Source organism: Mauremys reevesii, linkage group 8 (assembly GCF_016161935.1).
Source record: "Mauremys reevesii isolate NIE-2019 linkage group 8, ASM1616193v1, whole genome shotgun sequence".
In the NCBI taxonomy this organism is placed as follows: domain Eukaryota; kingdom Metazoa; phylum Chordata; order Testudines; family Geoemydidae; genus Mauremys; species Mauremys reevesii.
Genome location: NC_052630.1, coordinates 64112198 through 64183447, shown reverse-complemented (window position 1 = coordinate 64183447; position 71250 = coordinate 64112198). Strand labels below are relative to the sequence as shown.

At 48.2% G+C, this 71250-nt stretch overlaps 1 protein-coding gene and 1 long non-coding RNA gene across 4 annotated transcripts; both read left to right on the top strand.

Moving 5' to 3' along the window:
• The first annotated feature begins 16140 nt into the window (after nt 1–16140).
• On the top strand, nt 16141–51673 carry LOC120369848 (complement factor H-related protein 1-like). Of its 3 annotated transcripts, XM_039483556.1 has the most exons (7): nt 16162–16249; nt 18005–18188; nt 23553–23735; nt 27535–27735; nt 34306–34506; nt 47750–47950; nt 50755–51673. In XM_039483556.1, the coding sequence occupies exons 2-7, from the start codon at nt 18044–18046 to the stop codon at nt 50766–50768; spliced, it is 945 nt and encodes a 314-aa protein (XP_039339490.1). In that variant the 5' UTR covers nt 16162–16249; nt 18005–18043; the 3' UTR covers nt 50769–51673. The 3 variants fall into 3 exon arrangements, with proteins under 3 accessions (XP_039339492.1, XP_039339490.1, XP_039339493.1); XM_039483558.1 differs by lacking the exon at nt 18005–18188 and having other exon boundaries at nt 16141–16249; XM_039483559.1 differs by lacking the exon at nt 34306–34506.
• Nucleotides 51674–67928: 16255 nt separating this feature from the next.
• LOC120370888 lies at nt 67929–70972 on the top strand. The gene is made up of 2 exons (XR_005584040.1): nt 67929–68144; nt 70699–70972. It is a non-coding gene; the product is annotated as an uncharacterized LOC120370888 (long non-coding RNA).
• Nucleotides 70973–71250: the final 278 nt, after the last annotated feature.

Sequence of the window (71250 nt, the reverse complement as noted above, 5' to 3'; positions counted from 1 at the left end):
CCCTGGGGGCCGGAGGAGGGACACCTGTGGAGCTGGTAGAGGGAACAGCGGGGAGGGATGCCACGGCTGGAAGCTGGGCCATGACAGCGGGGGTAGTCCCTGCCATGGAGGGCTTGGTCTTTTTAGCGGGGCCCTTACCCTTCTTCCCACCCCGACCTTTCCCACCGGCTGGGGGGGCTCCCCCCGAATCGGAAGGGGCAAAGGACGTGGCAGCAGCAGACACCTCCCCGGTACTCGCCGTTGCTGGTGCCCCAGCGGGGGCAGTGGCAGGTAGACCGGCAGCGGCGGTCGAGGTAGAGGCTTGGGGAACGGACATGGGGGTTTCCGGAGGAGGGGTGGTGGGAGCATCTCGAGGGGTCTCCCCCGCCGTGTCCCCCGCCATAATGAGAGCGGGGAGGGGGACAAACAGCGAGGGGAGGGGAGGGAAAGGAGGCGACCACCCCTCCCCGCTAGGCTGCAGGCAGGGGAGGAGGGTGCCAGAAAGGGAAGGCTAAAGGGGTGTGGGGAGCAATCGAGGACCCAGGGGCGGGAGGGTGTCAGGTCACCGACCCAGAGGGGAATTCCGGCTCCTCTAGTTGCACTAGGGGATCAGGGGGGGCTAACAGCATAGAGGGGTGCAGTGAACAAGGGCAAATTCAAATGGGGGAAGGGCACAAGCGCATGGGAGGGGGCATGGGCACACAAGGAGAGGGGCTAATCAGGGCCGGGGAATCCCGGGGGGGGGGGAAGTTGAGCTAGGAATGGGGCAGAGGGACCACGGGGTAGCTGCAGGGCTGGGGCAGGACAATCAGGGCTGCAGAGGGAAATGGGTGGGGCAGACAAATGTGGCAAAGGAGAGGGGGCCAGGCCGTGGGGGTGGGGGGTGCGTCCACGGGCACTTGTGCAAAGAGTCAATGGTGGCTGCTGCAGGCCCAAACGATAGAAATGGGCGTGGCGAGCCAGGTGAACAGCTCAGTCCCAGGGGCAGGAGATTGAGGTAGAGAGAAAACAGCCAGCGGGGGTGGTGGAGGGGGCAACGATGGTGGTGGGGGCAAAGGGGGACACGGATGGACCGGGGGCAGGCTCCATGCCACACCCCCGGTGTCCCAACAGACACAGTCCAAACCCCCACCACAAGAGCACAGTTTGAAAAATACTCAGTCCTGAAGTGCCCCCTCCACGGTGGTCTTCAGAGTCTCTCCGAGGTCCTCCAGCAGCAGGCAGTCCCCTCCTTCTCCTTCTCCTCCTCAGGGCTCCAGCAGCTCCCTAGTAGCAAACACAGCAGCTCCAGCAGCTCCAGGTGGTGGTCTGGTGGCCAGGCAGGAGGGACCCCGCTCAGAAAATGGTGGTGGTGGCGTCCTCAGCAACAAGGGCTGGAGCTGGGGTCCCTCACTCCCCTCCTCTGGGGAGCAGGCCAGCAGCCCCCCCCCCCAAGGGGCTGTGGGTGGAGTAACAGCAGCAACTGGGGGGGGGGGAATCTACTAGCCAGCCAACAAGCAGGTAGCAGAGAAAGGGGGTGGGTGGTGGTGTCTAGCCCAGCCAGGGGAGCAGCCGGAGCAGCAGCAACAGCAGCAGCGAGGGCCCAGCAGGAACAGCAGCAGCAGCAGCCCTCTCCCTCCTACCCTCTACAGCAGAGAAGCCAAAGGGAGGTCTTCTGGCCACTGGAAAAAGAGGTTTCTGTTCCCTGAGCGACCAGAGCAGGGGCTGCACTAGAATAATCAGGAACCTGCTAGAACCAATTAAAGCAGACACGCTGATTAGAACATCTGCAGCCAATCAAGGCAGGCTAATCAGGGCACCTGGGTTTAAAAAGGAGCTCACTTCAGTTTGTCCTATTAGTATCCAGGAAGTGGGCGGGCGAAGCCCGCCCACTACTAAAGGACCTCCCCCCAGCCTAAGGAGAGGATCCACAGGTCCGGGACACTAAGTAAGTACGTGGGACAACTAATGAAAAAAAACAGGAGCGGGAGTGAGGTCACAGGGCTAAACGAAGGGAACCAGATGGGGACACCGAGCAGAGAACCCCGGACAACGCCCACTGCTCCTCGAAGGCGTCAAGGGAGCCAGTGGACGCCGCCCAGAGGAACTCCGCCCGGATGCGTGAACGGACGGAGGAGCGGAAATAGGCCCCACAGTCGCAGGAAATCCCATCGGCCAACCTCCTCTCCCTGGTTTTATAGATGGCCAGTTTGGCCAGGACTAAGAGGAGGTTGACAAGGAGATCCCGGGACTTCGTGGGGCCACGGATAGGGAGTGCATAGACAAACAGGTGAGGGGAAAAGTGCAACCAAAAACGCAATAGGAGATCCAAGAGGAGCCGGAACAGGGGCTGCAACCTGGCGCACTCTAAATAAACATGCGCCAGGGTCTCCTTCACGCCGCAAAAGGGGCAGGTGTTGGGGACAGGGGTAAACCGCGCCAAGTACACGCCCGTGCTCACGGCCCCGTGAAGGAGCCGCCAACTGACATCCCCGGCGGGCCTCGGGACTAGGGCAGAATACAGGCTGGCCCACCGGGCTCCTCACCCTCGAGAGGTGGCAGGAGGTCCCGCCATTTCGTATCGGGGCGGGACGCGAGGGTGAGGTAGTGAAGCGTGTGGAGCACGAGTGTGTACAGATGTTTCCTTGGCGCGGTCTGGAACAAAACCGGCTGCAGATCGGGCAGCCGGCTGGCAGTGAAAGGGCGAGGGGGGTGAGCGGGGCCACGGGGCAGGGGCCCGATAAAAAGATCCACAGGGCCCGGGGTGGAAGGTGGGCGGGGCGTGCCCTCTCGCAGGACCCGGTTGAGGTAAACCCGAGCAGCGGGCAGTAAAGCGGCCTTCACCTCCTGAAGTACGCGCCGGGGTGTACGAAGGCTGGAGAGCCCCATGCGCTGAGCGAGCGTCAGGGGATCCAGCCAGTCTCCCCGGTCGTAGTCCAGGAGGTCTCCGACCCTGGTGACTCCTGCCAAGACCAGCCTCTGGCGCACCGCGGGGGACTCCGCCACCTGCACACGGAGCTGGGGGTTGTGTAGCAGGGGCTCCGCGAGGAGATCGACCCCCACGGTGGCCGCCACGGACCTGGTCGTTGAAAAGAGCTTCCAGGTCCGGAGGAGGTCTTGGTAGAAGACCGGCAGCCCAGAGAGGTCTCGCGGAAGACCTCTCGGATGGAGAGAAAAGAGCTGCCGGTCGTATCGGAGCCCTCGGAAGCGGCGGAGGAAGGTGTGTGCCAATACGCTCCACGCCGGACTACCCACACTGTATAGGAGCCTCTGCAGGGCCTGGAGGCGGAAGACGTGAACCTGAGTGCGCAGGCACTTCAGGCCCTGCCCCCCCTCCTCCAGGGGCAGGTGGAGGACCCCTGCAGAGACCCAGTGCGTTCCTGGCCAGAAGAACTCCAGAACCGCCGTCCGGAGGTTGGCCAGGAAATCCGGGGCCGGGACCAGGGTGTTGAGCCGGTACCAGAGCATGGACAGGACTAATTGATTCAGCACCAGCGCCCTCCCCCGAAGAGAGAGGCACCGGAGTAGTCCTGTCCATTTCCGGAGCCGCGCCCTCACCCCGCCCTCTAAACCATGCCAGTTCTCCGGCGGAGACGGATGCGTGGCAGAAAGGTAAACGCCGAGATAGAGCAGCGGACCCGCGCTCCACCGGATGGCCTGAAGCGCGGGTGGGAGGGAGCTCGCCTGCCACCCGTCCCCTACCACCAGGCCAGAGCTCTTGACCCAGTTGACCCGGGCGGAGGAGGCCGCCGAATAAATGGCCTGGCAAGCCTCCACCCGCGCCAAGTCGCCCGGGTCCTGGACCACGAGGAGCACATCGTCGGCGTACGCCGACAGGACCAGCCGCAGCTCCGGCTCCCGGAGCACCAACCCCGTCAACCTCCGACGGAGGAGACAGAGGAAGGGCTCGATCGCCAGAGCGTACAGCTGACCCGAGAGGGGACACCCCTGCCGTACTCCTCGCCCGAAGCTGACCGGCTCGGTCAGGGTCCAGTTGAGCCTGACCAGACACTCCGCGGAAGCGTACAGCACCTGGAAAACCCACAAACTGGGGTCCGCCTAACGCTTGCAGAGTGCCCAGGAGATACCCGTGATCCACCCTGTCGAACGCCTTCTCCTGATCCAGGGACAGGAGGCGAACGACAGACCATCCTACACCCTAATTCCAGAAGGTCCCGGACCAGATACAGGTTATCAAAGATGCTACGGCCCGGGACGGTGTAGGTCTGGTCTAGTGGATCATGTCCGCCAGCATGGACCCCAGCCGCAGCGAGATGGCCTTTGCTACGATTTTGTAGTCAGTGCTGAGGAGCGAGACGGGATGCCAATTCTGTAAGTCGCGGAGGTCCCCCTTCTTCGGCAATAAGGCGAGCACGGCTCGCCTGCACGAGAGAGGGAGCCAGGGAGGACCCCGCTCTGCAAAGACTCGGCCCAGACGGTGACTAGGTCCGGGCCGAGGACGCCCCAGAACACATGGTAGAACTCCACGATCAGCCCGTCCATGCCCGGATATTTATTGGTGAGCATGCGACAGAGGGCTTCTGAGAACTCGGCCAGAGAGAGAGGCAGCTCTAGCCGGTCCCTGTCGCCCGCGCTGACCGTCAGGAGTCCGTCCCAGAGCACTCTGCAAGCGGTAGGATCGATCGGATCCGGGAGAAAGAGCCGCGTAGAAGGCCTGGCCCTCCCGCAGATCTCCGCCGGATCCGTGAGGGGGTGCCGTCCTCCGCCAGGAGGCAGGTGACGTGCTTTTGGCCCCCTCCTTTTCTCCAGGGCGTAGAAGAAGCGGGAGCCGCGATCCATCTCCCCGGAAGGAGGCGGATGCGGATCGAACAAAGGCACCCGGCTCGATGATCCTCGAGGCACGGAGCTCCTCCCGCTTCTCCCGGCACGCTCCGCAGAGGGATGGATCCTCGGGCTGGCGGCCAGACGCCTCTCCAGCTTCAAAACCTCCGTTCCAACTGCTCTATCGCCGCATCCCTCCGTCGGCTGGCGCCCGGTGTAGTCGCGGCAGAAGAGCCGGCGCGCACCTTCCCAGGTCCCACCATCGCCGCGCCGAGGAAAGGCGCCTCTGCCCTCGCCAGGCCAGCCAGAACTCCCGGAAGGACGCCACGAAGCCCACGTCCTCCAGCAAACTATTATTAAAATGCCAGTAGGCGGCCCGGCCTCTCCGGCGCAGAGAGGCCGTCACGGTGGCAAGGTGGTGATCAGAAAAGGGGGCCGGCCGAACGCTGGAGGAGTGGGCTCGTGAAAGGTGGAAACGTGACAGATAAATGCGGTCCAGCCGGGAGTGGCACGACCGATGGGCCTCCACCCGGACGAAGGTGAATGTCGAGACGTCGTCCGGGTGGTGGTCGCGCCAGACGTCCACCAGGGAGTGGCGTTTGACGATCTCCCGGAGGAGTCCGCGGCGGCCAGGCACTGCTCGGTCCCATTCCTCGAGGGTAGTGTTAAAGTCCCTGCCCAGGACCAGGCACTCACGAGGATCCAGGGAGCCGAGGAAGGCGGACGCCTGCCGATAAAAACGCAACCTCTCCGGGCCCGATGTCGGGGCATAGACGTTGACGAGATTAACCACAAGCCCCTCCATGCGGACCCGGAGGTGCAGCAGGCGGCCCGGCACAGCCTCGGCGACCCCCAGCACCTCGGGCCGTAGGTCGGGGGAGAACAGGGTCGCCACTCCCGCCGAGCGAACCGAGAGGTGGCTAAAGTAGACCCTGTCCCCCCACTCCAGCCGCCAGCTAGCTTCAGCGGCCGGATCCGTATGGGTCTCCTGCAGGAAAACCACAGAGTACCCCCCGACCCGAAGGAAGGAGAGCACCTGGCTCCTGCGGAGACCCATCCTACAGCCCCGGGCGTTCAAAGTGGCAAAGATGATCGTCGCCATGAGGAGTGCTGGGGGGGATCCTCGCTGGCAGACACGCCCACGGCCTCCGTCGGGCCGCGCAGCAATCCGTGACCAAACCCGTGGGTGAGGAGAGAGTCACGGAAGAGGCAGACCCGCCGGTAGGTCGCGGCGGCCTGCTTCCCGGTCCCCTTACCCTCCCCTATGAGGGCCTTTGCGGCCCGGAGGATTAGATGGAAATCCCCCCACCGCTGGAGCGCGAGTTGGACTTTGTTACGGGAGCCACGGACGTCCTCAAGGAACGCCCGCAGCTCCTCCCTCAGCGCATGGGGGGGCGGGGTAACGGACCGATGACCGTCCCCCAGCGGGGCCCCCGTCACAGCCCCGTGGCCCACCAAGGCGGGCAGGCAGGGGGCAGACCCTCGACGTGGCGTCCGATGGGCCGACGCCACGCGGCCCGCCCCGCTCCCCAGTTCAACAGGGGGCGGCGGAAGGAGAGCAGCAGCCCCTGATGGGTCAGAGCAGGGAAAAACAACTAAGGCCGCACCCTGGGGAGTATCCCGAGGGGCGGCAATGGCATCACGGGAGGTGGAGGGGACAAGAGTAGGGCAAGGGGTCGGTTGGCCCACACCCAAGAGGGACACCCCCTGGGAATCGGGTCTGGGCAGCGGGGCATCGGCCGTCGCCTCGATGGGCTCGGTGGCCGTCAGCGGGGTGCCACCCGCAGCCGGGATGATGGAGGATCCCAGGGGACCCTCAGAGGCAGGAGCAGAAGCGGCAGTCAGGGGAGGGGAAACCGGGGACAGGGGGACCGAGGTGAGGTCACTCAGATCGAGGCCCGCTAGTAAAGGGTCATCCTCCCCCTGCGTAACCGGGGTCAGACCCAGGGCCTCGATCTCCTCGTAGATGGAGGGGAGATTGCCGTCCGCCACCCCGGGGCCCTCCCCGCCAACACCCGAAGCGACGCCCACCTCAGTCCTCGCGGAGGCTGCGGATGGCAAGCGAGCAAGGGGGGCTCCCTCGAGGGCTTCCTCAGGAAGGGACCCTGGAGGAGGGGCAGCATCACCGTCCGGTGCTGCCACGTCGCGCCCAGCCGGCACCACAAAACGGGCGTCGTCGGGGGGCAAGGCGGAAGGCTCGTCAGAGACCCCCTTCCTGCTCTTCCGGGGGGCCTCCGAATCTGAAAGATGTAATGGGACCGGAGCCTTCCGCTTGCCCCGCTTCCCCTGCACTAAAGACCAGCCCTCCATGGCATCATCCAGGGGCTGGCTAACAGGGGTCAGGTCTGGGGGCAAGGGCAGCGGCTTAGGGACTCGGGGAGGCAACGGAGGGGCAACAGGAACGAGGGAGGAGTCTCCCTGGGGCGGGCCCTCTCCCACGCTCGGCGTTATCTCCGCCGCACCCTCCTCCACAGCGGTGGACTGAGAAGGAGGAGGGGCAGCTTCAGGCGCTGGGCAGCTAGGGGCACTGGCGGTGACGGGGCCGGCGCCATACCGGGGCTCGGGGGTCCCGGACGCTCCTCCGTGCCGGGCCAAGGGGCAGTCCCTCCGGACGTGCCCCATCGCCCCGCAGAGGTAGCACCGGGCCTCCCCCGTTGAATAATGCACCCGGTAGCGGGCTCCCTGGTAGGGGACCACAAAGGACCCCTCGAGCGCCTCTCCGTCACGTGCCGCCGGCGGCAGTTGAAGCTGCACTTGCCGGCGGAACGAGAGGACGTGACGGAGGGCGGGGTCCTTGCAGCCCAACGGGAGAGGGCTGATGACAGAAATAGGGTGCCCCAGGGCAGAAAGGGCGGGCAGCAGGGCGGCATTGGGCAGGAAGGGAGGGACGGAGGTCAGGACCAAGCGGACCCCCAGGTCTTCCAAGGGCTCCAGGGGCACAAACACGCCCCCCACTGCCAGACCCGTCTCTACCGCTTCCTGGGCGGCGGCCTCCGACGCCAGGAAGAAGACCACCTTCCCGTACATTTTGGAGGCCGCCACAATGGCCGTGGGCCCCACTACCCTCGCCAACGCCCTCACATAGGTATCGCGTGGGGCGAGGCGGGCACCAGGAGGCAACGGACGCCGTGCTTCCGAGTCAAGGTGGGAAAGGGCCCCGGCCGCTAGAGATGGTAGTGGAAGCGGCAGGCGGAGGAGTAGCGGCAGGCGGGGGGGCCGCCGCCACCTGGGCATATGCCCTGGGGGCCGGGGGAGGGACACCTGCGGAGCTGGTAGAGGGAACAGCGGGGAGGGATGCCGCGGCCGGTACCGGGACCACGGCAGCGGGGGTAGTCCCCGCCATGGAGGGCCTGGTCTTTATAGCTGGGCCCTTACCCTTCTTCCCACCCCGACCTTTCCGACCGGCTGGGGGGGCTCCCTCCGAATCGGAAGGGGCGAAGGACGTGGCAGCAGCGGACGTCTCCCCGATACTCGCCGTTGCCGGTGCCCCAGCGGGGGCAGTGGCAGGTAAACCGGCAGCGGCGGTCGAGGTAGAGGCTTGGGGATTGGACACGGGGGTTTCGGGAGGAGGGGCGGTGGGAGCATCGCGAGGGGTCTCCCCCGCCGCGTCCCCCGCCATAACGAGAGCGGGAAGGGGGACAAACAGCGAGGGGAGGGGAGGGAAAGGAGGCGACCACCCCTCCCCGCTAGGCTGCAGGCAGGGGAGGAGGGTGCCAAAAAGGGAAGGCTAAAGGGGCGTGGGGAGCAAGCAAGGACCCAGGGGCGGGAGGGTGGCAGGCCACCGACCCAGAGAGGGGAATTCCGGCTCCCCTAGTTGCACACGGGGACCAGGGGGGCTACCAACATTGGGGGGGTGCAGTGAACAAGGGCAAACTCAAATGGGAGAAGGGCACAAGCGCATGGGAGGGGGCATGGGCGCACGAGGGGAGGGGCCAATCAGGGCTGGGGGATCACAGGGCTGGGGGGGGAAAATCAAACTAGGAACAGGGCAGTGGGACCACGGGGCTAGCTGCAGGGCTGGGGCAGGACAGTCAGGGCCACAGAGGGAAATGGGTGGGGCAGACAAATGTGGCAAAGGAGAGGGGGCCAGGCCAAGGGGGTGGGGGTGGGGGGTGCGCCCACGGGCACTTGTGCAAAAAGTCAATGCAGCTGGCTGCTGCTGCAGGCCCAAATGGTGGAGGTGGGCGTGGCAAGCCAGGTGAGCAGCTCAGTCCCAGAGGCAGGAGAATGAGGCAGATGGAAAAACGCCAGCGGGGGCGGTGGAGGGGGCAACGACAGTGGTGGGGGCGAAGGGGGACACAGATGGACCGGGGGCAGGCTCCACGCCACACCCCCAGTGTCCCAACAGACACAGTCCAAGCCCCCACCGCAAGAGCACAGTCCGAAAAATACTCAGTCCTTAGGTGCCCCCTCCACGGTGGCCTTCAGAGTCTCTGCGAGGTTCTCCAGCAGCAGCAGGCAGCACTCTCCTTCTCCTCAGGGCTCCAGCAGCTCCCCAGCAGCTCCAGCAGCTCCAGGTGGTGGTCTGGTGGCTAGGCAGGAGGGACCCCGCCCAGAAGATGGTGGTGGTGGCTTCCTCAGCAACAAGGCCTGGAGCTGGGGTCCCTCACTCCCCTCCTCTGGGGAGCGGGCCAGCAGCCCCCCCCCCCCCAAAGGGGCTGTGGGTGGAGCAACAGCAGCAACTGGGTGGTGGGGGGGAAATCTACTAGCCAGCCAGCAAGCAAATAGCAGAGAAAGGGGGTGGGTGGTGGTGTCTAGCCCAGCCAGGGGAGCAGCCGGAGCCAGAGCAGTAGCAGCAGGGAGGGCCCAGCAGGAACAGCAACAGCAGTAGCAGCCCTCTCCCTCCTACCCTCTACAGCAGAGGAGCAGAAAGGAGGTCTTCTGGCCACTGGAGAAAGAGTTGTCTGTTCCCTGAGTGACCAGAGCAGGGGCTGCACTAGAATAATCAGGAACCTGCTAGAACCAATTAAAGCAGACACGCTGATTAGAACATCTGCAGCCAATCAAGGCAGGCTAATCAGGGCACCTGGGTTTAAAAAGGAGCTCACTTCAGTTTGTGGTGGGTGTGTTAGGAGCTGGGAGCAAGAGGTGTAAGGAGGCGAGAGGGACAGCTGCTGGAGGACTACGGAGTACAATCCTTATCAGACACCAGGAGGAAGGTCCTGTGATGAGGATAAAGAAGGTGTTGGGAGGAGGCCATGGGGAAGTAGCCTAGGGAGTTGTAGCTGTCATGCAGCTGTTACAGGCGGCACTATAGACAGCTGTGATCCACAGGGCCCTTAGCTGGAGCCTAGAGTAGAGAGTGGGCCCAGGTTCCTCCCAACTCCTGATATGAAGAGGAAGAGTTGACCCGGACTGTGGGTTCCACCAGAGGGGAAGATCTGAGGCGAGCAAATCCACCAATAAGCGCAGGACCCACCAAGGTAGAGGAGGAACTTTGTCACAACATTTATATTAATATGTAGAAAAAGCTTTTATTTTATAGTTGTAGTTAGAAATACATTTAACCTACAGCTTGAGTAAGATATTAAATCTGATTCTCCACTATCTTGTATCTTACATAGCACTTGACACCCTGCAGAGAGAGTACACAGCAGAATGGCCATGTTTTGCAGTCCCTTTTCACAGAGCAGGTAAATAGCTGCACAAGGTGCAGGACAATGAGGAATCAGGCTCTATCATTTTCTTTTTTTCTTGTTTTTCTTTAGCACCACGTAGCCTCACAAAACAGGAACTACAGGCCAAAAATCTGCTTCTGTCCAGTGGCTGAAGACATGCACAGTTGATTCAGAGTGAGCACACACTGGACTTTGTGTAGTGAAGGATATATTGCAACCCCTTCAGTCAGAAAGTGTGTTAATGGGCACATAGATTTGCCTTCATGCATCTCTAGTAAATCTGCACTGTATTTTGATAATTCAGTTTCTCAGTTTTATTTGATCTCTTGTGTACAGTCATTTGTGTGCTAGTATTGCATTGTGTTCTAATCTGGACTATAACACCTGCCCTTTCCATTAGAGATAATCACTCATGAGGCACTGCATCACCCTCTATAGGCATCACTTAGTACACATATCATGCAGGACAAAGCAGTCTCCTGCAGTCTGGAAAACAGTTCCACATGATGGAATTTCTTTATATAAAACTGTGAGGAAATTTCATAATATTTGCTTTAAAAGAAAGTTGCAGGTACAAAGTGAAGCACTCAAAGGACTGGAAATGTCAACACTATATTTACGTGAATATCCTCATGGTGTGTCTGCGTTATACCATCTTTACTTACTTGATCATATACTCTGTTTTCCATAGGGCTCTTGCCTCATTCAGGGTGAATTCAGTGCTGTTCAGAGGGCCAGCATAAGGTAGGGCATAAATGCTGCATAGGCCTCGTGCTGCTCCCCTGTGCAGGGATGAATTTCTCCCTCCATGAGCAGATTAAATGGTGAATAAGAATAGTTTATGTACTGCATGAGTCAGGGTGCTCCAGACCATTGCAACAGTGCTGCAGAATATATAGTGGAAGAAACAGAGCCCACGCATTGAACACTGTGGACAAAAAGAATATTAAAATGTTGCCTCAGTCATTGTTCAGCTTTCAATCTGAGTGATGCTGGGTTGCTCTAGAAACATACAGTGTGATTATGCAGTTAAAGGCCAGTCATAATGTATACACACTTATCTAGTTATTTTTTGAACTCAGTTATAGTTTGGGCCTTCATAACACCCCCTGGCAAAGAGTTCCATGGGTTGACTGTGAAGAAATACTTCCTTGTGTTTGTTTTAAATCTGCAGTTTATTAATTTCATTGTGTGACCCCTTGTTCTTTGTTTTATGTGAAGGAGTAAATAACATTTCCTTATTCAATTTTTCCCCACAGTTCATTATTTTATAGACCTCTGCCATATCCGCCCTTAGTCATTTATTTTCCATGCTGAAAAGTCCCAGTCTTTTTAATTTCTCCTCATATGAAAGCTGTTCCATACCCCTAATAATTTCTGTTGCCCTTATCTGTCCAGTATATCTTTTTTTGAGGTGGGTGATCAGATCTGCACACAGTATTCAAGATGTGGGCGTACCATGGATTTATATAGAGGCAATATGATATTTTCTGTCTTATCATATATCCCTTTCCTAATGATGCCCAACATTCTGTTAGCTTTTTTGACTGTCGCTGCACATTAAGTGGATATTTTCAGAGAACTATCCACAATGACTCCAAGATCCCTTTCATGAGTGGTAACAGCTAATTTAGACCCCATAATTTTGTATATGTAGTTAGGATTATATTTTGCCATGTGCATGACTTCACATTTATCAACATTGAATTTCATTTGCCATTTTGTTGCCCAGTCACATGAGATCCCTTTGTAATCTTTGCAGTCATCTTTGGATTTAACTATTTTGAGTAATTTTATATCATCTGCAGATTTTGAGATCTCACTGTTTACCAGATCATTTATGAATATGTTGAAGAGTACTGGTCCCAGTACAGATCCTTTGGGGACCCCGCTATTTACCTCTTTCCATTCTGATAACTGACAATCTATTTCTACTCTTTGTTTCCTATCTTTTCACTGGAGTGTCTGGCAATGCTTGCAAGATCATCTAACAATCCTTAATTTAATTTAATGGCAAGTCTTTTGTTATCATAATCACCCTTGTCAAGGTTCCTCCCCCACTCTGAACTTTAGGGTACAGATGTGGGGACCTGCATGGACACTTCTAAGCTTAATTACTAGCTAAGATCTGGTAACACTGCCACCATCCAGAAATTTCAGTGTCTGGATCACTTTCTGTTCCCCCCAAAACCTTCCCCTCCCTGGGCAGCCTTGAAAGGCTTTTTCACGAAGTTCCTGGTGAACACCGACCCAACCCCTTGGATCTTAACACAAGGAGAATTTAACCATCCCCCCCTCCTTTCCTCCACCAATTTCTGGTGAGTCCAGATCCAATCCCCTTGGATCTTAACACAAGGAGAATTTAACCATCCCCCCCTCCTTTCCTCCACCAATTTCTGGTGAGTCCAGATCCAATCCCCTTGGATCTTAACACAAGGGAAAAAATCAATCAGGTTCTTAAAAAGAAAACTTTTAATTAAAGAAAGAAAGAAAGGTAAAAATTATCTCTGTAAAATCAGGATGGAAAATACTTTACAGGGTAATCAGATTCATATAGCCCAGAGGAACCGCCTCTAGCCTTAGGCTCAAAGTTACAGCAAACAGAGGTAAAATCCTCTCAGCAAAAAGGAACCTTTAAAAGTTGAGAAAACAAAAATAAGACTAACACACCTTGCCTGGCAATTACTTACAAGTTTGAAACATGAGACTGATTCAGAAAGATTTGGAGAGCCTGGATTGATGTCTGGTCCTTCTTAGTCCCAAGAGCGAACAACCCCAAAACAAAGAGCACAAACAAAAGACTTCCCTCCACCAAGATTTGAAAGTATCTTATCCCCTTATTGGTCCTCTGGTCAGGTGTCAGCCAGGTTTACTGAGCTTCTTAACCCTTTACAGGTAAAAGAGACATTAACCCTTAACTATCTGTTTATGACAACCCTACCTCAGTTTATAAACAAACTCCCTGGCCCAAGGGCGGAAGCTGGGAGCAGCATAGAACAGCTTGTCATATTCCACACGCAAGCTGTGCTGCAGTTAAGAGCTCTGTCTGGGGCTAGGGCATGTTCTGTGATCAGACCTACGGCCCAAAACTTGAAGGGGTTGGGGAGACAGGAGACCCTCACTGCTCCCCCAAATGGTGCCCCTGTTTATAGCAGCTGAATCAAGCCCTTAATATTTTGGTCACTGTGCCTAGCTCAGCCACATGCACACATATATTATAGCACCTGAGGCATCTATAAGTGGTTTCCCTAACATTGGACAAGGATGCATTTTCCATCTGCAATACTAAAGCCCAAAAAATTACATAACTATTTTTGCATAATATTATCATAATTGTCATTTTTTTCCTGCTAGAAAAAGGAAAAAAATGTATCCGTCCGCCTAGTATTAGAATGGAGATATAACTATTGTCTTGGAAAAAGGATACACATCTGGCTCCTTTGTAGAATTCAGATGCCAAAAATAAAAATTTTATGCAACGGAAGGACAGAACAGATCTTTCTGTGACAATGGAAACTGGACAAAAGCACCACTTTGTTTAGGTTAAAAAAAAACACAACGGTTTCTTAGGCTTTGAGCTTTATTTAGAGATTCACTCAACAAAACTAATTGCTTGTGTAAACACATTACTTTAGTGTGCTAACTAGGGGGGCAGGAGGGGGGTGTTACCAGGAAAACTGCTGCTTTTTCTTGTTTTAGAGCCATGTGTTATCTAGATGGAAGAAATGGAAAATCGGCTGGTAGAGTTGAATGGGAGAGCAAATGAGAACATATTGCAATGGGTGTACCTAAAACATGGTGATTTTCTTGAGCTTCGCTGCAAACCAGGATATGCACTAGCAACTGGTTTGTCTCAACCTATTTTATTTTATTGTTATGGTGCAGTGCCATGGAAATCCAATTGTCTATCCAGAATGCAAAGTTAGGTGGAAATGGGCTCTAGTGGGTATCTCAAATATCCTGCTTTCAGTAAAGGGCACTCTGCAATGACAGGAATAAGTGAACATGAAAGAGCTGCTTCTTTGCTCTGATCATTACAATGCAGAGGGTAAATCCTTTCAGACGAGACTTGTGTTAAGCTAATTACATTTCAGGGGCTAATAGACACAGTGAGGCAGATTCTCCTGGCTCCACTCTGACTCCCTGAATTAATTTAATAACTAAGTGGCATTTATTTGTCATACAACAATTTTAAAAATGTAAATGAGTTACTGTCTGTTACTAGGCATATGGAAGGCTATTTCAGATGTTACTGAATCCATTCACAGAATATTTAATGGCAGTACTCTGAGGCCTTCTCAGAAACAGTGTTCAGACCAGCTCAGCCCTCTCTTGACAACACAACTTGGGACTATAATGGGAAAACTGAGCTTGTGCCTGGAAATTATTTTATTGCTATCGGGTATGCCAGTGCTGGGAGCACTAAAGATAGTATAGTCAGCTGCTGGGTGTAACAGTTTGTAACTACAGAATAACACACAGTCCTTTACATTTCTATGGTACCTACCAGAGCAAATCTATTAAAACTGGTTGAAAAATGGAGAAGCAATATTGATATCTGATGCTTTTTTCATTTAGTGGGGTTTGTTATAAAGCATTTTTTTCATTTTTAATTTTTTTCACAAAATATATACACTTTAATTTCAAAATATTGAATGTTATTTTTTGCACTAAAGATAATCCTGTATTTGTAAATGTCCCTGCCTCATGGTTGTTTGGATGTCTCCACAAAAGCAATTATCCACATCTACTATACTCCCCAGAGGGACAAAAGGATGTAGAGGGTGAGCTATAGTCTGATAACATAAAGTAAGTAAATGTGAATACGCTAACAGTCTTTAACCTTTGCTGGGACGTTCCTCCAAAACATGATTTACCAAAATAAGCTCTGCTTCACTCCAAAATTCAAAGTGTCTGTGTGTCCTGATCAATGACTGATAAACAGTCAGGCTTGCACAATACCAGCTTCCACTGGTAAATGCTATCTCTCAGGCCTGGGCTTCACTCAAGTTTTTTGCCACAACCTAATTGGCTGCCAGTTAATATGAGGTAGTTGACACAGATATACAGGTCTGTCTCATCTTACACACATTTAACATGCGTGATTTCATCTTTACATGTTGGCAAAAACAAAAAGAGAGAAAAATAACAATTTTAACACTGTACCTGTAGTGTGGGCGATTCCATCCGCCATTCAACTCAATGTAATTTTGACTATACATGGTTTTCGCTTTACGTGCTAGCCGCGGAACGGAACGCTCGCATAAGATGAGACTCGCCTGTAAAAGGTAATGTAAACACTGCCCAAATGTTTGTTCCAGGCTCCTGGTTTACTGAATCAATTAACCTGGAGTAAACCTCTAGCATAGATATAACCTCAGTGTTCTGTCCACTGAACCTGCCAGCCCAGGTGCCTCCTCCTGGTGCTGCTTTTGGTGAGGGAAGAGGACTGGGGCCATGCACATTCACCCTGAAGATCCTGCCACCTTCAGAAAGCGGGTGACCCAGCAACTAGATAATCAAAAATTGTGGCATGTACAAAAGAATGGGTTGGTCATAGAGTAAAATAGAGGTTTCCCTTCACATCATTTCCTGACTATGTCATGAAAGAGGAGCATTGGGAAATAAACAAACAACTTGTACTGTGTTCCTGGTGGAGTTTACATCTGTTATTTCTGGAATTAGATGTTGCAAGAGAAGAGGTCGAGGGTACAACAGAAAGGGGTTATAAAGGAAGGTCAGTTTTCATTTGCTGAGGACAGGATCCAGAGAAGAGCATAACTCCAGGTCAGCTATTACAAGTGCTGGGTGTACTTTATCAAGCACCAACATGACTTTGCTGAGCGGTATCATCATTCAGATACTGTGGGCTTTCTATGCTAAGGGACAAGGTAAGTTGCAAAATGAATTAAAGGATCCTTAGCCCCATTTTGCAAGGGTAAAACAATGACACATGGAACATGGTAACATAGGGATTTAGTAACAAATGGAGGAGAGTGTGTGAGAACCCTTGCAGATGGAGGGTTAGTTATGGGGCCTCCCTTGTGTTGTTCTAAAGACTATTCCCATGTGTCTACTGCCTAATGAAACAAGGCTGAGTGAATCCCTCAAAATACTTCAAAGGGATTCAGAGCGCAAAAGTATGTGAGCATTCCTAGTAGCTCTGTGTGCATTATTGCTGTAATCCTGACAGCTGGTGAAATTTACTAAGGTACTCACATCTGTTTCCTGTTCATCTCCATAGTTATTTTTGCCACATTAAATGAATTATAAATTCAACAGGATTTATGTATGTTTGGAGATTGTTTTTATTTCATATCACTCCAAGAGTAATATCGTGCTGATTGTAGAAAAGTTTCCGGTATATGGACCTGATATATAGATAATATGGGGATAGATAGTGCATTGAGTGCTCTAGAGAAGGGGTCATTTTAATCTTTGACACTAGACCGTCTGAGTCCTTTCCCATCACATCATTCAGTGAAATAGGACATAGAGGGATGACTTTCCAAGAGACTGGGAGGGTTCGAAGCAGTTAAGAACTTTGGTACACTAAAGAGGTAATTTGAATCATAACTGTTAATGTAGGACAGGCTGTTTTTGCTCAGATAATCCATGGTAACTGAGCTACTCAATGTATTACATTCTGGAAAAATGCACTCCCTTAGGCAGGCATATCCGGATAAGGGAATTTCATGTACACCAAACTCTGCACAGAAAATGACATGAGGTGCCAGTACACTGTGCTATTATCAGTTGTTTCATTGGCTTGGTTAATTGTTTTGTACGTTAGCCAACATTCAGACACCTTTCGCTCCACATTTGGGGCCACAAGTGGATGGTGGGGGAGAAACAGCTCCTGCCATAACTGTAAGCAGCCCAAGGACTGTTCTAAGTTGTGCTGACAAGAGAAGTCCCATAGGGAACCTTCTACCAGCTAACCAGGGTCAAGGATGTGGCCTCTAGAGTTTAATTAATGACAACTTAGAGTGGCAAGAACTTAAGTCAACTCAGGGCAAGCTTCTCAACATGCAATGCCAAAATGCAGGGCACAATGTATAACAAGGACCCCAAATGAGGGACACAAACATTTAATTATGCTGAAATTTCTCCTAGGCTCGTCCAGACTATGATATTAAATCATTCTTTAATGTATATTAAGTAGCTCAATGGAGAAGTGCTTATATCACAATAACCACTATCACATTTAACACTGGAAACCTCACTAGACAGATGTAAGCACTTCACCTTCTCACTCAGCCCAATACAGAGCACATAGAAATAGTCTACCCAAGATGCATGAACATTACTGAGCCTTCATAGAGCATGGATCTCCTGGTAAAGTAAAACTTCTCAGGAAGAGTAATTCCAATATTCTAGCCTTACCACCCTTCCTTCCATGTTATCTGTACAGTGAGAGAGGTAACTACTTGGAATCAGGAACTGAGACCTGGAAGAAAAGAAAAATATGAGGCGAGTTAAACATTAATTAAAAAAAATAACAAGATTGATCTCTTACTTTATTGAAGGCTCAGATTTTACAGGTATAGTTAGGGCAGGGAATAGTGCTACTAGCACTTCCACTTTAAGTAACTAGTACCCTAATATAGTGCAATTACTCTGTTTCAATGCTCTGTTTATTTTAGATGTGTTAGGAAGGTGTGGCCCCCCATCTTCTATTCAAAATGGAGACATCATTTCTGACCTATTGCCAGTATATACAGAAGGCTCTTCAGTGGAATACAAAATGTCGAAGTTTTCATAGAATGACGGGATCCAAAATAATCACATGTCACTTAGGAAAATGGACAGCCCCATCAGTATGCTCAGGTACATATAAAATTATCCTTGTGACATGAAGAAGAAACGTGACTTTGTTCCCTCCCCCGCCGCCCCCCAAAACAAAAGCAATCTGGCAGAGACTAGTTGGCATATCCACCTCTGGCACAAAGCATAAACTCCAAGGGAGAATCCACAGAGGAGTTTCTGTGAGTTGGGGAGGAAGAGCACAGTATGATGTGGATAGAGCTCATCAGAAATTTTCCCCTCAGATAAAATACAGATTCATCAAACTTTTTGCAGAATCGTGATGATTTTGATAAATCTCCATAGTTGCTTGACTTTCATTCTATGCATCCTAACCCAAATGTTTTTACTAGTGCTGTTCCCAGTGGGATGCTACCCACCACATAAGAAGGATGGGGAGGCAGGGCCTTGGCAGAACAGCTAGTCAACCACAAAGGGGAGCATAACTCATCCCCCCACCCCCGAAACTGTAGTGCAGCATGCAACGCACCTTGTTCACACCAAAAAGCACCAAGCTAAACCATTGTCTGGAAGAGAGATGCAATGGTTTTGGAGCTATCCCTGAGGTGGAGAGAGCCCCTATGCTGCCCCAAACAGTTTCTTAAAGTTTAGCTATTAGATACAGAAGGCTAAGTGATATGTAGAAAGCCAATAGCTATGTAGCTCTGAGTTTTTCTTCTCACTTTCTTGCTGCCTTTCATCCTCTATTTCCAGGGAAATTCAATGTTAGTCATTTTAAAAAAGCTATAGCTTCACTCATGCTACTTTTTGGTATGTTCCCATGCCTCTCGTTTGCTTTATGACCCATCCCTTTTGCCTTATGTCCCTCTCCTAAGTCTCATTTTTGACACGTGCATTTTTGATGCTGGCTGCCATCCTGAAAACAAATGGAAGTTTTTAAAACTTCTGATTCCATTTCTCCTTTCTGGAAGTAGTAGAACTGAATGAAGCTTTGTGGCCCTTTCCACATTAAGAAGAAAATGTTTTTATGCATTTAGTGCAATTTTAAATAAAGTCTAGTAATCTGGTGTACAAAGTCATAATGACAAACAAAGGTTAACATGCATGTTTTACAAAACATAATTTTAAGACAGTTTTTCAATTATTTAGAAGTATACTAATTTACAAACATCTTAGTAATGGCAGAACAAAGTGTTAATATATATATGTTAACATCCCTTCTATCATTTAAGAAAAAAAATTATATGCAGTTAGTTCACTTCTAAAGAATCATGCATTTTGAGAAACAAATATTTTTGTGCATTTAGAACAGTTCTAGTTCATTAAATAATTGTACAAAGTGAATGACAGAGAAATAAAGGAGTGTTACATAAAATCATACATTTTTAGAGAAAATTTAGTTAGAAATGTACTAACTTAAGTCATTACATAATTAAAAAGAGCTTAGTAACAGCAGAATAGAGAAATGTTATGACATGTTAATATGCATGTTCCTCATTTTTATAGGAAATTATTTTTAATTCAGCTAGCATATTTTTGAATAAAATCATTAAATTATAGAAAGTATTAATGAAAAAGGAATAAAGTATTAATATATACATATAGAAAGAATTATGCATTTTTAGAAAAAAAATTATGCAGATATTACAATTCTAAATGAAGTTGATTAAACAGTTCCACAAAGGTCTCAAAGTATTATTTAGTGACTATTTAGAAAGGCCTTAACTTCATGAAATATATATTTTCTTATAAAAATGCATAATTCTATATAAAGTATGTATTAACAGTTCTCCTTTGTCTCTACCTTAAGATTTTGTATAATTAATTACTATTTAAAAATATATTAAATACATAAAATATTTTCTCTAAAAATAAGAAAAATGCATGATGTGCATATATAAAACTTCTCCTCCTTTATTCCTTGTCATTTAGACATGGTACAATTATTTAATTTCTTTATTTAAAAATACAGTAAGTGAATAAAATATTTTTCTGTAAAAATATGTGATTTTGTGTGTGTGTGTGTGTGTAAAAACCTTCTTATTTATTCCTTGGACTTTAAAGCTTTATTACGAAATATATTAACTGCATATAAAAAAGTATTATATATAGAACACTTGATTCTGCCATTTCTGTTTTTTGTTACAACTGTTTTTCCCTAAAGATGCATGTTAGCCTTTCTTTATTCTTTGGTTATTACAACATTGTACACCTGTTTAGTAGACTTTATTTACTAAATAAATGCACTAAATATATTGAATGTGTTCTCTTGTCAAAATGAGGAAAGAGCAAGAAATATATTTCTTTCCTATTTCTAATGCATCTAATAAGAATAAATTAAATAAAAAGGAAAAACTTTTTTTTTCAAAATGGCCACCAGTGCCAGAAATGCACATTTCAAAAGTGAGACCTAGGGATGAGACTTAAGGCAAAAGGGTCAGACCATTAAGCAGAAAGGGAGCAGAGATACATGTCAAGTTATGATGAGTAAAGGTATAGTATTTTATTACTCATGTTAATTTTTGCCCTTGGCATTTTCAAAACTTTATCTTATTTATCCCAATCTCACTTCCCTTTCTGGGAGAAGAGGAACAGAGAGAGAGGAAAAGGCAGTTTAGATTAGAGAATACATTTCAGATGATGACTTTGGCTTCTCTATCAATTATTTTTAAAATGCATCCAGTGAAGGGTTCTTTCTAAAGGACACATCTATGATTTTATCAGTTATAGGGACATCAAGAGGTTTTTGTGTCCTGGGATTCTCTCTTTCCTTTTTCCCTCCATTTGTGTGGTATTTCTGTCTTGTATGATTTACACTCATGTATCTCTCATGTATGTTTTTTAAGTACATCAGAAGCAGGAAGCCTGCTAAACAACCAGTGGGGCCCCTTGACGATGAAAATACAAAAGGAGCGCTTAAAGACGATAAAGTCATTGCGGAGAAACTAAATGGATTCTTTGCTTCAGTCTTCACGGCTGAGGATGTTAGGGAGATTCCCAAACCTGAGCTGGCTTTTGTAGGTGACAAATCTGAGGAACTGTCACAGATTGAAGTATCACTAGAGGAGGTTTTGGAATTAATTGATAAACTCAACATTAACAAGTCACCGGGACCAGATGGCATTCACCCAAGAGTTCTGAAAGAACTCAAATGTGAAGTTGCGGAACTATTAACTAAGGTTTGTAACCTGTCCTTTAAATCCCCAATGACTGGAAGTTAGCTAATGTAACGCCAATATTTAAAAAGGGCTCGAGGGGTGATCCCGGCAATTACAGACCGGCAAGTCTAACGTTGGTACCGGGCAAATTAGTTGAAACAATAGTAAAGAATAAAATTGTCAGACACATAGAAAAACAAACTCTTGAGCAATAGTCAACATGGTTTCTGTAAAGGGAAATCGTGTCTTACTAATCTATTAGAGTTCTTTGAAGGTTACAACAAACATGTGGACAAGGGGGATCCGGTGGACATAGTGTACTTAGATTTCCAGAAAGCCTTTGACAAGGTCCCTCACCAAAGGCTCTTACGTAAATTAAGCTGTCATGGGATAAAAGGAAAGGTCCTTTCATGGATTGAGAACTGGTTAAAAGACAGGGAACAAAGGGTAGGAATTAATGGTAAATTCTCAGAATGGAGAGGGGTAACTAGTGGTGTTCCCCAAGGGTCAGTCCTAGGACCAGTCCTATTCAATTTATTCATAAATGATCTGGAGAAAGGTAAACAGTGAGGTGGCAAAGTTTGCAGATGATACTAAACTACTCAAGATAGTTAAGACTAAAGCAGACTGTGATGAACTTCAAAAAGATCTCACAAAACTAAGTGATTGGGCAACAAAATGGCAAATGAAATTTAATGTGGATAAATGTAAAGTAATGCACATTGGAAAAAATAACCCCAACTATACATACAACATGATGGGGGCTAATTTAGCTACAACGAGTCAGGAAAAAGATCTTGGAGTTATCGTGGATAGTTCTCTGAAGATGTCCACGCAGTGTGCAGAGGCGGTCAAAAAGCAAACAGGATGTTAGGAATCATTAAAAGGGATAGAGAATAAGACTGAGAATATATTATTGCCCTTATATAAATCCATGGTACGCCCACATCTCGAATACTGTGTACAGATGTGGTCTCCTCACCTCAAAAAAGATATTCTAGCACTAGAAAAGGTTCAGAAAAGAGCAACTAAAATGATTAGGGGTTTAGAGAGGGTCCCATATGAGGAAAGATTAAAGAGGCTAGGACTCTTCAGCTTGGAAAAGAGAAGACTAAGGGGGGATATGATAGAGGTATATAAAATCATGAGTGATGTTGAGAAAGTGGATAAGGAAAAGTTATTTACTTATTCCCAAAATACAAGAACTAGGGGTCACCAAATGAAATTAATAGGCAGCAGGTTTAAAACAAATAAAAGGAAGTTCTTCTTCACGCAGCGCACAGTCAACTTGTGGAACTCCTTACCTGAGGAGGTTGTGAAGGCTAGGACTATAACAATGTTTAAAAGGGGACTGGATAAATTCATGGTGGCTAAGTCCATAAATGGCTATTAGCCAGGATGGGTAAGAATGGTGTCCCTAGCCTCTGTTCGTCAGAGGATGGAGATGGATGGCAGGAGAGAGATCACTTGATCATTGCCTGTTAGGTTCACTCCCTCTGGGGCACCTGGCATTGGCCACTGTCGGTAGACAGATACTGAGCTAGATGGACCTTTGGTCTGACCCGGTACGGCCTTTCTTATGTTCTTATGTTATGTTCTCTAGTGTTATTCTATGTTTCATATTCCACTCCTTTGGCCTGTATTGTCCCAACTTCTATTTAGCTTGTATCCTCTTACCATTATTTACCCCAGTCTTTCAATATGAAGATAAGCTATAAAGGTAACATCATAATTCACAATGCTCTGAGACAAGTGCTGGGTGTATCAAACACCCTACATGGTAATATGGTCCTGGAGAGAGTAGGTACTACACAAGGATGCACTTCTCAGTTGATTGATCCACATGAGCCTAAGGAGAAGAGGAGGTGGGCCAAAGCCTCTTACTTTCTGTTCCTGTGCTAGTCAGTGCTCAAGACAGACTGGTGAGATTAGTTGGGCAGAGCTGATTGATGCAAAGGATTTCAAATTAACCTGTTTGAAAAGCAACCCAGGATCAGGTCTTGACCAAGCTGGAGTAGCAAATTACCTATTTTGCCATTAGTTCCATACTACTAGTATGGAAGTATCATTCTGCGTTAACTTTAAAGATATATCTTGTAGTATTTTGTGTTCAGTTCCAATACCAAGAGGATTTTTTTTAATTTTCCTTTGGGATCTTTCCTGCTCTATCATAGTACATTTGATAGCACTAGTCTGTAATATTTGTGATCTTACAACATTTATTGTAAATCTCTGATGTGCATGCTTTTTATTTCTACATTACTTTTAGAGTCTGCTGGAAAGTGTGGGCACCCACCTGCTATTGATAATGGAGACGTACTGGTCTTCCTACAGAAAGAATATGACTCAGGTTCAAGAGTGGAATACAAGTGCCAAAGTTTTTATAGAATGAAGGGATCTGCCTTCGTTAGCTGTGAGTCTGGCCAATGGACCGACCCACCGGTTTGCTTAGGTGGGTACAAATATTTACGATATGAAAAAGAATGTGATGAGTTTTATGACTGTGGTATTTTTCATACTATGGGCCCAATCCTGAAGTCAACTGTACTGGTGTAACACCAGATTAATTCCATAAATCTGAATGGAATGACCCCTGCTTTATACCAGAGCATATGTGGGGGAGACTCACATTCTTTATAGGGACATCAGTGCAGATTTTTCCAAAAGAAAGATCGGCAAATGGCAAACAACCACACCATTATAAGTATTTAGAATGCACCCCCAAAATATATCTTCGTTAAAACCTGCAACAACCATTATAATGAAACTACTGTTTACTGTACATGAAAAGATATATTCAAATATATATTTTAGTTGAAAAGATTTCAACTATAGCAGGTGCTGTGAAATACAATTCACTAACTTATGGAAGACCAGGAGGAATATTGGTCGCCGCTCTTCAGTACTTGAAGTAGACACGATGCTGGCATGAGCAGCAGGGGATTCCACTTTTGCCCAGGGGGAACTGTAACTGGCATAAAACCAATGTAGCCTGCTCTCTCCAACCTCCATTTGCTGAGAGCGAGACGGGAAGGGGTGGCTGGAGTACATTGTGGTGCAGTGATCCCCAGCTGTGCAACTACCTCTGTGTGGGTTTGAAATTAATGATGAACTGATCATGTAGGCCTGTGTATCCTGGACCTGACTTCACAGCTCAGGACTAGCCCACCACATTCCCTTTCTCTTCTGCCATGTCACCTACACAAAGGTCGGGGGGCGGGGAGAGGACAACGGGGAGCCTGATCTGCCAGCTTCATATCATCAAAGTAAGTATCCTTCCACATGGATGGTATTTTGTTGGCTCAATATAGCTAGATTCTGGCCCACTTGCACCAGGTGAGTGGCACAAAGGGGCCAGATTGTAAAATAGAATATAATGCTGTCTGTCTGTCTGTCTTCTGTCTCTCTCTATTCAGCCAGCCCCAGTCTCTTCTTTGTTCTTTCTCACAATATGACCTGGTTAGTGTGAAAGCCTCCTTCTCTAGAGCTCCTTCTTGTTCTCTCAACCGCACCATCTCCTTTTCTGTTCAAATCTTATCTGAAAATATTTTCCTGCTTTATTTAGCTATGGTGCTACAGCAGGGCCTGGGAGAAGTGGGAGATATATAAACCCTAGGCTAATTAAGGTGTGGTTTCCTGTAGACTAGGGTGGGTTACTACAGGTTAATAGAAGCACCTGTAGTTAATTAAAGCCTGTCAAACTTAATAAAAAAACCCTGCTTCAGGCAGACAGTGTGGTGTAAGGAAGGAATGAGGACTGGAGTTTGGAAGTGTGTTGCTGAAGAATTGAAAGACCAGAGAACTGGATGGCAGGGAGACTCCCTCCCCCAGCGTCCAGGACCAAAGGTAACCCTACCCAAGGGCGAAGATGGTTAGAAACCTGCAGGTGTCAACAGGGGCTGGGGCTCAGAGTGAGGAGCAAACCCAGACCCCTCCCCTGCTTTCTCTCCTCTACCACCTTCCTGAGAGCAGGGGCAAAGGGTGGCGTACTTTCCCCCCACCAAGAAAAGTGCAGGACCCACCATATCAACATTGGCCATTTTGCAACACATGGTTCCAGAAGTAGGATTTCCGTGCCGTGAATGTAACCCAGGATGGGTCATGACCACCCCATCCCCAAGATGGAGGACGTGGTCGAAGCACTGGTGTAAGCCACTACTGCCCAGCAGGAAGCTACCTGGGTCCAGGCAGCTGCCCAACAGGAGGCCATGTGGCTGCAGGAGGAGACCAATCACCTGCTGACGAATCAAGCCACACAAGATCAGGCCATGCTGCAGGAACTTGTGAACCAGGTGAAGACCCTTACAGAGCTGAGCCATGGGTATGGCGGGACATGGACCACATGGGCCAGCTACTGTCTGCAGAAAATGACCTGGGAGGATAATGTGGAGGAATACCTCCTGGCCTTCAAGAGGAGAGCCCTGCAGGAGGCCTGGCCCCAAGACCAGCAGTCGGGCATCCTTGTCCCATTTTTGTGAGGGGAGGCCCAGAAGGCATACTATGATATCACTGCAGAGGAGGTGACAGATTACCCCCTGCTGAATGCAGAGATCCTGTCCAGGTCCAGGGTAATGATGGCCTTGCAAGCCCAGAAGTTCCATGAACGGCAAGAGCCAGAACACCATACCAGACCGCACCGGCTTCTGCGGCTGGGATTAAAAGGGCTTGGAGCTCCCCGCAGCTGCGGGAGCCCTGAACCCAGCTGGAGGTGTGGTGGGGATTTAAAGGGGCCAGAGGTCCATGGCGGCCAGAGCCTCGGGGCCTTTAATTTGCCCATGAGCCCAGAAGTTCCATGAACGGCAGTCTTGTGAAGACAAGACACTATGGTCACAACTGTTTGACCTAATCCACCTAGTCCGGAAGTGGTTATGCCAGGAGGCCCTCAGCTCTGAGAAAAATGATGGAGCTCTTTGTGCTGGACCGCTATGAGGGGACTACCCTTCAGCCTGAGTAGGCCAGAATGACCCCTCTACCTATGATGAACTGGTCACCCTCGTGGAGAGACAACTGGCAGCCCGTGAACTGTTTGAAACCCCAGGAGATGAAATACGGTGTTCCAGGAAACCATCCATTCCCGACCCAGAGGCCCCAGACCATTGAGAACTCCAAGAAAGCCATAGCTAGAAGAACATGCACCAAGGAGCAGCCCCAGGCCCCAAAAGGACCTAGGCAGAGGTGAAAGTAAGCCAGTACGGTCCGGTACGGCCTACCGGCAAGAGCCAGAACGCCATGCCAGACCGCACCGGCTTCTGTGGCTGAGATTAAAAGGGCTCGGAGCTCCCTGCAGCTGTGGGAGCCCTGAGCCCAGCTGGAGGTGTGGTGGGGATTTAAAGGGCCCAGAGGTCCATGGCGGCCGGAGCCCCGGAGCCTTTAATTTGCCCGTGAGCCCAGGGGGCTCCCAGCTACCACTGCAGCTGAGAGCCCTGGGTTGATTTAAAGGCCCTGAGGCTTCCAGTCACAGTCTGTGCCCCAGGGACTTTAAAACTTGAGAGGCCCCACCTCTTCTGGTTGAGGCCTTTTGAAAGGATAGCCATGGATCTAGTGGGCCCACTAGAAAGATCAGCCCAGGGCCACCAAAGCATATTTGTCATCTTGGACTATGCTACGCAGTACCCCAAAGCCAATCCTGTAAGAAACCCCACGTCCAAGGAGCAACAGTATGACGTAGTAGAAAAGGAATGCCTAGCAGTTAGAATCTCCATAGTCCATTTATGGTACTACCTACTTCGGTGGTGGTTCAGCCTTGTGATGGAGAATCCAGTAGATGTCTGGGGAACTTCTCATATTGCAAACATCCAGTATGGTAGGAGGGTAATCCCAGTCTCTTCTGTCTTGGGCCTCCACCTTTCAGATCATGCTCTTGAGTATGGTTAAATCGCTCGACCAGACCATCTGTTTGGGGATGATAGACCAAGGTCCGCAAGGCTTGGATGCAGAGCAGGGTACATAAGTCTTGTATTACTCTCAACATGAAGGGAGTCCTTTGGTCTGTCAAGATCTCCTTAGGGATGCTTATTCTAGCAAAAGCCTGGACTAGTTTGTGTGAAAGCCTCCTTCTCTAGAGCTCCTCCTTGTTCTCTCAGCTGTACCAACTCTCCTTTTCTGTTCAAATCTTATCTGAAAATATTTCCCTGCTTTATTTGGCTATGTAAAGCATTTGGGGACAGGGTCAGTCTTAATACAGTTAGTGAATCAAATGTCCAATGATGCATCCACGTGTACATACTGAAATTATATTTTTCCATTTTCAGAGCCATGTACAACAACCCCAGAAGATATGGAGAAAAACAATATTGGGCTGAAATGGAGCTCGAAAACAAAATTGTACATAGAAAGTGGAAACTTCGTTGAATTTGACTGTAAAAATGGATATGTGAAAGATCCAACATCTTCTGCATTTAGAGTACAGTGTGTGGAGGGGAAAATGGCATATCCTAAATGTAAGAAAAGAGGTAAGTAATCTCCAGTGAAACTAAAATATTGATGAGTCACCTGTCTTAATTTTTACTAGGGAATTCTCAGGTTCTAAAAAAATATTATGGCACCATTGTGATGGGTACCATAGAAACATGTGGGAAATCATGCTTCCTGACCCAGACAGCTTGCAATCTAAATAGAGAACACACATGGTGGATTAAAGAGATTCATGGGTTACTTTGCTTGTAAGCTCTATTACTTGAGCTGGGACAATCTTCCTCTGACATCTGGGCCTCTTTAGGTTACTAGCAGAGCAGAAAAGTTTTCTAAGTGTTCTTGTCTTACCCAGTTCTCTAGCTGGCCCAATTCCTCATTCAGATAGCTGACTTCTAGTGTGGTTTGCACTCATCTGCTTTCCCTCTGAGGCTGATATATAAATAGATAGATAGATAGATTTTAAAAGCTCCTTAAGTCAAGTCCTTGCTGGACCTCATCACTGTTAGGAAGCTCCATGTTGGGGAAAGATTTCATGATTTCCTTGAGTTACTGGGAAACCTTCTATCCATGAGGGTTAGTTTGCTGGCCATTTTACACTGGGAGTGTTGCAGCTGGGCTTCTCAATCTGCCTAGAGACTTTGTAGTTGCTGACCCAACAAATATTTCCTCTCAGACTGCGAGTCATCTCTTCACATGCAGCACTCGGTCCAAAAAAATGCTTTCACAGCTTTTCTGTGGGGCTACTCTTCCAGAGCTTTTCTTGCTGTCCACTGGCTTTCCCACAGCTTTCTGGCAACTTCTACCTCAGACATAAATGGCTTCACCAATTGATCCTCAGCTCCTGTATTTATTCATCACTACAGACATGGGCAATGCAACAAAATTAAGGAGTGTGTGAGTGGGACACAGATTTGCCTTCTTCCTGCCTGTCGTCTTCCTTTCTCAGGCAGGCCACCAACACCACCACAACCAGCAGTTTGAGTGCCCTGGCTCATAAACTCCTAATCCCATCCACTCCAAATCAGTGCCCGGCCTTGTGACCTGGCACACAGGATCACAGTGCTGATCAGGTCTGGCCCAGTCAAAAAACAATCAAGCCACAGCCCAGGTTCCCCCCACCCTGGCTTCATAGCCTATACCTAGTAAAGCCCCTTGTATCAGATGAGTGACACAGAGGGGCCAGATTGTAAAATCGAGGGTGTGTGTGTGTGTGTGTGTGTGTGTGTCTTTCTTTCTTTTTTTTCTCTGCTCATCTGGTCCCAGCCTCCAACAGACTGTTCCTTTATACAGTATGGGTATGTCTACACTACAAGAGTAGTTCGATTTAACTTAGGTCGAATTTGTGGATTCGACCTTATGAATTCGAATTTGTGTATCCACACTAAGGACACTAATTCGACTTTGTGAGTCCACACTAACGGGGCAAGCGTCGACATTGGAAGTGGTGCATTCTGGGCAGCTATCCCACAGTTCCCGCAGTCCCCGCTTCCCATTGGAATGCTGGGTAGAGCCCCCAATGCTGGGGGAAAAATGTGTCGAGGGTGGTTTTGGGTAACTGTTGTCATTCAACCGTCACTCCCGCCCTCTCTCCCTGAAAGCGCCGGCGGGAAATCTGTTACCGCACTTTTCTGGTAAGTGACAGCGCGGACGCCACAGCACTGCGAGCATGGAGCCCGCTGCGATCATCGCTGCACTTATGGCCGTTGTCAACTCCTCGCACCTTATCGTCCACCTCTTCCACAGTCAGCTGCTGAGAAATCGGGCGAGGAGGCTCCGGCAGCGCGGTGAGGACATGAAGTGTCAGAGTGGCACAGACCTCTCACAGCACGGGATCCGCGCGGAGATCATGGTGGCAATGGGTCACATTCATGCTATGGGACGGCGATTCTGGGCCCGGGAAACAAGCACAGACTGGTGGGACCGCATAGTGCTGCAGGTCTGGGATGAATCACAGTGGCTGCGAAACTTCAGGATGCGTAAGGGCACTTTCCTTGAACTGTGTGACTTGCTGGCCCCTGCCCTGAAGCGCCAGGACACCCGGATGCGAGCAGCCCTGACTGTGCAGAAGCGAGTGGCCATAGCCCTCTGGAAACTTGCCACGCCAGACAGCTACCAGTCAGTAGCGAACCACTTTGGCATGGGCAAATCTACCGTGGGGGTTGCTGTGATGCAAGTAGCCCACGCAATCGTTGACCTACTGCTCTCAAAGGTAGTGACCCTGGGAAATGTCCAGGTCGTCATAGATGGCTTCGCCGCGATGGGATTCCCAAACTGCGGTGGGGCTATAGATGGCACTCACATCCCTATCCTGGGACCGGCCCACCAGGCCAGCCAGTATATTAACCGAAAGGGCTACTTTTCAATGGTGCTGCAAGCACTGGTGGACCATAGGGGACGTTTTACCAACATCTACGTCGGGTGGCCGGGCAAGGTTCATGACGCGCGTGTTTTCAGGAACTCTGGTCTGTTTAGACGCCTGCAGGAAGGTAGTTTCTTCCCGGACCACCATATAAGTGTTGGGGATGTGGAGATGCCTACAGTGATCCTCGGGGACCCAGCCTACCCGCTAATGCCCTGGCTCATGAAGCCCTATACAGGCGCCCTGGACAGTGACAAGGAGCTCTTCAACTACCGGCTGAGCAAGTGCAGAATGGTGGTGGAGTGTGCTTTCGGACGTCTCAAGGGGAGATGGAGGAGCTTACTGACTCGCTCGGATCTCAGCGAAACCAATATCCCCATTGTTATTGCAGCTTGCTGTGTGCTCCACAATCTCTGTGAGAGCAAGGGGGAGACCTTTATGGAGGGATGGGAGGTTGAGGCAAATCGCCTGGCTGCTGATTACGCTCAGCCAGACACCCGTGCGATTAGAAGAGCCCAGCGGGAAGCGCTGTGCATCCGGGAGGCTTTGAAAGCTAGGTTCCTCAGAGAGCAGGGTAACCTATGACTGTCCAGTCTCTTTACAGAGAAGCTGAACCTGCCCCTGTTTCACTTACTATTCACTTTTTTCAGCGGTTACATACCCCGTTCCCCAGGTTTCCCCCCTTCCAACAGACGTTTAAAAATAAATGTATTGGAACATTTTTAATTCACAAAGTTTTCTTTACTAACAAATTCGCGTTAAAGGGTTCAAACAGGGACGCAGACTGTGGTGGGTATGGTGTGCAGTGATGTACAGACCGCTTCTACACTCGAGGACTGACAGGCTCCTGCTCCTACAGCGGTCTCTGAGGGGAGGACAGTTACAGGAGGGTGTGCAGGAAGGGGTGGGTTTGCAGGAAGGGGTGAGGGGTGTGTGGGAAGGGTGAGTAGGTGTAGGGGGATGATGGCTCTGGCTGGGGCTCAGGGCATCGGAGAGGTTCATGGCTAGGGTGGAAGGGCATGGTACGGGCAGCCTGCCTTGCCATTTGTGGATGCCAGGCGCTCGGACCCTGGGGCAGCATACACCTCCCAGACTGACCTGGGGCAGCAGACACCTCGCAGAGTGACCCGGGTGCCTAGTGACTGCACTCTGTGTGTGACCTGCTGTTGATGCTGCCCCCATGTCTGTACCCTGGTAATGGTGGCTGTCCTATGCAATTAACAAACCCCTCCCCCCCTTCACACAAAGTCTTCTGCAAAGAAACATGACGGAAACACTAATGAACAGCAAACTATTTTTAATACTCAACTACACAGTTGGGGGATGAAACTGGGATTTGGGATCGGGTGAGCCAGGAAGGGAAGCAATTCTCATACTTTAGGGAATGAGAGCTGTTTGGTACATGAGCGCTCTGCTGGGGTGGAGTGACAGTTTTCATGGCCCCTAGCGCCCCTCCTTCTTGTGATTTTGGGTGAGGGGGGGACAGGACTTTGTGGCGGGGGAGGGCGGTTGCAGATACAGTTCAGGGGGGCTCTCTGCTCCTGCCTGTGGTCCTGCAGAACATCCACAAGGCGCCGGAGCGTGTCCGTTTGCTCCCTCATTAGTCCAAGCAGTGTTTGAGTCGCCTGCTGGTCTTCCTGCCGCCACCTGTCCTCCCGTTCGCTGTGTGAGCGCTGCTGCTGAGAGAGGGTCTCCCTCCACTGGCTCTGCTGGGCCGCCTCGGCTCTGGAGCAGGCCATCAGTTCAGCGAACATCTCGTCCCGAGTCTTTTTCTTTCGCCGCCTAATCTGCGCCAACCTCTGTGAGGGGGATGCCGGGGCAGTTCGGGAAAGAGCCGCAGCTGTGTGATGGGAAAAAGGAAGTGATTTCCTTCCAAAGATACATGTTTGCGAACACTGAACACAATCTACTCAGTTTCTGTGAACAAGACCATACAGGGCACCTAATCTCATGTGCTCTCAGGACAAGTTCGAATTTTCGGCATACGCTTTCATTGCCTGGGGTCTTGCACTGGAGATCGGACAAGCGGGGCAGGACAGCAGAATCCGTGTAGCAGCCAGGCCTGGTAAGCCGTAAACTTTAGGCTGTTTAACAGTTAATGGTTAGCAGTGCCCTCCTGCTGCAGGCAATCTGGAAAGCATAAAGTCTGACCCTGTTCCAGCCCCTCGCGGCTGTCCCCGGGAAAGATCCCTGTATGCTTTTCCTCTGCAGCCTCCACCACGTGGCTGTTAAACGACAGTCATTGTTATGCAAAGGAAAAGTCAAGCATTCACAATAGTAACATTAAAGTAATTCCCCTAATTAGATGCAGCAGTCGCCGAGCGAGATCACCCTGAGGCGGGTCACCAGGAGAAACAGAGAGCGCATGCTGCGTGAATCCCTGCACAGACCAGGGCCCTATGCTGCCATGCTGGTCGAGGCAATGCTCCCACTATACCTCAGGATGGCCTGGCACGGAAGAGTGTGCTTCCACGGAGCACGCAATAAGGCACCTCTCCCCAGGAACCTCCTGCGGAGGCTTTTCGAGTACCTCTACGAGAGCTTCGTGGAACTGTCCCAAGAGGATTTCTGTTCGATCCCTATATGCATTGACCTTCTTTTCATATAGTTTTTATTCCTGTTTTTTAAAAAATAAATGTTTACATGTTTATAGCACTTACCGACTGATCCTTCCCCTGATTCAGAGTCCGGGTTAACGGCCGGGGAGGGTTGGTAGGGGATCTCTGTGAGGGTGATGAAGAGATCCTGGCTGTCGGGGAAAGCAGTATTGTAAGCGCTGTCGCCTGCCTCGTCCTCCACAAACCCTTCCTCATCTTCCCCATCGGCGAACATCGCCGAGGAACTGCCCGTCGACACTATCCCATCCTCAGAGTCCACGGTCACTGGTGGGGCAGTGGTGGCAGACCCACCGAGAATGGCATGCAGTGCCTCGTAGAAGCGGCATGTCTGGGGCTGGGCTCCGGAGCGTCCGTTTGCCGCTTTGATTTTTTGGTAGCCTTGTCTCAGGTCCTTGATTTTCACGCGGCACTGCGTTGCATCCCGGCTGTATCCTCTGAGTGCCATGGCTTTGGAGACCTTCTCGTAGGTCTTTGCATTCCGTTTTTTGGAGCGCAGCTCCGAAAGCACAGACTCATCGCCCCACACAGCGATCAGATCCAAGACTTCCCGGTCAGTCCATGCTGGGGCCCTCTTTCTACTCTGAGATTGCATGGACTCCTCTGCTGGAGAGCTCTGCATCGCTGCCAGTGCTGCTGAGCTCGCCACGATGTCCAACCAGGAATTGAGATTCAAACTGGCCAGACAGGAAAAGGAATTCAAATTTTCCCGGGGCTTTTCCTGTATGGCTGATCAGAACATCTGAGCTCGGACTGCTGTCCAGAGCGTCAACACAGTGGTGCACTGTGGGATAGCTCCCGGAGCTACTAAGTTTGATTTGCATCTACACCAAGCCTAATTCGACATAGCCATGTCGAATTTAGCGCTACTCCCCTTGTCGGGGTGGAGTACTGAATTCGAACTAAAGAGCCCTCTAGGTCGAATTAAATGGCTTCCTGGTGTGGACGGGTGCGCGGTTAATTCGAATTAACGCTGCTAAATTCGAATTAAAGTCCTAGTGTAGACCAGGCCTATGAGTACCGTTGTTTTGAAAGCCCCCTTCTCTTGAATTCCTTCTTCTTCGAGTAGTGTCCCAATGGGTACTCCATCCTAGGTGCACTTGCGTCCCTTGCACCTTTGATTGGAGATTTCATGTAGCAGTATCTGTTCAGCCTGCGCATGCATTCTGCTGTGTCTCATGCACCACGCAGTAGTTATCTAGCACTATGAGGGTGAATTGCCCTCTGTTACTCTTTCTGAGGCTTGAAAAGGATCATTCTACATGGGGAGTATTCTGTTGGCCAGCTATGGCTTGATTCTGGCCCATTTGCATGAGCTGAGTGACACAAATGGGCCAGATTGTAAAATATAATCTAACCTTGTCTCTCTCGCTATTCATCTAGCCCCAGTCTCTTCTCTGTTCCTTCCCACAGTATCACCTGGATATGTGTGAAAGCTTGTTTCTCGATAATTCCTTCTTGTTCTCTCAACCTTACCATCTCTCCTTTACTTTTCAAATCTTATCTGTAAATACTTCTGTTTTATTTAGCTAAGTAAAGCATTTGGTGACAGGGTACATCTCAATAGTTAGTGAATCAAATTTCCAATGATAGATCCACGTGTACATGCTTAAATTATACTTTTCCATTTCCAGAGTTATGTATAACATTCCCAGAAGATATGGAGAAAAACAATATTGGGCTGAAATGGAGCTCAAGAACAAGACTGAATTTACAAAGTGGAGACTTTGTTGAATTTGACTGTAAAAATGGATATGTGAGAGATCCAACATCTTCTGCCTTTAGAGTACAGTGTGTGGAGGGGAAATTGGCATATCCTAAGTGTAAGAAAAGAGGTAAGTAATCTCCAGTGAAACTAAAATATTGGTGAGTCACCTGACTAAAAGATTTTATTTTTTACTGATGAATTCTAGGGTTTTAAAAAAAAATAGAGAACAGACATGGTCGGTTAAAGAGACAGAGCTAACAAGCAAAGTATTATTTGCTCTGTATTAGTTGAGCTGGAACAATCTCCCTTTGACATCTGGGCTTCTTTGGGATACCAACAGAGCAGAAAAGTTTTGTAAGTGTTCTTGCCTCACCCAAGTTCTCTGGCTGGCCCAATTCCTCATTCAGATAGCTGACTTCCATTGTGGTCTGCACTCATTTGCTTTCCCTCTGAAGCTGGCTTTTTTTTTTTTTTTTTTTTTTTTTAAAACCTCCTTTAGGCCTTGTCTACACTACAAGACTATTTCGAATCTACTTATGTCGAATTTGTGGATTCGACCTTATGAAGTCGAATTTGTGTATCCACAGTAAATACACTAATTCGAATTTCTGAGTCCACATTAACGGGGCCGGCGTCTACTTTCGAAGCGGTGCACTGTGGGAAGCTATCCCACAGTTCCCGCAGTCCGCGCTGCCCATTGGAATGCTGGGTAGAGCTCCCAATGCCTGCTGGGGGAAAAGTGTGTCGAGGGTGGTTTTGGGTAACTGTCGTCATTGAACCGTCAATCACGCCCTCCCTCCATGAAAGCGCCGGCGGGAAATCTGTTCGCGCCCTTCTCTGGTCGGTTACAGCGCGGACGCCACAGCACTGCGAGCATGGAGCCCGCTGCGATCATCGCTGCACTTATGGCCGTTGTCAACTCCTTGCACCTTATCGTCCACCTCTTCCACAGTCAGATGCTGAGAAATCGGGCGAGGAGGCTCCGGCAGCGCGGTGAGGAGAGTGGAGCAGACCTCTCACAAAGCAGGGTACGCCGCGCAGTGGAGATCATGGTGGCAATGGGTCAAGTTCATGGTGTGGAACGGCGATTCTGGGCCCGGGAAACAAGCACGGACTGGTGGGACCGCATAGTGCTGCAGGTCTGGGATGAAACAGAGTGGCTGCGAAACTTCAGGATGCGTAAGGGCACTTTCCTTGAACTGTGTGACTTGCTGGCCCCTGCCCTGAAGCGCCAGGACACACGGATGCGAGCAGCCCTGAGTGTGCAGAAGCGAGTGGCCATAGCCCTCTGGAAACTTGCCACGCCAGACAGCTACCGGTCAGTAGCGAACCACTTTGGCGTGGGCAAATCTACCGTGGGGGTTGCTGTGATTCAAGTAGCCCACGCAATCGTTGAGCAACTGCTCTCAAAGGTAGTGACTCTCGGAAACGTCCAGGTCATCATAGATGGCTTCGCCACGATGGGATTCCCAAACTGCGGTGGGGCTATAGATGGTACTCACATCCCTATCCTGGCACCAGCCCACCAGGCCAGCGAGTACATTAACCGAAAGGGCTACTTTTCAATGGTGCTGCAAGCACTGGTGGACCATAGGGGACGTTTTACCAACATCTTCGTCGGGTGGGCGGGCAAGGTTCATGACGCACGTGTGTTCAGGAACTCTGGTCTGTTTAGACGCCTCCAGGCAGGACGTTTCTTCCCGGACCACAAAATAACAGTTGGGGATGTGCAGATGCCTACAGTGATCCTCGGGGACCCAGCCTACCCGCTAATGCCCTGGCTCATGAAGCCCTTTACAGGCGCCTTGGACAGTGAGAAGGAACTCTTCAACTACCGGCTGAGCTAGTGCAGAATGGTGGTGGAGTGTGCTTTCGGACGTCTCAAGCGGAGATGGCGGAGCTTACTGACTCGCTCGGACATCAGCGAAAAGAATATCCCCGTAGTTATTGCTGCTTGCTGTGTGCTCCACAATCTCTGTGAGAGCAAGGGCGAGACCTTTTTGGCCGGATGGGAGGTTGAGGCAAATCGCCTGGCTGCTGTTTACGCTCAGCCAGACACCCGTGCCGAAAGAATATCCCAGCGGGAAGCGCTGTGTATCCGGGAGGCTTTGAAAGCAAGTTTCCTTGGAGAGCAGGGTAACCTATGACTCTCCACTTGATTTTAAGAGAAGCTGATCCTGGGCCTGTGTCTCTATGTGTTGACTGAGATCTGCGGTTACATAGCCCGTTCTCCAAGTTTCCCCCACTTCCAAAACATGTTTTAAAACAAATTAAATGGAACAGTAATTGTTAATAAATCTTTCTTTTACTTTGCATTTCTGTTCAGGGGTTGAAACATGGACGCATACTGTGCTGGGTACGGTGTGCACTGATGTACAGACCGCTTGTACAATAAAGGAATGACAGCCTCCTGCTCCTACATAGGTCTCTGGGGTGGGGGACGGTTGCAGGTGGGTTTGCAGGAAGGGGTGGGTTTGCAGGAAGGGGCAGGGGGTGCCGTCTTTGGATAGGGGTTTGGATGATGGCTGTGGGCTGTGGGTTTGGGTGTAGGAAGGGGTGAGGGGTGTGGGGGAAGGGTGAGTATCTGTCTGTGGATGAGGGCTCTTGTTGGGGCTCAGGGCAGCGGAGAGGCTCGTGGCTACGGTGGAAGTGCATGGTAAGGGCAGCCTGCCTTAACATTCGGGGATGGCAGGCGCTAGGACCCTGGACAAGCGTACACATCACCGAATGACCCGGGGCAGCATACACCACACAGACTGACCCTGGTGCCTAGTGACTGCAGTCTGTGTGTGCCCTGCAGTTGACCCTGCCCCCAAGTCTGTACCCTGGTAATGTAGGCTATCCAGTGCAATTAAAAATCCCCTCCCCCCCCTACACACAAAGTCTTCTTACACGAAAAACGTGAAGGAAACAATGAATAACAGCAAACCGCTTTTAATAATCTACTACACAGTGGGGGGATGAAACTTGGATTTGGGACTGGGTGATCCTGTAAGGGAAGCGCTTCTACAAATTTATAGCGTGAGAGGTGTCTGGTACATTAGCGCTCTGCTGTGGTGCAGTGACAGTTCTCACGGCCCCTACCGCCCCTCCTTCTTGTAATTTTGGGTGAGGGGGGGACAGGACTTCTTGGCGTTGGAGGCGGTTGCAGATACAGTGCAGGGGGCTCTCTCCTCCTGCCTGCGGTCCTGCAGAACATCTACAAGGCGCCGGAGCATGTCCGTTTGCTCCCTCATTAGCCCAAGCAGCGTTTGAGTCGCCTGCTGGTCTTCCTGCCGCCACCTATCCTCCCATTCGATGTGTGTGCGATGCTGCTGACATAGGGTCTCCCTCCACTGTCTCTGCTCTGCCGCCTTGGCTGTGGAGCAGGCCATCAGTTCCGCGAACATCTCGTTCCTAGTCTTTTTCTTTCGCCGCCTAATGTTAGCCAGCCTCTGCGAGGTGGATGACGGGGCAGTCCGGGAAAAAGCCGAAGCTGTGTGATGGGAAAAAGTAAGTGATTTCCTTGAACAGATACATGTTTGCGAACAGTGAACACAGTCTAGTCAGTTTCTGTGAACAAGACCATACAGGGCACCTAGTCTCACGAGATCTCAGGACAAGTTCGAGATTTCGGAATACGCTTTCAGTGGTTGCGGTCTTGCACAGGAGAGATGCCAAGCGGGGAGGGACAGCTGAATCCGTCTAGCAGCCAGTCCTGGTAAGCCTTACAGTAGAGTCTGCTTAACAGTTAATGGATAGCTGTGCCCTCCCGCTAAAGGCAATCTGGAAAGCATAAAGTCTGAGCCTTTTCCAGCCCCTCCCGGCAGTGCAGGAAAGATCACTGTATGCTTTTCCTCTGTGGCCTCCAACACGTGGCTGTTAAGCGAGGTCATTCTTATGCAAAGTAAAAGTCTACCATTCACAATAGTAACAGTACACTAATTGCCCTAATTAGATGCAGCACTTCCAGAACGACATTACCCTGAGGCGGGTCACTCGGAGTCAGAGAGAGCGGATGCTAAGAGAAGCCCTGCACAGACCAGGACCATATGCTGCCATGCTTGTGGAGGCGATGATTCCCCTTTACATTAGGATGGCCTGGCGCGGAAGAGTGTGCTTCCACGGAGCACCAAATAAGGCACCTCTCCCCAGGAACCTCCTGTGGAGGCTTTTTGAGCACCTCTTTGAGAGCTTTGTTGAACTGTCCCAAGAGGATTATTGTTCAATCCCTATATGTGTGGACCTACTTTTTATATAGTTTGACATTCAAAAATTTTTATATAGTATTTCTATTTTTTCTATACCTGTTTTTTAAAAAATAAATGTTTCCATGTTTATAGCACTTACCGCCTGATCCTTCCCCTGATTCTGAGTCCAGGTTAACGGGCGGGGACGGTTGGTAGGGGATCTCTGTGAGGGTGATGAAGAGATCCTGGCTGTCAGGGCAAGCGGTACTGTGTTCGCTGTCGCCTGCGCCGTCCTCCACAAACCCTTCCTCATCTTCCCCATCGGCGAACATCGCCGAGGAACTGTCCAGGTACACTATGCCATCCTCAGAGTCCATGGTCACTGGTGGGGCAGTGGTGGCAGACCCACCGAGAATGGCATGCAGTGCCTCGTAGAAGCGGCATGTCTGGAGCTGGGCTCCGGAGTGTCCGTTTGCCGCTCTGACTTTTTGGTAACCTTGTCTCAGGTCCTTGACTTTCACACGGCACTGCATCGCATCCCGGCTGTATCCTTTGTCTATCATGGCTTTGGAGACCTTCTCGAAGGTCTTTGCATTCCGCTTGTTGGAGCGCAGCTCCGAGAGCACAGACTCCTCGCCCCACACAGCGATCAGATCCATGAATTCCTGGTCAGTCCATGCTGGGGACCTCTTTCTATTCTTGGATTGCCCGGACTCCTCTGCTGGAGAGCTCTGCATCGTTGCAGGTGCTGCGGAGCTCGCCCCGATGTCCAACCAGGACGTCAGATTCAAAGTGCCCAGACAGGAAAAGGAATTCAAATTTTCCCGGGTCATTTCCTGTGTGGCTGGTCAGAGAATCCAAGCTCGGACTGCTGTCCAGAGCGTCAACAGAGTGGTGCAGTGTGGGATAGCTCCTGGAGCTACTAAGTTCGATTTGCATCCACACCTAGCCTAATTCGAGCTAGCCATGTCGAATTTAGCGCTACTCCACCTGTTGGGGTGGAGTACCAAATTCGAACTAAAGAGCCCTCTAGTTTGAATTAAATGGCTTCCTGGTGTGGACGGTTGAGCGGTTAGTTCGAATTAACGCTGCTAAATTCGATTTAAAGTCCTAGTGTAGACCAGGCCTTAGTCTTTGCTGGAGCTCATCACTGTTACCAAGAACTATATTGGGAAAGGTTTCAGAGTAGCAGCCGTGTTAGTCTGTATCCGCAAAAAGAACAGGAGTACTTGTGGCACCTTAAAGACTAACAAATTTATTTTAGCATGAGCTTTCGTGAGCTGCAGCTCACTTCTTCGGATGCACAGAATGGAACACACGACAGGGGATATTTATACATACAGAGAACATGAAAAGGTGGATGTATGCATACCAACAGGCAGAGTCTAATCAATTGAGATGAGCTATTGTCAGCAGGAGGAAAAAAAAACTTTTTGAAGTGATAATTAAGATGGCCCATAGAAGGTGTGAGGAGAACTTAACATAGGGAAATAGATTCAATTGGTGTAATGACCCAACCATTCCCAGTCTTTGTTTAGGCCACAGTTAATAGTATCTAGTTTGCATATTAATTCAAGTTCAGCAGTTTCTCTTTGGAGTCTGTTTTTGAAGTTTTTTTGTTGAAAAATTGCCACCTTCAAGTCTGTCACTGAGTGGTTAGAGAGGTTGAAGTGTTCTCCCACTGGTTTTTGAATGTTATGATTCCTGATGTCAGATTTGTGTCCATTTATTCTTTTGCGTAAAGACTGTCCGGTTTGGCCAATGTACATGGCAGAGGGGCATTGCTGGCACATGATGGCATATATCACGTTGGTAGATGTGCAGGTGTACGAGCCCCTGATGGCATGTCTGATGTGATTAGGTCCTATGATGGTGTCACTTGAATGGATATGTGGACAGAGCTGGCATCGGGCTTTGTTGCAAGGATAGGTTCCTGGGTTAGTGTTTATGTTGTATGGTGTGCGGTTGCTGGTGAGTATTTGCTTCAGGTTGGGAGGCTGTCTATAAGCGAGGACTGGCCTGTCTCCCAAGATCTGTGAGAGTGAGGGATCATCTTTAAGGATAGGTTGTAAATCTTTGATGATGCGCTGGAGAGGTTTTAGTTGGGGGCTGTAGGTGATGGCTAGTGGTGTTCTGTTATTTTCTTTTTTAGGCCTGTCCTGTAGTAGGTGGCTTCTGGGTACTCTTCTGGCTCTGTCAATCTGTTTTTTCACTTCAGCAGGTGGGTATTGTAGGTTTAAGAATGCTTGATAGAGATCTTGTAGGTGTTTATCTCTGTCTGAGGGATTGGAGCAAATACGGTTGTATCTTAGAGCTTGGCTGTAGACAATGGATCGTGTGGTGTGTCCGGGATGGAAGCTGGAGGCATGTAAGTAAGTATAGCGGTCAGTGGGTTTCCGGTATAGGGTGGTATTTATGTGACCATCGTTTATTAGCACAGTAGTGTCTAGGAAATGGACTGCTTGTGTGGATTGGTCTAGGCTGAGGTTGATGGTGGATGGAAATTGTTAAAATCACGGTGGAATTCCTCGAGGGCTTCGTTTCCATGAGTCCAGATGATGAAGATGTCATCAATGTAGCGCAAGTAGAGTAGGGGCGTTAGGGAACGGTGTTTTCTGGAAGATCACTGATGGATTGTAGTTTCCTCAGGAAGTCAGTGGTGTCTCGAAGATAGCTGGGAGTGCTGGTAGCATAGGGCCTGAGGAGAGAGTCCACATAGCCAGACAATCCTGCTATTAAAGTACCAATGCTTGAGATGATGGGGCGTCCAGGATTTCCAGGTTTATGGATCTTGGGTAGCAAATAGAATACACCTGGTCGGGGTTCCAGGCATGTGTCTGTATAGATCTGTTCCTGTGGTTTGTCAGGGAGTTTTTTTAGCAGATGGTGTAGTTTCTTTTGGTAATCATCAGTGGGATCAGAGGGTAATGGCTTGTAGAATGTGGAGTTAGAGAGCTGCTGTTGTGTATTTGGTTGTCATGGGTTTTGTTACTATGGCAACTGAGTTAGACTATTAAGGGATAGCTCAGCCGGTTTCAACCGGCTGAGTGAGCTCTCTGTCTCTGTAAATAAAATGGAGGTATTGGTTAGCTGTCGGCTCTCTGGCCTCAAGTGATTGCTTCCTACACCGGCTGCCCGGCAGCCTCTTGTTCATATTCCGACCTATTCATGATGACGACAGCACCTCCTTTGTCAGCCTGTTTGATTATGATGTCAGAGTTGTTCTTGAGGCTGTTGATGGCATTGTGTTCAGCACGGCTTAGGTTATGGGGCAAGTGATGTTGCTTTTCCACAATTTCAGCCCGTGCACGGTGACGGAAGCAATCTATGTAGAAGTCTAGTCTGTTGTTTCGACCCTCAGGAGGAGTCCATGCAGAATCCTTTTTATTATAGCGTTGGTAGGAAGGATTCTGTGGGTTAGTATGTAGTTCAGAGTTGTGTTGGAAGTATTCTTTGAGTCGGAGACGGCGAAAGTAGGATTCTAGGTCACCACAAAACTGAATCATATTCGTGGATCTGGAAGGACAATTTTTCAACAAAAAAACTTCAAAAACAGACTCCAAAGAGAAACTGCTGAACTTGAATTAATATGCAAACTAGATACTATTAACTGTGGCCTAAACAAAGACTGGGAATGGTTGGGTCATTACACCAATTGAATCTATTTCCCTATGTTAAGTTCTCCTCACACCTTCTATGGGCCATCTTAATTATCACTTCAAAAAGTTTTTTTTCCTCCTGCTGACAATAGCTCATCTCAATTGATTAGACTCTGCCTGTTGGTATGCATACTTCCACCTTTTCATGTTCTCTGTATGTATAAATATCCCGTCGTGTGTTCCATTCTATGCATCCGAAGAAGTGAGCTGCAGCTCACGAAAGCTCATGCTAAAATAAATTTGTTAGTCTTTAAGGTGCCACAAGTACTCCTGTTCTTTTTATATTGGGAAAAGCTTTCCTGATCTCCTCTGGTTACTGGGAAACCTCCTATCCATGAGCGTCAGTTTGCTGGTCACCTCCTTTATCTGTCTTGCCATTTTACACTGGGAGTGTTGCAGCTGGGCTTCTCAGTCTGCCTAGAGACTTTGTATTTGCTGTCCCAACAAATATTTTCTCTCAGACTGAGTCATCTCTCATACCTTTCTAGGAAACTGCCAAATATTGCTTCAGTTTCTTTTGTGAAGTTTCCCACTCCTGTTTCAGGTCTTGTTTTAATTTCTTTTTATCTTCTTTGATATAATCCTTTTTGGTCTGAGTGGTTAGCCAATACTCAGGGTCTTCCACCTCATTTTCTGTGTTTGGAAGAGAAATTGGGGATAGAGTCAGTTTTTTTATGAAGCAGTTTAATTTGCAAAGAATGTACAAAGTCCTGTTTTTCTGAATGCAAAATGAACAAACATCAGGAGGCAGTTTCTTTGCTCACAGTTCTAAGCCTGCTTCACATTCAGCACTCTGTCCAAAAAATGCTCAATCAGCCTTTCCTCAGAGCCAGTCTTCCGGGACTTCTCTTGCTGTTCACTGGCTTTCTGGCAGCTTTTGACTCAGACACACACAGCTCCACCAATTAATCCCCAGCTCCTGTGTTTATCCATTCCTAAGGGTAGGAGATGTGCAATGGTATTTAAGGTATGTGTGTGGGGGACAGATTTGCCTCCCTCCTGACTCTCCTCTTCCTAGGCACTCCACCAGCTATACAGGTTTCGCCAAGTCAAAAAGCAGTCAGGCCACAGCCCTGGTCCCCACCCCCCGCTCTCAGCTTCACAGCCTATAACTCGGCAAACTTCTTGCATCAGCTGAGTGACACAGAGGGGCCAGACTGTAAAATAGAACCAGAGTGTGTGGGTCTCCCTGTGCGCATCTGGTCCTAGCTTCCAACAGACTGTTCCTTTACACAATATGATTCATCATCATCTGTGATCTCTCAATTAGAGGATGATTGCTACCATGGATTTACATATGGCTCCTGAGAGGACTGGAACTACAGATCTGTCCGCAGTAGGTACAGACATTTCCTGGCAGGTCAGCTGCGTGCTGGGAGCAGGGCCATCCTTACCCATACAAAAAGTACGCAGGTGCCCCAAATTTCCTGGTGCCCTGAGCAGCTGCATGCTGCTCCAGCCCCTGCTCCACCCCTTCCCCAAAGCCCCAACCCTGCTCTGCCCCCAGCCTCAGCCCCACCCCCCTGAGGACTGCAGCAGGGCTGGGCCTGCACTCACCAGCGGTGTGAAGTGCAGCGACCCGGCCCCAGCCGCGCCACAGGTGAGTGCTGGAGGGTAGTTCCCCCTGTCCCCCAAGCCAGCCCTGCCCCCCCGGGGTGGGGGCTTTACAGGGCTCCAGAATAGCTAGGGATGGCCCTGGCTGAGAGAGAGTTTTTTCTTCTGTCTCTTTTCAATCTGAGGGCAAGGCACTTCTCCTCAAAGCAGGCCACTGCCTGATGGAGGATGTGGCACCATTGTAGTTGGTTGGTGGCCTGCTCCTCCCAGTTTGTGATGTCCATATCAGTTTTCTTGAGATACATTTCTAGTGTTTCTTTGTAGCACTTCTTCTGACCACCGCAGGATCTCTGACCGTACATGAGCTGAGAGTAGAGGGCTTGTTTTGAGAGGTGAGAAACTAGCATTCACACACAATGTCCAGCCCAGCAGAGTTGGTGGATAAGGATTGTTGCTTCAATGCTGGTGACATTGGCTTGATTGAGGATGCTGGCATTAGTGCAGTGATCTTCCCACTTGATATGAAAGATTTTTTGGAGGCATCGTTGGTGGTTCCTCTGCAAACTCTTGAGGTGCTGTTGATAACTAGGTTTCACATCCAAAAAGGAGTGTAGAGATGACAACTGTCTTATAGACTTGAATCTTGGTGCCCTTCCATAGGTCATGGTCTGTGAAAATGCATCAGAGCCGTTTCCCAAAGGAGGCACTTGCACACTGGATCCTGTGCTGGATCTCACTGTCGTTTTTACATTTAGAGACTATTGGCTACCAAGGTAGCAGAAGTGCTCAACTGTCTCCAAAGTCTGTCCCTCAATGGTGATTTGTGGTGGATCACGTGCAAGGCCTGAAGCAGAGTGATGGAGCATTTAGTCTTCTCAATATTAAGTGAGAGCCCTAGGCTTCAGTAAGCTTGTGTGCAAAAAAAAAAAAAATTTAGTGTGGACTTAAGGTCATTCTCAGTATGTGCAAGAATGGCACAGTCATCAGCATACTGAAGATCAATAATAGACGCCTGGAGGACTTCAGACTTTGAGCAGAGACGTCAAAGATTAAAAAGCTGCCCATCCATTCTGTATTGAATTTCAATTCCAGTGGGGAGGTGGTCTTTAATGAGGACCAGAATGACTGCTAAATAGCTGGAGACCAGGGTTGGGGCAATAACACATCCTTGCTTAATCACAGTTTTGATGATGAAAGGGTCTCTAAGTCAGTACAGCGAATGGTGGCAGTCATCTGATCATGAAGAAGCCTTAAGACCCCAATACATTTTGGAGGGCAGTCAAATCTGGCCAGCAGCTTCAATAGGGCTTCACAATTGATGGTGTTGAAGGCCTTCATCAAATCAATGAAGGCCATGTACAGGTCCTGATTTTGTCCCCAAGATTTTTCCTAGATTTGGTGGGGAATGAAGATGATGTTGGTTGTCCCACAGGATGGTCTGAAACCACAATGAGATTCTGGCAATATTTCCTCAACAAGTGGGAGTATCTGTTTAAGAGGATACAGGTGGGAATTTTCCCTGCTGTAGATAGCAAGGCAATGCCTTGCTAATTTTCACACTGACTTGTCTCCTTTCTTAAAAATTGGAACAATCCATGCTTCAATGACATGAAAGAGAATATGTCTGGGAGTGGCCCTGGACGGAGCTAAAGCAGCATGGCTCTGGCAGGGCCTGAACACCTGCTGGTAAGGGGGTGGGGCTGTGAGCTGCATCTGAGTGGCAGGAGCTCAGGTCCTGCCGGAGCCACACAGCTGCAGCGCTGTCCAGGCCGCTCCTGGACACGGAGCACTGAGGCTCTGGGAGAGAGGGGAGGCGGAAGTAAGCGGCATGGTAAGAGGGCCGGGGGGTTTGGATAAGGGGCAGGGAGTCCCAGAGACAGTCAGAGGACAGAGAGGAGGCAGAGGTTCTGGGGGGAGGTCAGGGGATGGGGAACAGGGGGTTGGAACATGGGTGTTCCGGCGGTCTGTCAGGACTCGGCGGTGGGGAGGTGGGGTGGATAGGGGTCAGGGGACAGGGAGGAGGGGTGGGGGATCTCTCAGGGGGGCAGTGAGGGGCCAAGGAGCAGGATGGGTTGGGGATTCTGAGGGGGCAGTTGGAGGGCAGGAAGTGGGTGGGGGTCAAATATGGGGCAGGGCCAGGTTGTTTGGGGAGGCACAGCCTTCCCTACCCTAAAGCTCATTCAGCAGTTTGAGGCTTGCAGACAGCTATTTAACACAAAGAGCCAAGCTGTTATCTTTTCCCTTAGGACTACCATCCCTTTCACGTCTCAAATGCCAAATTACAGTCTACATTTAATTTCAGTGGCATAGAGAGATTCACGTCAGGGGAGGGTAGCTTCATTAAAATTAACCACTTTAGATGAACAGTGATAGAGCCAAGAGCCATGGGGGAGGGATCACATGAGAAGAGCAATATCCTACACCACCTACCACCTTCCCAACCCTACCGAGGGAGACCCCCCTTCCCTGCATTCCCCAAGGCTCCAGAGGGGTTAATTCAGTGGTTCTCAAACTTTTGTATTGGTGACCCCTTTCACGTAGCAAACTTCTGAGTGCAACCTTCCCCCCCCCCACTTATAAATGAAAAACACTTTTTAATATATTTCACACTGTTATAAATGCTGGAGGCAAAGCGGAGTTTGAGGTCGAGGCCGACAGCTCGCAACCCCCAGTAATAACCTCGTGACCCCATGAGGGGTCCCGACCCTCAGTTTAAGAACCCCTAGGTTAATTTAATTTTAGCACCCTGTGTCCATTCACATACATGTGCTATTTTGAGCATTTCAGTTTTCACAACATAGGCTCATCCCAGAATCTGGAACAAGCTCAAATGCTCAGTTCGTGGAGTATGTTTATAGTTTATATTAAAGACAAACCCACAGTAATCATCTCCAGTTTTGTGGGGGACCATATGGAGACAGTCTCTAGGAAACAGATTAATTCATGGAGGTTAAGTCCATTAATGGCTATTAGCCAGGATGGGTAAGGAATGGTGTCCCTAGTCTCTGTTTGTCAGAGGGTGGAGATGGATGGCAGGAGAGAGATCACTTGATCATTACCTGTTAGGTTCACTCCCTCTGGGCACTTGGCATTGGCCACTGTCGGTAGACAGGATACTGGGCAGGATGTACCTTTGGTCTGACCCCATATGGCCATTCTTATGTTCTAACCTAAATGAACCCAAAGTTATGGAGACAGATATGAGTCAAGGAAGACAGCAGAGTGTCAGAAACCTGGAAAATTCTGACTGGATGGCCTCAGGGATTTGGTCACAAGCTGAGGTGGTTCAAAAGTTTTGGATTTTTTTTTAAGCAGAATTTTTTTTATTGTTTCTTTAAACAATCAAACACAGCAAACAGCAAATATTTGGCCACACACTTCATGTTCAGGTTTTGGCAGACTAATTTCAGCTTTTCAATTTAAAAAAAAACAACAATCTTTGAAGGAAAGCAGACATTGTCTGTGATTTTTTTCTGCTTTTTAAACCCCCCTAGTTTTCGATCCAAAAAAGTTTTGATGGAAAATATTTGTCCAACCCTTTTAATGAGCTTTAGTGCCTTTTAGCACTAGCTGATGCTGAGAACCAGATATACCTTGTAAAGCTGACTTGAAAAGAAGTTCTTAAAACTGGATTTGTGCTGAGATGCAGAAGGTCGTTAAATGTTTCTTTTTCCCGGGCCGCCCAGGGGCAGGAGGGGAGGGCAAGTGGGGCAATTTGCCCTGGGCCCGTGGGGCCACCACGAGAGTATTCTATAGTATTGCAACTTTTTTTTTTATGGAAAGGGCCCCTGAAATTGCTTTGCCTCAGGCCCCCTGAATCCTCTGGGTGGGCCTGTGTAGTTATCTAGCATTGCGTGGGGGAACTGCCCTCAATTCCTTCTCAAGCCACAGAGTATCTTTCAGCATGGAGTCTCCATACAGTTAGTAAACCAAATGTCCAATGATACATCCACATGTACATACTGAAATTATATTTTTCTATTTCCAGAGCTATGTACAACATCCCCAGAAGATATGGAGAAAAACAATATTGGGCTGAAATGGAGCTCGAAAACAAGTCTGAATTTAGAAAGTGGAAACTTTGTTGAATTTGACTGTAAACGGGGATATGATAGGGATCCAACATCTTCTGCCTTTAGAGTACAGTGTGTGGAGGGGAAATTGGCATATCCTAAATGTAAGAGAAGAGGTAAGTGATCTCCAATTAAGCTACAATTCTTGTGAATCATCTGACTAAAACATCTGTTAAAATTTTTACCGAGGATTTCTCAGGTTTAAAAAATACAATGGCACCATTGTGATGGGTGCCATAAAAATATGTGGGAAGTCATGGTTCCTGACCCAGACAGCTTGCAATCTAAATAGAGAAGACAAATGGTGGGTTAAAGAGATACACTGGTTACTTTGCTTGTGAGCTCTATTACTTGAGCTGGGACAATCTCCCTCTGACATCTGGACCTGTTTCGGTTACAAACAGAGCAGAAAAGTTTTGTAAGTTTCCTGTCTTACCCAAATTCTCTGGCTTCTCAATTCCAGGCAGCTGAATTCCATTGTGGTCTACACTCCCATCATTTCTCTCTTATGCTGATCTTTTAGCTCTTTAATTCCTTGCTGGAGTTCATCGCTGCTAACAAATTTCATATTGCTGAAAACTTTATTGATGTCCCATAGTTCCTTTGAAACCTTCTATCCACAAGAGTCAATTTACTGGTCACCCTATTGATCTGTGTAACGGGGCAATGACTCACTGGTGCAGCACCTCCTGCTGGTCATCCTGGGAATTAGCTCAATCCACTCAGGAGTGCCTCTGCAGGCCGGTGTCTCACTTGCTGCTGGCCCCGGTGTCTCTCCCGGACCCCGGTTCCCCTTCTCGTGCGGTTCTGCCCCATGCAGTACCCCACAGTCTTTCTGGGTCTCTACTCCTTGGGGAACCTCCAACCTCCTATCCCCACCTTGCCTCAGTCTTTGGCTACTGTCAGTCACCGTCTAGCCCCTGCTCATTGGGGTGGACTGCAGTATAATTGTCACTCATCATTGGCAAGGAGGGTTTGGACCTGCTACCTCTGCCTACCCTTGGACTGCCCTCTGCCACCCCAGTATCTTTTCTGGCCTTTAGCAAGGCCTGCAGTATGGGGGTTTTCCAGGCTGGAGCTCCCCAGCTCCTCTGGCCTTTCCCCAGCCCTGCTCAGCAGCCAGGCCCTTCCCTCTGAACAGCTAGAGAAAGACTCTGCCAGCTCCTGGTGCACTGGCCTTTTATAGGGCCAGCTCTGGTCTGATTGGGGCATGGCCCCATCTGTGGCTGCCTCCCCAATCAGCCTAGCTTATTGGTTTCCCACCACAGCTTTCCCACAGGGCTGTTTTAAGCCCTTCAGGGCAGGAGTGGGGTTACTGCCGTGCTACAAGCTGCCTTTCTATTTCAGACTGGGAGTGTCACAGCCAGGATTCTCAAGCTGCCCGGAGACTTCATATCTGGTGGCCCAACAAATATTTTAACTCAGGCTGCGAGTAATCTCTCATACCTTCATAGGCAACCTCCCACTGTTGCTTCAATACCTTTTTGCAAAATCTCCATCTCATGTTTTAATTTATTTTTCCCATCTTTGACTTTGCCCTTTTTGGCCTAAGCATTTTAGCCAATAGGTCTTCTGCCTTGTTTTTGTGGAGGTACAGACAGGTGTTTTCATGACACAAACCTTGTTATTTACAAAGAATGCACCAACGTGCTGGTTCTCTGAACAGCAGGCTGTTTCCTTGCTCACAATATAAGCCTACCTTTACATTCACTATTCTGATCAAGGAGGTCTCTTTTGGATTTCTATCAGGCCATGCTACTAATACTTCTCTTGCTGTCTGCTGGCTCTCTGCAGCTTTCCGGCTGCTTCTTCTACCCCCCACACACTTCCATCATTTAATCTGCAGCCCTCCTATTATCAGTCCCCAGAGAAGCCACTCAACCAGAAATGCATGTAAGTGCTTCATTACTTAGCCTGAAGGCATTATAGTCATCTTTCATATCAACTTCACTGAGTATGTCTACACAGCAGTGTAAACCTGGTCTTGAGCTCTGACTCAAGCCTAACCCCCCTTGCATCCACACAGCAATTGCATAAACCAAGATCCCATACTTAAGGTGCCAAGACCCTGCAGTGCTAGACGGTCTGGGCCCTCGTTATGCTCGGACTCAGGAATCCAGCCCTATTGCCAGGAGCGGCGCCAGAGTTTCTGGCGCCCTAGGCAGAATTTGGGGGGTGGCATTTTGTGCACTCGCCACAAGGTGCGTGGGAGCTTCCGGTTCCACTCCCATTGCGCCACCAAAGAAGGACCCTCCACCAAAATGCTGCAGGCGACAGCGGCAGGCATTGAGCTGCTCAACTGCCTGCCGCTGTTTTCCGCGGCACATCGGCAGAAGGTCCTTCAGTGGTGCGACTGGAGCGGAACCAGAAGCTCCCGTGTGCACCATGGAAGCGCACAAAATGCTGCCCCCTGAATCCTGGCGCCCTAGGCAACTGCCTAGGGTCGCCTAAGGGAAGCACCGGCCCTGCAGGTAGTGCCATTGCCATCAAAACTAGCTATGCAGAAGAAGCATAGAAGAAGCTGATAGGGAGTCAGGATGAAGATCTCCGCTTCAAAAATTCCATCACTTTTCAATGCTAGTAGCTCCACAATGGATCCTGATAAAATACAGTAATATGTATGAAATCAATGCATGGTTTTCTATCCTGCTTTAAGTTCCACATACCATAAAAGATTTGTTTTTAATATGAACAGTAGTTGAACCATTGCAGTTCAGGAGTAACTGCAATTACATTTTAATGAGTTTGTTCCCATTTAGTTTCCAATGATGGCTAAAATTATCCAATGTGAATTTTAAGAACTTGTGCTGAAATCAATATTCTGTTTCTGTGAGACCCAAAGGGGATCTGTACGTAATATTTGTTTCAAAAAACTTGACATACTAAATTAATTTTCCAATATTTATTCTCTTTCTGACAGGTACTTCAGAATGAATAAAAAGAAGCATCGAGCAAATAATTTTAACCCAGATCTGAGGAGCAGAAACCATTAACCAGTTTTTGTAATGTTCACACATTATGCCCTATCAGTATTTTAACCTAGATTGTCTGAACTGATACATGTAATTACTACTTTTGTCACAATGTATATTAAACTAATCATAAAATAGTAACAACAGATGGGTGAAAAGTTCCAAACTTCAGCTTTTTTATGAAAATTGGAAAAGGAAGCTGTAAGGGAAATTGTACACTTGGCTGCACGTCCTGAATTACACACTCCCTGCTTGTTGAAACAGAAAGCAGTAGTATTCCTGATTTGGGCCAGAAAGAAACTTCAAGAATTCTCACAGGGAACCTTAATCTTGGGAGGCTTGTAGCCCAATTGCTACATCTGGAGATTTATTTATGGATTGAGACCATTTTGAGTTCCGCCCATCCCTATGAGCAGTTGGTCATCGTTCTTTCAAATGTTTTGGTCCATGCAACCAAAATATTATCCAGACCTCTAACACAGGTGTATAGAAAATATTCACTTCTCTGATGAAAATTTAAACTTGTCTTATTTTTTCTTTTTTTAAAATTAAAGAGTTGTATATTTCATTTAGCAATTTAAAAAAAAATCTGTTGTTTGAGCGTGTTTTTTATTAACAACTCAACCTGAAGAAAAGAAAGAAAGAGAATTTTAGGAGTTGTTGAAAAGCGGAGACAAAGATGAAAGCCTGCAGCTCACTGAACAGCAACATGATGCATGCAGTGGGTAGTGTGTGAACAAATTGAATATTTTTACCTTCTATCATATGCAACAAACTAGAAATTAGATGAGTGGTGTGACAGAGATGAACTTATCAGAATCCACATTTGTGAGAATGACAAATTAATAAAGAGAAAGTGAACATTGATGCGATGCTATGTGTATAAACCTTTTTCTAGACCTAGGGCAGCTAAAGCTGGGTAATGTTACTGATCTCCCTTCTAATTTAAATACCCAGGCTTCCTATCCAAGGGCTGGGGAGAGTCAGGCACCTAACAGTAGGTCTGCATTTGAGCTTGGAGGTGTGATTCCCAGCTTGCATAGCCATATCTACCCTAGCTGTGCTCAGACTATCACCACACAGGCACTAGCGTAGCCTTGATTCCCCGAGTACAACTCTGCCAGACCTTCAGCTACCTACTCGGCTGGCTAGCCCAAGCTATTGCTAGTGCTGCTGCTGCACGCTGCTGCTCTTAGGCGTGAGGTTGGGCAGCTCTAATGTGGGTACATCTCCCAGCTCAAATGTATATTCACAAAAGCCAGCATGTTGTCCAAGAAGGCACCTAAACCAGCCAGTGGGGAATGCCAAGGACAAGGGTGTGGCCTAAGCCTTGCTCCTCAGTGGGAGTTGGGCACCTTTCTTCACACAGGAGTCACATAGGTAAACTCTTTCCTGGAGTTAGGCACCCAAGTCAGCCCTTTTTTGTAAAGCTCACACTACTAGATGGTGATGCCATGATACCCAGGCACGCATTCATCCTGTAGGAGGAGCCTTAAGTCCAAATACTGATGTGGAGGAGAGACTTAAACGCAGGTTGCCCCGCTAATTGCCCTACGGGACAATGGCGTATTCTAGCATGTGTCTTTCTCAAGCTCTCCTATTAGGCTGTTCCACTTTGTCTAACAAATTAAGTAATTAAAATGCTCATTAGCACAGGAACTTGAACTTGGGACTCATATATATCAGGTGAATCACTAACCACTAGGCCATAGAATCATTCTCAAAGACGGGGTAGCTCCCTGACTGTTTAATAGAAAATGGAATGGCTTCAACAGGCAAGGTTGTGTTTTAGCTTTTTGATTAATGTTGAGTACTCATGGAAACCCTCTTTTTTACATCAGGATATTTTCAGTGTTCATCTGTGGCAGAGCTAAGAAGAGTTTCAGTCTAGGACAGTGTCGCACTGATATTGCTGTTGCTACTGAATGGCTCACACTAAGAAAGATTATTACTACTTGAAATCTGCATAGCTAGTTTTGATGGCAATGGCATTACCTGTGCCTAAAGTTAAGTGCATGCTTAGACGCTTTGCTGGAGTGTGGCCTAGTATCTTTTGAGACGTTTGACAATTGTCTTCCCTTGTTGAAACTGAAGCATACTTTGGCAAGAAGAAGGGAAGGCTGTCTCCATTCCCTGGAGAAGGGGGACCCTTACTTCCCTCAAAGGAAAAAACTAAAAGAGTGTATAGAGTACATTATAACTTGCTGAATTAATCTAAGACAGAAATTATCACATTTTCAATTTATGGAAAGAAGCAGAAGATAAAGTCTAGAATAATAATTAAGACAAAAAAAATCTCAAAAGACTAAAAACTCATAATCTGAGGAGCAATACTGCAGAATCTTTGAATTTAATAACATCCACATTATATTAATTTGATGGACAAGTTGGGTGATCATATGGGCTAATGTTTTACTGATAACCCAGTGTCCTGGCCCACATCCCCATACAATGCAGTTCACTATGCAACTCTATTCTGATAGGTGGTGCTAGCAGTTTATGAATCAAGGGCCGGGATCTGCCAGTGGCAGAAGCACCCATGTAGTTTAGCACTGGTTATTCACTGGTCAGAGGGTCAGAGATCATTAAGCAGGTGAGGTTTTTTTAAGAAGCACTTCAAGCTTCCAGAAAGCATTTACCAAATGGGTGGGGAAAGGGGGGAGGTCACTCTCTCCCTGACTTCAATTACATTTTACAATATAGGATGTATACAAGGTTATCTGGGAAACATCAGCTAATCACATGTATTCCAAGTCAGGTGCGCCTGCATCCTGGATGCTCTCCAAAGTCCCATAGCCAAGGGCATAAAACCAGAGGTCTACGGCGGAAAAATACCTGAGTTTAGAGGCAGGAAAGTGGATGGTGCCCTTCCTCTGGGTCCCAAATAGAGCCAAGAATGGCTAGGAAGGCATGAGATATGGGTGTAGTGCAACGGGCCACAGAGAATACCGTAAAGGTTCCTCTTGAGACTTCCAATGCCCCCTTTTATAGGCATGTCCTCAGCATTGACTGTCTGAGTAACCTGGCGCATGGGAAGAGGAATATGGCATATATGTAAGAGACATTGCTCCACGCCTTTCAGATGAAGAGGAAGAGTGTCATAGGTTTATTCCCCCTAAGTGAAAAACTTTGCACTTGTCCAACCCTAAAACCTCATCTGCATTTTTGACCATTACTCCTTGTTCTGTCATCTTCTACCACTGAGAACCTACCCTATCCATCCTCTTTCTCTCCCCCCCCTTTAGGTTCATGAAAGCAGCTATCAAATCCCCTCATTCTCTCTCTCTCCCAGAGGCTTATCAGTCCCCAGTTCAGCCTCTCCTCATCATCTCATGTGCTCCAGCCCCTAATTTGTTTTGTTGCCCTCCGCTGGACTGTCTCAATTTATCCACATCCTTCTTGTAGTGTGGGTGGACAAACTGGACACAGTACTCCAAATGAGAATCTCACCTCACCAGAGCTGAGTAATATCCACATCCATGATCTGCTGGAAATGCCTACTTATACTTAAACAAATGCCAATGCCTTCTTAGCAAAGGGCACACTCATTTGACTTCTTCATTCTCAGTTTCCCCTACACCCTTTTCTCTTCTGCTGCAGAGCTGCAGCCCTGCCATTCAGCCTAGTCTCTAGCAGTCTGTAGCAGATTTCTAATGCAGCACTAGGACTCTGCACTTGTCCTTGAACATGAATCATCTTTTGGCTTCTTTTTTCTAATTCTCTGTCTAGGTCCCTCTCCCTCCTATATCCCTACTCCAGCGTATCAACCCCAGCTCCCAGTCTAGTGTTTTAGTTGCATCTGCAAAGGGTGCACCACACACCATCCTCCAGAAAGATATTGGATACCGCTGCCAACTAGACATGGAACCATTGATCACTACCCGTTGAGCCCGACCCCTCTAGCCAGTTTTTTCCACACCTACGCCCCATTCACCAGCAGCCCACTTTTTAAACTTGCTGCAAAGAATACTGTGAGACTGTATCAAAGCTTTGCTAAAGTCCCAAAAAATAGCACATCCACCTTCTCCCTCCCCGTTCAGGATTGATTCCTTGAGGACCTGTTCCATGATTTTTCAGGGACTGACCTGGATCTTCCTTCTTCCCTTTTTTTAGATGGGGCACTACATTAGCTTTTTTTTCTCATGGGACCTAGATAATGGCCAATGGCTCTACACTTTCCTTGACTTTCTAAATCCTAGTTTAGATCTGGCCCCTGGGGAACACAGATCCAAACATCTTGAATCTCAGCACAAAGGAAATAATCCAATACCTTGATTCAAACTCCTTGAATCAAACAAACCTCCCCTTCCCCTGAAAATCCAAACAAGGAAGAAATCAATCAAGTTCTAAAAAAAAAAGAAATTTATTAAGAAAAAAAAAAAGGGCACACTATCTCTGTAATACCAGGATGAAAAATATCAAGGGTCTTGACTTCTATCTGAGAGAGACTCTCCCTCCTCCTCCAGAATATCATCAAAATAACAAAAAACAGGAGTAAAGAATTTATCCACAAAATCTGCCTTTTTAACTAATACTCACATATTGAATAGAAGAGGCTATTTCCAGGAAACTTGGAGAACTTGAAGGGATATGGCCTGGCCTCTCCAAAAAAAAAAAAACTAACCAAAAAACAAAACACAGACAAAGCCTTCCCTCCCACAGAGATTTGAAAATTATCTGTCCCCTCTCTGGTCTCTGGTCTCAGGTGTTCATCAGGTTACTGAGCTTGTTAACTTTTTAAAAGAGAGAGAGACTTTAAGAACTATCTGTTTGTCATCTGCCTTTTTAACTAATACTCTCTATATATTAGAAAAGAGGCTATTTCAGAAACTTGGGAGACTTGAAGGATATGACTGGCCTCTCCTAAAATCCAAAAAGAGACTAACTCCAAACAAAAAAACACAGACAAGCCTTCCCTCCACAGAGATTTGAAATTATCCTGTCCCTTGGATGGGTCTCTTGGTCAGGTTTCATCAGGGTTACTTACTTTGTTAAAAGAGACTTTAAAAAGAGACTTTAAACTAAACCAAGAGAAAGAGCATCTCTACTAGACAGGTGAAGCCATTCTTTCTGGAGTTCTGGAAAGTCCTGCAGTATCCTGCACATGGACCTGGGACCAAATGCTTCCTAGTATGGGCCAGCAAGAGTGATTCTGACTAGTTGGTTACCACAAAGTCACCCAGTATTTTAATCTCACAGTTACTAAGTACACTGAGTCCAGGATTGTTTTTTCTATATCTAGAAGCATTGTAGTTAACTCAGAGGGAATATGATTACACTAATAACTATAACAATAAGTATCAGAGGGGTAGCCGTGTTAGTCTGGATCTGTAAAAGCAGCAAAGAATCCTGTGGCGCCTTATAGACTAACTGACGTTTTGCAGCATGAGCTTTCGTGGGTGAATACCCACTTCTTTGGATGCAAGTAGTGGAAATTTCCAGGGGCAGGTTTATATATGCAAGCAAGAAGCAAGCTAGAGATAATGAGGTTAGTTCAATCAGGGAGGATGAGGCCCTGTTCTAGAAGCTGAGTGAAAACCAAGGGAGGAGAAACTGGTTCTGTAGTTGGCAAGCCATTCACAGTCTTTGTTTAATCCTGAGCTGATGGTATCAAATTTGCAGATGAACTGGAGCTCAGCAGTTTCTCTTTGAAGTCTGGTCCTGAAGTTTTTTTGCTGCAGGATGGCCACCTTAAGATCTGCTATTGTGTGGCCAGGGAGGTTGAAGTGTTCTCCTACAGGTTTTTGTATATTGCCATTCCTAATATCTGATTTGTGTCCATTTATCCTTTTCCTTAGAGACTGTCCAGTTTGGCCAATGTACATAGCAGAGGGGCATTGCTGGCATATGATGGCATATATTACATTGGTGGATGTGCAGGTGAATGAACCGGTGATGGTGTGGCTGATCTGGTTAGGTCCTGTGATGGTGTCGCTGGTGTAGATATGTGGGCAGAGTTGGCATCGAGGTTTGTTGCATGGATTGGTTCCTGAGCTAGAGTTACTATGGTGCGATGTACAGTTACTGGTGAGAATATGCTTCAGGTTGGCAGGTTGTCTGTGGGCAAGGACTGGCCTGCCACCCAAGGCCTGTGAAAGTGTGGGATCATTGTCCAGGATGGGTTGTAGATCCCTGATGATGCGCTGGAGGGGTTTTAGCTGGGGACTGTATGTGATGGCCAGTGGAGTCCTGTTGGTTTCTTTCTTGGGTTTGTCTTGCAGTAGGAGGCTTCTGGGTACACGTCTGGCTCTGTTGATCTGTTTCCTTATTTCCTCGTGCGGGTACTGTAGTTTTGAGAATGCTTGGTGGAGATTTTGTAGGTGTTGGTCTCTGTCTGTGGGGTTAGAGCAGATGCGGTTGTACCTCAGTGCTTGGCTGTAGACAATGGATCTTGTGGTGTGCCTGGGATGGAAGCTGGAGGCATGAAGGTAGGCATAGCGGTCGGTAGGTTTTCGGTATAGGGTGGTGTTAATGTGACCCTCAGTTATTTGCACCGTAGTGTCTAGGAAGTGGACCTCCCATGTAGATTGGTCAAGGCTGAGGTTGATGGTGGGGTGGAAGCTGTTGAAATCGTGGTGGAATTTTTCCAGAGTCTCCTTCCCATGGGTCCAGATGATGAAGATGTCATCAATGTAGCGTAGGTAGAGAAGGAGCGTGAGTGGACGGGAGCTGAGGAAGCATTGTTCCAGGTCAGCCATAAAAATATTGGCATATTGTGGGGCCATGCGGGTGCCCATAGTGGTGCCACTGATCTGGAGATATATATTGTCAAATTTGAAATAGTTGTGTGTGAGGATAAAGGCACAGAGCTCAGCAACCAGTTGTGCTGTGGCATCATCAGGGATACTGTTCCTGACAGCTTGTATTCCATCAGCGTGTGGGATGTTTGTGTAGAGAGCCTCTACATCCATGGTGGCCAGGATGGTGTTTTCTGGAAGGTCACCAATGCATTGTAGTTTCCTCAGGAAATCAGTGGTGTCACGGAGATAGCTGGGAGTGCTGGTGGCATAGGGTCTGAGTAGAGAGTCCACATATCCAGACAGTCCTTCAGTGAGAGTTCCAATGCCCGAGATGATGGGGCATCCAGGATTTCCAGGTTTGTGGATTTTGGGTAGTAGATAGAATAGCCCTGGTCGGGGCTCTAAGGGTATGTTGATTTGTTCTGGTGTTAGTGTAGGGAGTGTTCTGAGTAGATGGTAAAGTTTCTTAGTGTATTCCTCAGTGGGATCTGAGGGAAGTGGCCTGTAGAATTTGGTGTTGGAGAGTTGTCTGGCAGCCTCTTTTTGGTAGTCAGACCTGTTCATGATGACAACAGCACCTCCTTTATCAGCTTCTTTGATTATAATGTCAGGATGGTTTCTGAGGCTGTGGATGGCATTGCGTTCTGCACGACTTAGGTTATGAGGCAAGTGATGTTGTTTTTCCACAATTTCTGCCTGTGCACGTCGGCGGAAGCATTCAATGTATAGGTCCAGACTGTCATTTCGACCCTCAGGAGGAGTCCATGTGGAGTTCTTCTTTTTGAGCTGTTGGTGGGAGGGTAACTGTATCAGTGCGCTGTTCAGTGTTGTCCTGAAAGTATTCTTTGAGTCAGAGACGGCGAAAGTAGGCTTCCAGATCGCTGCAGAACTGTATCATGTTGGTGGGGGTGGCAGGGCAGAAAGAGAGTCCCCGAGATAGGACAGACGTTTCTTCTGGGCTGAGTGTGTGGTTGGATAGTCCTCGCCCACAGACAACCTGCCAACCTGAAGCATATTCTCACCAGTAACTGTACATCGCACCATAGTAACTCTAGCTCAGGAACCAATCCATGCAACAAACCTCGATGCCAACTCTGCCCACATATCTACAACAGCGACACCATCACAGGACCTAACCAGATCAGCCACACCATCACCGGTTCATTCACCTGCACGTCCACCAATGTAATATATGCCATCATATGCCAGCAATGCCCCTCTGCTATGTACATCGGCCAAACTGGACAGTCTCTAAGGAAAAGGATAAATGGACACAAATCAGATATTAGGAATGGCAATATACAAAAACCTGTAGGAGAACACTTCAACCTCCCTGGCCACAGAATAGCAGATCTTAAGGTGGCCATCCTGCAGCAAAAAAACTTCAGGACCAGACTTCAAAGAGAAACTGCTGAGCTCCAGTTCATCTGCAAATTTGACACCATCAGCTCAGGATTAAACAAAGACTGTGAATGGCTTGCCAATTACAGAACCAGTTTCTCCTCTCTTGGTTTTCACTCAACTGCTAGAACAGGGCCTCATCCTCCCTGATTGAACCAACCTCATTATCTCTAGCTTGCTTCTTGCTTGCATATATAAACCTGCCCCTGGAAATTTCCACTACTTGCATCCGAAGAAGTGGATATTCACCCACGAAAGCTCATGCTGCAAAACGTCAGTTAGTCTATAAGGTGCCACAGGATTCTTTGCTGCTATAACACTAAGCTAACAACTCACTAGAGAGAAAAAACATTCACTCACTGTACACAGACATGGATACCGCAGGGGTTCTGTCTCACACCCACAGTCTGTTAGAAGGAACTGGACCTTGGTTGCCGCTGCTCTGGTTTTATACCCTTGGATCTGGAATATTGGAGGGCATTCAGGATGCGGGTGTATCACACCTGGAGTAGGGATGATTGGTTGATTTTTGCCAGAGAACCTTGTATACATCACATATTGTAAACTGTAACTGAACTCACACAGAGACTGACCTCCTGTTTTGTACACGGGAACCCTGAAGCACTTCTCAAAGAAACTCCACTGCTTAATGATATCTGAACCTGTTGCCAGCAAACAGACAATGCCCAACTGAAGTCAGTGCTTCTATCACTAGCAGATCCTGGCCTTTGATTCATAAACTACTAGCACCACCTAGCAGAATAGAGTTACATAGTGAATTGCATTGTACAGATTCTTGGTGATCTCAGCTGTACAGGCACATGGGCCAGGATACTAGGATATGGGAAGCAAGTTGGAACACTTGATCACCTAATTTGGCCATCCAATTAACATAATATTGATGTTATTACATTTCTTAATATACCTCAGTATTGATGCTCAGATTATGAATTTGGAGTGTTGAGATTTTTTTTGCCTGAGATTATTGTTCTAGATTTAATCTTCTGCTTCTTTGTATAAAAAGGAATGATTGGTAATCATTTCTGCCTTAGACTAATTCAGCAAATAATAAATAATAATATTATGGTTATACCCCTTTTAGTCCTTTCCTTTTAGGAAAAGAAGGGTCCCCCCCTTCTCCAGGGAACAGCGACATCCCTCCCTTGCTCTTGCTAGAATATGGCAATTGTATGCCATTGCTGAAGCAAACGTCCCAGAAAATACTAGGATCTGAGGCTACAATGCAGCAAAGCATCTAAGCATGTGCTTAACTTCAAGCACAAGTAGTGCCATTGACATCAAAACTAGTCATATAGATTTCAAATACACTTCTACCCCTATATAATGCGATCTGATAAAAACACAAATTTGGATATAACACGGTAAAGCAGTGCTCCAGGGGGGCGGGGCTGCGCACTCCGGTGGATCAAAGCAAGTTCAATATAAAGCGGTTTCACCTATAACGCAGTAAGATTTTTTGGCTCCTGAGGACAACGTTATATCGAGGTAGAGGTGTGGTAGTAATCTTTTGTAGATGAGCCATCCAGTAGCAGCACAAATATTGGTGTGACATTGTCCCAGACTGAAACTCTTCCTATTAGTTCAGCCTCATGTGAACATTGAAAATATCCTGATATGTATAAAAGAGGGTTTCCATGAGGACAGGACTTTTATCGAACAGCTAAATGATAATGACTAAAGCCAAAAATATAATTTAGCTGTTATCCATTCAGGCCTAGAATAAGAACATTGCAAAGATGTATGACCTGAAGTCTTCAACTTTTCTTGTGGTTTATTGTGGTTGCTTTTTTATATGCTTCCATAGCTCTTACATTCAGAGGCGTAGCGAGCGCCCTCTGTACCCTCCAACCGGAGGGGGCCCCGCAAGGAAGGGGGGCCCTAAAAGTGGCAAAAAAATGTTTCTGCATTGTAAGGGGCCTCAAGTGGCAAAAAAATGTTTCTGCATTGTAAGGGGCCCCGGACATATGTTCGGAGGGGGCCACGTTCTTTGTTGCTGCGGCCCTGCTTACATTTCCCTTGTATTGTATGTATATCTGCTTTCACATAAGCTCATTCTTTCATGCTAGTATTTCTCTGCTTTCCCTGAAATAATGTATTTCCATAGCTCAGAAAACACTGATGCAAAAAAATCCCCAAACAAGACAAGGTGTGTGGTGAAACAGATCCCTATATGCCCCCTGAATTTTCCCAGCATCCCCCAGTGGTCAACTAGTTACATGCAGTGTTGCCAATTTAATTTAGTCATTGGGAGGAAATTTGAATTGAAATTGAAACATTAATACACACTTTAAAAGCATATAGAGTATATGATAAAATACTTGTGAAGAAGCAAAGAAACTGCCACCTAGCATTGCAGGGGTTAAAGAAAACCTAGTCCTGCCCCATTATATCTGCAGCCAATGCCAGATCTGGAGTGGGGAAGAAAAGAAGGGAGCCTGGCTCAGCTGGGGGCTGACTGGAGAGCTCTGGCTACCTCCCTGAAGGGACAGAGTAGTGACTTGCCAGCCAGCGCAACCACTGGAGACAATTAAGCCTTCCCCTGCCAAGGGGAACCTGCAGATAAGACCCAACTGTGGGGTAACTGGACTAGTGGGGCCATGGTCCAAACTAAAGAGACTTTAGTAGGAAGTAGCCCAGGGAAATGGGTCTCCTTCCTGGCCGGGGGGGAGGAGTCAATACCCATTTCCCCTGTTTAGAGGTTGAACTACACAGGGCCCTGGGTTGGGACCTGGTGGAGAGGGAGGGCCCACATTCCATTATGACGCCCCCTTCCCCCAACAGTCTAGTCACTAGGTCGCCCGGCCACTGGCGGCAACATCACATACTTGTACCTGAAAAAGCATAACAGGTATGGAAATTTGAACAAAGACTAGTTTCCTCACACAGCTGTGTTTTTTATGACAATGTCAGTGCTGATCGCCAATCTAATAATTTGAATTATGATTTGTAAGCAAGGTCTGAATGAACGCTCCTCTGACAGCTAGTGATGAGCCGGAGGGTGGAAGGGAAAGGCTTCAGGACGGGACTGTACTTACATGAACACATCTATTCTGTCTAGGTATCCGTCAGCTAGAGCTGTGTTGCCCAAGTGATCAATTTTGGCTGGTGTTTGGTTACAAATCACTTTGGTATTGAATGCAGGGGTAACAAAATGTTATCCTTAGTGTATGAGTAAAGGGCAACAGAACTGTGCTTAGCCTGTCCTGATTGAGAGGTCACCCTCAGATGAACTGCACTCACAAAGCAGGGGGTTCGGATGCCAAATCCCAGTAAAGAGGGTAGGGACAGGTGTTTTGCTTGATGGTGTGGGCTCTGCCTAAAAGTCACAAACACTATTTTACCTGCCCACATGTGCCATCTTCCTCCTTCCCCCACGGGCTCTCAATCCCTGCTCCATCCCGGGCCCTGCCGCCACTCACCCTTCCTCCAAACCCCAACCTCTGCTTCACCCTTGGCCCCACCCTCACTCTGCCCCAGGCCCCCCCTTGCTCCTTCCCCAAGCCCCTGCTCTGGCCCACCTCTTCCTGCCCCCAAGCACACCCTGGTCCTGCTCCTCCCGCTTTACCCAGAACCTCTTGCATGCCACGGAATAGCTGATTGCAATGGGTAGGAGGCACTGGGAGGGAGGAGGAGGAGTTGATTGGCAGGACGTCCAGTGGGTGGGAGGTGCTGCCTGCTGGTGGGTGCTAAGCACACTAATTTTTTTCCATAGGTGCGCCAGCCCTATCCTCCATGAGCTTATCTAGATCTTTTTTGAGCCCTTTTATAGTTTTGGCCTTCACAACATCTCCTGAAAAAAAGTTAAACAGGTTGGCTTTGCATTGTCCGAAGGAGTACTTCCTTTTGTTTAATTTAAACCTGCTGCCTATTAATTTAATTGGGTGACCCCTAGTTCTTGTGTTATGAGTAAATAACTCTTCCTTATTTACTTTTTCCACACAAGTCATGATTTTTTAGACCTCTATCCAAGCTGAAAAGTCCCAGCCTTATGTATCTCTCCTCATACAGAAGCTGTTGGAAACCCCTAATCATTTTAGTTGTCCTTCTCTGTACCTTTCCCAATTCCAATACATCTTTTTTGAGATGGGGCAACCACACACTGTGCACAGTATTCAAGATGTGGGTGTACCATGGATTTATATAGCGTCATTATGATATTTTCCGTCTTTTCTTATCTATCCCTTTCCTAATGGTTCCTAACATCCTGTTAGCTTTTTTTACCACTGTTGCACACTGAGCAAATGTTTTCAGAGAACTATCCACAATGACACCAAGATCTCTTTCTTGAGTGGTAAATAGAAGATACACAGGGACTGAAGTTCAAATTAGTCCAACTTGGGAAAACCTGCTGGCTTTCTCATGAGTGATCTTTGACTGTTTTCTTAAAATTACTGCAACCATTATTATTGGCTTTGGAAAGTATCTACCAAGATGGGATGGATTTAAGTAGTGAGACTGGGGGACTACTTTTACTACTGCATTCAGAGAAGACTATTGCTATTCTCTCTCTTGTAAGTCTACTGTTGAAACCACTTGGGTCATTAAACAATGCCATCCAAGCATCTGCTACAGAAGTAGTAAATCTTTGTTCAGCAATAGAAGCTACACTTGGATCAATCAGAGAGATAGCTATTAAAAACATACTGGAAGAAGCAAAGACTTCAGTCCAGAAGTTGACTAATGATGGCACTTATGGTAGAACCTCAAAGATAAGAACACCAGAGTTTCGGACTGACCAGTCAATTGGACACCTGTGAAACCGGAAGTAACCAATCAGGCAGCAGCAGAGACCAAAAAAAAAAAAAAAAAAAAAGCAAACACTGTACTGTGCCTGTATTGCATCTTAAAGGTAGGCACATCTGGGCTGCCTATCCCCACTCCTACCTCCACCCTCACCCCCATGCGTGGGGTACCCATTTACAGCTAGGAGTTGAAGACATTGAGATTTGCAGGCAAACCTGTGAGCCCCCACTGCCAGCCCAAGGCAGCTGGAGCAAGAGCAGCATTGGGGTCTACGCTGCTTTCCTATAAGCCGTGGGTGCTGTTTTCACTCCATCTCCCCCAGATATGTGTGTGTGTGTGTGTGTGTGCTCTATTTTCACACACACCTTGCTGGGAGCGGGACGGGCTGTTTTCACCACATCCCCTCTGTCGGGACTGGAACAAGCTTGCCCTGCCCCGGAAAGGAACTGACTGCAAGGACGCTGCCTAGCTGCTTCTGAAACCTAGCCTGGAGTGTGAACTACTGGAGTCAGAGCTGCATTTTGTTCCAAGTTATGAACATTTCAGAATTACAGACAACCTCCATTCCCAAGAGATCCGTAACTCTGGGGTTCTACTGTATATTGAATCCTTAAGTGAAGAGGACAAGAAGTGTTTAAGCCAGCTGAATAAGTACACAGACTTGATTCTTACAAATCTACAACAGCAACTTCTGGAGTCTACTCAACTTCTGCCTAGCTTTTACAGATGCCTGCCCTATAAAATTCCAACAATTGAGTAGAGTGAGGCACTACCAGCAATGGGACTGTCATGTGATCAGAACAGACTAGAGAGGCCACCCAAGATGAACGCACTGCATTTAAGAAGTTCATTAACAGAGTTGTGAAAAATTATAACAAGAAACCAAGAAGGCTGTAGCTGTAGTGCTTCATAGAAGGCTTGAGTAGCCAATTTTAATGTTTATGATTATTTGAAACCATGAGTTAAATCTAATAAAATGGTTATGAAACACTTTTCAGTTTTTACTATGGTGCCATACATCCCACCTTTACTTCATGGTCTCACCCCTCATTCAACCTCAGCCCCACCCTGTAAATTCTTACATACACACCCTATTTTAATTCCTGGGGAAAATGCTGCCTGGTAGTACGAGTCTGTCTATCCAGACTGGGAGACTCGCTCCCAGCTGCAGTGTACAGGTACCCTAGCTGGCTCGCACCAAGTGGAATCCTCAGCCCCAGGATCCCAATACAACACATGGGGAGAGTTAGGTGACTGGACATTCAAAAGCCAGCAAGCTGCATGTCGAGCTGCTGAAGCTAGCCAGGAGTGAAATGCTCTAGGGAGGGGCCAGGAAAGGAGAGAAAAGGAGCTTAGGTGCTTAAGTGCCTGACCTGGACCACCTGGTTGATGGGCTAAAGAAAGATGCCTCCATCCACTCAGGATGCTCAACTGTGAATCCTCTGCTGGCATTAGGAACCTGAGCCAGGTCAGCCACTTAGGTAGCCTATGCCCTAGTAGTTGAAACCCTCTCCATCACTTTCTCCTGCTCATGCTGTTTACCTCTCTTATGCTTGCACTGTATTTCCATGTTAGAGTTACTTCAAAAGCATACAAATCACGAACAAAGCTTACAACCAGATCCCTACAAATATTTAGGCAGCAAGTCCACCATTTAGGCACCACTGACCTTTTCAAAACTACTGTTCAGCTGTTGCCTACCCCCTAACCCCCATGGCACCTAAATCCCATAGCTGCCTATGTTTCTGTTGGTTGGCATTCACAAAGTTTCCTCCCAGCTGACAAATAACTAAGAGCCTTGGCTCAAGCTGAAGCTGTGGAGGTGCTGAAGTGGAATTTTCAAACTCGTTAGGGAAATGGTTATCTGTCTAGTGGGACCTGATCCTGTTGGCGTGCTCAGAGCCTCACAGCAGCAGGGGTGGATTCAGGCCACTGATAGGTGAAGAGACAGCACAGCACCCACACAAAAGATGGCCAGAGACACATGAAAATGTAGTGCAAGCATATCTTTGGGGACCTAGATGTAAGCTTTGCATCTGATTTGTGTACTTGTAAGTAACTTTAACATGATGATTCCAAGCCCAGTGTTGTTACAATTATGGCTCTTTTCAGAACTATAAACAAGTTTTCAGTAGCAAAAAGGGCCACAACTGAGGGAGAGGAACAAAATCTCCAATATCCAACAGCAAATGGCACCAAACAATAATGGTGACATCCCGACTTTGCAATGAGAAAACAGTAAACTGAACCTGTAAAAATGGGCTTCTCATTTCCTGGGCAAAGCTGGCCAGTAGCTGGCATCCACTCAGCAGCAAGTGCTGCAGCCACACCGCACCCAGATATTCTCTACCACCGAAGTGCAGAAGAGAGAGGTATGTATTATAAAGCTCCCAGCCACCAACTGTATGAATAAGTCTACAGCTAGTTTACCTATATTAAGAACAGGAGTACTTGTGGCACCTTAAAGACTAACAAATTTATTTTAGCATGAGCTTTCATGAGCTACAGCTCACTTCTTCTGATGCATAGAATGGAACACACAGACAGGAGATATTTATACATACAGAGAACATGACAAGGTGGAAGTATGCATTACCTATATTGACAGCCTGATTCTCAGCAGCTCTCTCCAGTCCAGTAAGAAGAGCAGGGGCCACTTGATGGTTATCAGCACCTTCATTTGTGCAGCACTACTGCTGTAACTCCTGTGGGAAGCTGTAGAATCAGTTTAAGTGAAAGGGGATCTTGCTCACCACTGGGCTGTGCCACAATGTCCTGTTCCTGTAGCCTCAGCAGCCCGCAAAGTCTGGGATGTTTGGGCTGTTCCTCTCCTATCTGCAGTACTTGGAGGTGGTTTGGTGTTATAGTGTAGCCTGGGCTGGCCACATCCCCTTCTCCAGCCTCCCACCAGCACATCTGCCTCCACAGCAGCTGGGGGGAGATTAGCTTTGCCTGGTGAGCCTCATATTCACCATGAGGCAAACTTAGAGGGAGGAAATCAGGTTGCTCTCTGGGCCTGTGCCCCAGTGCCAAACTCAGACTCTGCAGTAGCCACCAGTGCCATCATGGGTCCTCCACTGCTGCCCATGGAATCCTTTCTTCCCATGAGTGCTTGGAACAGGGAATTGAGACAGGCTTTCCTGTTCTTTCTTTCTACCCATCCAGAGTTTTGTCTACCAGATCTCCAGATTCCTGATCTGAAGTTACATACCTTTCTTCCAATGAGCATCAGCTGGTCTGCCCCCTTTCTCTACTTGGCTAGAGCTTAGGACTTGCAGTGACATTCCCCTTTTCCAGTGACAAGAAAATCAGATCTGGGCTGGCTCCTCCCCTGATCAATCAGACCTTGTGGAGATAGGGCTTTCCCTAGTCTGGGAAGTGACTGCTCCACATTGCACTATTGGCCTAACTCCCATGAGAGGCCATAGCAGCAGTTTGGGTGAAAGGTTATCCATCACTCAAAGGCTCAGCTACAACTTGGAGTTCCCAATCTGTTCTAATTCAAAAACCCTGCTTAATGTCCCAGAGAGAGACTGGGACATATTCTGTCTCCTAATTGCTGTGTTTGTAAGCATCCCAGATGGCTGATACCTGCAACTAGATAGGGCCTGTTGTGATAACTGAGCTAACAAATTAACTATAAAAAGTGAGTAAAAAAAATCATTAAAATGTCACAGTAGCCTAGATCAGGGGTTTTCAACCTTTTTCTTTCTGAGGACCACTCCAATAGGCTATAAAAACTCCATGGCCCACTGTGACGCTACACCCCATGTTCTTCATAGAAATATGCTTATGATATGAATATCACATAACTAAGTTATATGTGATGCAAGATGGGTCTTGTGAGAGATCCTTGGAAAGGTTCTGATTTAACCAAATAGGATTATCCTATTTGTATGCATGTATCATTGCTGTATCTGAAGTTAGGAATATAAACTCAGTATCAATTGCAAAATTGTTTGCATCTGGGAAATGCCTACCAGACAGTAGGCAATCAGCCTGAACGGGCCATTAGGAAGAACAATAAGCCTTTGAAGATATTAATCTCCTGCCTTCCTGAGAAGCTTCCTGAGTTGCTGCTTTGACACTACAGGGTCAGGTGATCATGTCACCTGCTACTAGACTCCCATCTGGGGATTTCAGTGTTTTTCCATTAAGAGGGGGTGGAGGGGTCAGACTGGTAAACAAAAGACTTCCCCCCCCTTATGTAAATTCTGTTTAAGGCTGGTGAGTGAGTTAATCAGGATCACTGGTTCTTCACTGAATCTTTGCCCAGGATGACTGCTGGAAATACTTAAGACTGATCTAGGGAGAAGGACTGGGACCCAGGCTGTGAAAAGTCAGCCTGTGATGGGTGTACTTGGAGATTTAAGCTGCAAGTGATGCAGTTTACCTTCAAGAAACTCTGCAACCTTCATAAAACAACATTTAGGGTGAGAAATTACTATTTGTAGCCAATTTCTTTAATGTAACAAGCCTGGCTTGTGTGTTTTATTTGCTCAGTAATCTGCTTGGATCTGTTTGCTATCCCTTATAATCACTTAAAATTTACCTTTTGTAGTTAATAAACTTCTTATTTGTTTATTTCAAACCCCAGTTTGTTCAATTTGGGGAATGGGGTGGGGGTGACAAAAAGCTGTGCATTGAGTAGGGGGTGTGATTTTTATCTCTCTATACAGCGCAAGATAATATTATTTTGGGCTTCACCCCAAAGGAGGTGTGCACATGAGTGCTGGATAAATCCCCAAGCTGAATGCTCCCATATAGAGCTGTTTTCAATCTGTGTTCGCAGCTGGGTGTGGCCTTCTCTTTGTGGGCCTGGCACAGCAAGGACAAGGGGCGGAAGCCCAGGCTGGTGGAACAGGTGGGCTCAGGGGACCCAAGTATATCAGGTGGCACCCTGGAAAAGGGGGTCTAACCCATCACACCCACCTGTGCCAAAACTACTGGTTTTCTGCATATAAAAGCCAGGGCTGGCATTAGGGGGTAGCAAACAGGGCAATTGCCTGGGGCCCCATGCCACAGGGCCTCCCATGAAGCTAAGCTGCTCAGGCTTTGGCTTCAGCCCTGGACGGCAGGGCTCAGGGCCCCAGGCTTCAGCCCCATGCAGTGGGGCTTTGGCTTTGTGCCGCTGACCCCAGCGTGTCTAACACTAGCCCTGCTTGGAGAACCCCCTGAAACCTGCTCGCAGCCCCCCCAAGAGGTCCCAGACCCCTGGCTGAGAACCACTGACCAAGATAATAAACGTTGATAGGAAAAAATACAAAAGGGAACCAGACAGACTAAAGTAGTCCAAACAATATGGCTTAGTGATATAACTCGGGGACTGTGTTTAAACTCATGCTTGATGAAACAGAAAATGTTGGTTCAGATATTAATAAATCAAAATTGGTGTCTCAGCTATAAAAAGGGCCCTACCAAGCCCTGCCCTGTGATATCTGATCTCCTAAAATGAGCTGGGCTGGGGAGGGACAGAACTTATCCTTCCCCTGCATGGTTGTTAGGGGAGAGATCAGACCCACCTCCACAGGCAGTGCAGTAGTGAGCTGGTACACCCTCACTTCTGTGCTGCAGCAGCCCCAGAGCTGGGCTCCAGACTGCTGCCCCCCTGTGGCTCTTGCCAGGGCTCAGGGCACCCAGGTTCCGGGGCTTCTTCCCCCTGCCTGGTTCTTGCCTGGGGCTCAAAGTGCCTGAGCTCTAGGGCTTCCCCTCCCGTTCCCCCATTGCTTCTGTCCAGGCTGGTGCTTTTCTCTCCAGCATTCCTGTGGCTCCTGCCTGGGCAGGGCTGCCTGGACTCCAGCCGGGACTCGGGGCTTCCACCCCCTGTGGTGCCTGCCTGGGCTCAGGGACCTGGGCTGGGGGTTGCCACCACTCACAGCTCTAGCTCCTGCCTAGCTCAGGACTCTTTCTCACCACCCCCACCTCCTGCAATGTGGCTCCTTCCCTGGGCTCAGGATCCCTGTGTTCTGGGGCTGCCCCTCCCTCCTGCCCCCCATGGCTCCTGCTGGGGCTGAGGGCACCCAGACTCCAGATGAGACTTGGGGCTTTCACCCTGTGCAGCTCTTTCCCGGGCTCAGGAACCTGGGCTGGGGGCTGCCATCATAGATCCTGCCCGGGCTCAGGGTTGCTGCCCCTCCACCTCCCCATGGCACCAGCTGGGGTTTGGGGCAGCCAGGCTCTGGGCTGTTGAACCCGATAACTCCTGCCTTGGTGCCATTTTTCAAATTGTCCAGGGACCCTGGGCATGGGCCCATGCATTAACCCACCACTGGCCCTGACTAGCAGCTAAGAGCCCCCAGTTGGGGCACTCCCAGCAGCATAGGGGAGATAGGACCTATCTCCACCTCCGGGAGCCTCCTCCAGTTGCAGGAAACACCACAGCTGTGCCTTCAGAGCTTGGCTCTGAAGGCAACACAGAAGTGAGTATGGCAACCCTGCAACCCCCTTACAACAGCTTTAGGACACCCCTTCCCCCCCACCATCACCTTTTGGATCTGGACCCCCATGGTTACAACACTATGAATTTCAGATGTAAACATCTGAAATTATGAAATTCACCAATTTTAAGACCCTGTGGGTTATATGCTTGGAGGCAACAGTTTTAGGAGGCAATCACTTGAGAAACAGAGATCTGTAAACCTTAAAAGAAGCTTTTTAGTGCCACACACTGAGTTAACCAAAACCAGCCAAAACTGACTGGGCTATCCCCTAATAATCTAACTCAGTTGCCATAGCAACAACAAGATTCTTTTACCATAACAACCAAATACACAACACTGGGGCCATGGAATTGACCAAAGTGAACCATGCATTTGGTAGGGTCCTAGTTATAAGGCCTAAGTGGTGGACAAAATAATGAGAAAATGGGCTATTCCACCGACTCCCTTTTTGGGTCCTTAAAGGAAGGACTTTCGGGGGAGGGGAATATGGCAGACCAGACAGAGGCTACTGGAGCAGCATTTATCTTTGTGGCCTGCTTTCTCCTAGGACCCCAGAGCTTCTTTAGCCTAATCCCAAGAGATGTCTTGACCAGATTGGGCCAAAGCCAGGGACCTGGGTGACATTCCAGAGGAACCCTCTACTAGTGTCAGCTGAATCTCAACCACAATCTGAGACAAAATGGGATTGAGCAGTAACAACTGCAACACAAGAGCTCCAGTCCATCTCACCTAATACCAGAAACCCTGATTTAATACTTTACATTTCTAATGCTTGAACCACTTTTCTTTTCTGTGTCTTTAATAAAAGGATTTTAACAGTGCATTTGCCATAGCATTAAGCAAGCTGAGACTCCCGCCGCACACACCCACTTATACCAAACCCCAAATCTTGTTTTACGTTATTTAATGTTAAACAGTGCCTCGGTTATGTTAATACCTTTAGCCTATATATTCCATCTAAATTAATACAGCAGGTCTGAGATAGGTAAGACAAGCCCTATGTTTTGCTTCACCTGAAACCTATAGTCACAGGAGAGAGAGAGAGAGAGAGAGAGTGTGTGTGTGTGTGAGAAATATGTGTCTGCAAAGAGCTCTTATG

Excerpts from the sequence above, each read along its gene's own strand:
- LOC120369848 (XM_039483556.1), top strand. The coding sequence starts at position 18,044 with ATGGAGACATCATTTCTGACCTATTGCCAGTATATACAGAAGGCTCTT. Across the intron at positions 27,736-34,305 it reads TCCTAAATGTAAGAAAAGAG|AGTTATGTATAACATTCCCA; the intron begins GTAAGTAATCTC and ends TTCCATTTCCAG. Across the intron at positions 34,507-47,749 it reads TCCTAAGTGTAAGAAAAGAG|AGCTATGTACAACATCCCCA; the intron begins GTAAGTAATCTC and ends TTCTATTTCCAG.